The following is a 70447-nucleotide window of genomic DNA, read 5'->3' on the forward strand; positions in this document are numbered from 1 at the left end:
CCTTTTGTGACCGTCAACATTTTTTATTACTCATTAAAAGTAGGTCTAGTTTAGGTACAGGAAGTTCGGTGTTTTGGAATTTTACTTGATATAAAATGTATATACCTAATATAAAATATTTAAAGAAATGATATCGATAAATATAATCTCTTATTGAAGTTTTATATCTGTGTAACTGTAATATCAGTAGAAATTATGTAGTACCAAGGAAAAATAAAATAAAAGCTTTTTAAATATCACCGCTTTAGAGGTACCTGATGAAGACCGTGTACCCTGACCGATGGCTGTCATATTCCAATAATTTGACATTAAACCTATTTGGTATTCCATAATCAGTTTTACTATCTACATTTATTTAAATATAAATTTTATTCTTAAATTAATGAATTGACAACTCGGATAAAAATATCTTATGACCTGTCTTATTTTAAACGATGTATCTCACCCTGCTATGTGAGGACTGGCGAGGAGTCATAAAATTTGCATAATTATCGGCTGCCATCGCTTCTACGTATAAATTCATTATTAAACAATTGTTTGTGATTGCACCTGTAATTTGCACGGGGCGTCAGTCGTCATTATGTCGCGACTTATGCGCGTGCGCAGGATTTAGCATAACAAATAATAGACACGTTATATTCTATAAGTATTGCGCGGAATATTTCCGGTAATGTATACATCTCGGTGGACATTCCAATGGAACATCGTTTTTAAGGTTCCGTAGAGAAGAACCCCTTCAAGAATTATAATTTTAATAATTATTTTCCATTCCTTTTTCTCGAAACGAAATTCAAACCGAATTTTCTAGAATGCAATAAAAATTATCAATCAATTATATGCGTTGAAACTAATCTTATATATATTATATCCAAAGTGATATATTACCGTAATGTTATGGGGCTTTCTTATTTGTACTATATTAGGTACTGTTGAGGACTAAAACAGTTTTTATGGAATAGAATGGCAAACGTTTACTTATATACCTTCCATATGGTAACAAAACCATAGATAGTGTTACCATATGGAAGGTGTCATACTTCTATATCTCTAGTAGAAGTTATGGTAAGACTTATAAAAAACAATACTATACTATAATGTAATAGACTGGCCAGGGGCAACACTAGCCTTTCTAGTCTTGTCTTATTAGATTTATTTTTATAAGTATGATAAATGAAATAATCCTGTAAAATTAAAATTTTAATTATCATGTAAGAAAATACTATTTAACACCTTTGTAAAATTACTTCGGTTATTTGAAGTTCAAGAATCCAATTGCAAAATAACATATCTTTTAAATACTTAACTAAATGTTACTCATAATAATTATAACGGAACCCTATCACTATATTCCCAACTTCTTGTCAATTGAATAAATATCCACATAAGTACTTCATTAATTGTATAAAATGACAATAACAATGGTAATTGACAATAACAAAAGGAATAATATAATAGATAAAGAAGTAAATTTAAAACATATTTCAATATTAATACCTATAAATATCTAATTATTTAATAGGTAAGCTTTTATAAATCTAATATTTTAGAATCTCGCTCGTGTTACGGTATATGTAATCGTAGTCCTCCGAAACTGCTTGACCAATTTTTATGAAATATGTGTTGTATATACATTTTTTTTATTGGATGATAATGGAGTGGCGCACCTGCTTGAACTAACGGTTTATGCTGGCGGGTCACTAGTGGAGGACGATAAGATGAACATGAGGTCAGATCAGATCGCCCATCATGACGAATTCTGCAGGAAATTATTATGATGGTTGAGGAGGTTTTATGACGAGGTCAACTTTACATGGTATATTGCTAGCAATGGACTCATCAGTCCACATTACTGACGAAACGAGGATTCGTTTCCTCCTGTGTGGTATATTGGGTAGGGAGTAGCTTGTATGCTTTTTTTTATACCGATATGTGATAAAGGTGGAGGAAATAATAATCTATCTACAAATAATTTATATGGCAAAACAACGTCTACCGAATCAGGTAGTACTGATATATTATAACCAGTTTATCAGACCTGATGAATGTCCACCAAAAAACGATTTATAAAAAATAAATAATATGGCTACCACTTGCCATCAGGCGGGTCACCTTGTTCTTCTTTCATTCTAAAATGAATATTAATAATAAAATTGACGCTCTAAAAGGGAAATGAATGAACAACAGTACTAAAAAATAATTCTTACATTAAATTCATTTTAAACTTCAAATCAAGGTAGGTACAAAGATTAATATCAAGAAATTTCAATTCATTTGATTTTACGAAAGTTACGTCGTCGGAATTCGAAATTTAGCCCAATTAAAGTTTATATAGAGATGGATTGCAGAAATCCATTATTTATTTTACACAAATGTTTATAAAAAAAATATTAATTTAATAAAATAAATATTACACACACTACCATTCATTTAACACTAACAGATATGTACATGTAATATATATACTCTTTCGTTTATTGTCCTTGACAATAGAATCTTAATAACATTCAGACTTAATTAAAATAATTTATGGTCGAATTTCGACCACTGGGTCTAATGCTAGTAATTGCATAATCATTTGCAACTTTATTATTTATTACATCGACTGCAGTCACAACTTAATAACACTACGGCCTATATAAAAATGGACACGTGACCAGTTTAACACTTACTTATAATTCTTGCTAATTACAAACCAATAAATAATGTTTGGCTTAAGATTATCTGCATTCCTTTATAATAACATAATCGTAAAATAGAAGGAAACCATGCGACCGTTTCCAGTCCGTCGCACTTTGATTTTATAGCTAAATATCGACCGAAGGACGATGAAGAAAAAATTTTCAGGATGTTAATCCTGAAAAATTTTCTCAAGTCCTTCCTTCTCTCAAAAAGTTGGTATGTATGTAAAGCAAGGAGTGCTATGCAAGGCTGTGTATTCCGCCGCTCTACAGAAAGCTGGCAGGGTACCAGTGGAGGATAATATGATGAGTATAAAGTCACATCAGTCAGTCCATACTGGCGAATTTATCAGTAACTAACCGGTGGTTCCCGAGGGAAATGCGTGCAGATCGATTACTCATTATTCTCTCCCACCCGAACTATATAAACCCGGACGTCTGTTATGTTTTTCATGAGTAATGGGAGCAGTCTGAAAACCAGCGCTATATAGGTGCACCTCATTGAGGTTGTGCAAAAGAACATAATATATCAATGTTACCAACTTTGTGTGTATATTTTCTTATTCTTGTGTATGTTTGTTAATGTTGACAATAAAGTTATCAATCAATCTGTCTATCTAATTATATTAACTCAATTTACTTACACATAGTCGATAGGTATAAAACTATCGAAAATAGTTTACTATCCATCAAACGGGTGTTTGGCATAGTAATAAAACGATAGCTGATAATCGAATAAACACTGTGAGTCATCAATCGAATGGGCTTGTATGTGTATTTATGCCCATACGATAGCTTTTTAGAAGCGCATTGGTTGTGTCCATTGTAAGTATAAATACGAGTTTTAAACTAATTTTATGGTTGTTCACAATTGTACACAATATAGGAAAAAGATATTTATTTAGATAATATTAAAAACGAGCTTACGATATTTCGACACTTCGGTCGACCGATCTATATTCCTATATCAAACTTCGAAAGCTCTTCGCTAATATCATCATTCTCATCACTATCATACAATATGTACAATTTTAAATACGTGTTTTATTGATTTCGGGACATTTATATTAAAAATGCCCTTTAACTACAAGATTTCGTAAAAAACAAAAGTGCAAATACACGCTAATAGCAATGAAATTAATTACCATAATAACAGCGCAATGAGCACGGCGGGGTAATCAGTACGGGGATGCTAAAATATACAAAGTTCTTCTTCAACAACGACAACGGATGCTCTCATCAAATACTATCAAACTGTCCAATACCCGAAAATGAAATTTAAAATAACTTCCTAGACGTAGAAAGAAGCAATTGCTTCGGATATGAGTCAGAATCCTTATCAAGCCTACCGAGTATTATTCGATAAGAAGGGATGTTAAAGTATAACAGAGCATTTAAAAATATGTACGAATATTTTAAAATGTCGTACACAAATGTAAAATGGACACAGATCGTCTAGACGTCACAATATTGAGCACACAGCAAAATTTGGCAGGAGATCGACTGTTATCAGGCGTCTGTACGATTTATTGGAGCGATTGGCACTAATCTCTGTTACCGAACACACCCCGTTAGCGGCTGCCTACCATCGTACAAACCGTAATATCGTCTAGACAACGTCGCGGCGAATTGGCGGGAAATCATTAGATTATGGCGCGGAATTTTCAAAAACATTTTAAATCATTATTAATGGCACATAAATTCGTTGTGTGGCTTTACTATGTAATTTTTTTCGGACTTTTATTTTTATATTCGTAATTTATTAGTAATTATACATATTTTGATGAATATTTATTTTAGATTATTACAACTTGCTGATAAAAGAAAATTAATTGTCTGGAATTATATGACATTCTCTTAACTACGATCTACAACGTCATATTATTGACATACTTGTCATCGACAAGGAATGAATCTCTACACCTAAGAACCGAAGTAGAGTATGTTCAAAGTCAGGCTCGCCTATTTTACCAAGCAGCTTGCTTTGTAGGTAGAAAGGTAAAAAAATATTGAATCTGAATTCTTTAATGAATTAATTTACTTATGTTTTTCACAAATACAATATGAATAAATAATAGTTTTGGTAACAAGAAATCCCTACTTATTTTAATGTGTAAACACTAGCTGTCCCGGCAAACGTTGTTTTGTCATATAAATTAATAACGCTATAAAAAAATAGGGGTTGGTGATAGAAGGGTGAAAATTTAGGGTTGTATGTATTTTTTAATGATACATAATAAAAAAATAATGTTTAGGGGTGGACAACCCTTATCACTTAGGGGTATGAAAAATAGATAGTAGCCGATTCTCAGACCTACTGAATAGGCATATAAATTTTCATAAACATGGATCAAGTCGTGTGAGCAGTGTATGGTAACTAACATTGTGACACGAGAATTTTATATATAATATCATATTATTTATACAGTTACTCAGCACGAGCAAAATTTTATTCAATATTACTACAAAAATGTATTAGCACCTGTCTGTTAGTACTGCACAAATAAATCTATATAATAATACGTGAAACAAAGACTTTGTACGTGTTTTTTAAGAAAATTGCGCGAACGTATATATATATATAGTGAAGGAGTGCAGAAGGCTAATATTTTTTGTATTATACACAAAAAATAAATTAAATTAGTACTACTATATATTTGACACACACACTTATATATACTATATTGATATACTCTTTTGTTTATTGTTAATCTGTGGCTAAATTGAGAATGTTTAATATTGTTTGTCTTTATTCTTATTTCTCTATAATCTCACTGTAAATATAATTTTGTCATTATCATTCAGCACTGACACTCACATGTCTGTGTATAAATATAAAAAAAAATATTTACCACAATATATAAATTTTGTGATAAGTACCAATCTATTGTTAATCAATAATATTATCTTAGATCGTGACCATAGTAAATATTTCTCGTTGACACACCGGCTTGTGCCAGAGTCACGCATTGTCAACCGAGATTACAATAGACATGCCCACTAATAACAAATTACTTAAGAACTGACGTAATGTTTAATTGATCAATGTTGATTCTCTGAGTAATACAGATACCGAACGCTTTAATTATTTTAACACTATTTTAGCACGAGTTGTGTGTAGTGCAATCGACCAATATAATCAAATCTATTTAATTACGAGAAGCAAAAATTTTTAACCCTTCTTCCGGAAATTGCTTTGACGGAGAAGTACGAAATTTCACATACCTATAATTTATATAGACAGAACGAGTGTAGAATTCTAATTTTATTTTAATTACGCATATAAATATAATTTATCTAATAAATATTACACACAGTTACCATGTATTTGACTCACACGCTTATATAATCTATTCTTTATTATTATTAAAGTCTGTGGTCAAATATTTTTGTCTATAGTCTTACTGAATGTCATACATAACCATAATAAATTCATTCATTACAATATACATTTCAGTTTTCTGTGATTATAGAAGTATATAGTCAGTCTGAGTCTCTCAGTCTCAGTCTGACAATAGGACTTCAATAATGTTTGAACATTAACTTATATTTTAAATTAATTGTAGTCAAATTTCGACCACTGGTCGACTACTAGTATAATTAATTAAGTAAATTCGTGTTGTATTAATGGTCAAGTCATCAGTAACGTATAAGTCAAGATTTTTTAATAGATTATCATAACAAAATATATATAAATATATAAAACAAAATATATAAAGTTAGTAATTCGTTTTATGGCAATTGCGTAAGGTTTTACAATAAAATACCAGAGTCTGTTATAAATCTGCCAGAAAAAAGATTTAAATGTCAAATAAAACAGTTCCTTTGCAAAAAAGCTTACTATAAAATTGAAGAATTCGTTAACGATAATAATGTTTTTATAGAAAAACTTTAAATCTATAGCACTGACAATATTATCTGATTACATTAATAATGAGTGCGTAGCGACTTCTATGTTGATTATCGCATGCCTCTTACTTGTTATACTGTAATTATTTATATAAAAAAAAACATCTATTAAAAAGAGCAACACACAAGTTTCTTGCTCATTCTTCTTGTGATGAATCTGCATTCCGAATGAGTGGTAGAATCAAAATATGACTATTCAAAAGTGCTTGTAATGAGTTTATTTGAATAAAGATTATTTCTATTTCTATTTCTATTTCTATATATAATTATGCTATGTCCTTGTCCACTTCTGATTATATTAATACACATAATTCGTTAGCCAAAATTTCCTAAATTGAGGCTTATGTTAGAATGTAAAATTATTATTGATAACAAATAATAGCCAATTATTCATTTATTCACTTTATAAAAGGGGCGTCTATTAATTACATGAGACGACGGGGTGGAACAGGGTGTAGAGCCGGAGTGAGTGAGAGTGGGGGTATTATTACTTAAGAAATAAATCTGTTTTTTCTTAAGTAATAATATAAAATATTATGAAAAAGTATAATTAAACCAATTAAGTAAAACATATTTTTCCACTAGAATACGGCTGAATCACAATTAACGCAATTTTAAACTAAAATCACACCCGATAATTAGGGAGAAGGTGCCAAAACTCACGACACCTAACCAAGTGAACAGAATAGGTTGAATAAGGGTTAAAATCGCTTAACGAAAACAACAGTGATGATTAATAACAAATATCAAGCATTGAACACAGTATATAGAAAGTCTCTGTCAAATCATATATACTAAATTCTGCGTAACGTCACTATTCACTATTCATAAAACCGAACGATTCAGGAACAATCGAGTTCAGGCTAACGAACGATCGTAACACTGACCATCATTTATTATTCGATTATGTAATCGGCTTATTAGATCGATTTGCGGCGGTCGCTCGCAACGAGTGTCCAATGCGGCTCGTTTGACTTGTTACTTTTTGTACAGTGAAGTCATAAGCCATAATATCATCCATGTTAAGGTCTATGTTATACAATCATACTAATATTATAAAGCTGAAAAGTTTAAAATAATGATATCTCACTACAATTCACAGAGCGACACCTAGTCCCATGCTGAGCAGGGCTTGTGTTATGGGTACTAGACAACTGATATAAATACATTGAACATTTTTTTGTAAATACATTTATTATATAGAAAACACTCAGTCCGATACATTCAATGATACTTATGAGTACAAATGTATGTACCGTGCGAGGAATCGAACTCGCGACCAGATATAAGGCGATGTGCCGAGCCGCTGCACCGGGGCTGTCAAGTTTGTATGTTTTAACGCAACATGCAAACAAAACTATCAGCTCGTGACCACGGTTAGTGCAAACTTTGAAATGTCGAGAGAGGCTTAACTATAAACCTTAATTTACCATAAAATTATTCGTGTTAAAACCCGGTTAACAATACAAAATATGTTTAAAAAATATTAAAGACACAACTGTCTTTGGGAGAAGACAGTCTGAGGGTACCCCAGGAACAATCTCAGTTCAAGCATGTTACAATCCCTGTTGGAATAGAAAAATCTATTGGAGATTAAACCTGTGAGACCGCTGTTCAGTGGCAGTTAACTATAATTTGTAACACTTGCATAAATATTGGCAATTTATTGTCATTGTATGACTAATAGGCAATAATGATGGATATGTAACGCCTCCGCACACGTGGTCTATTATTAACTAAACTGGGTATATTATTAAAATATTGCGTACGTCTCTAAAAATAGTAGTGGTATATATGTTACATATAATAGTTAAGGTAATAATAGTCAGGATATAGTACGAATTATAATTTACTATTCTTAAAATCCGTCTATATGTAATACTGTTTGGACTAATTATCGTTTATAAAACTAGTATATGAGAATTGACACAAAAAACTTCGATTTTCACAATTTAAATCTGAATACACTTTTATGAATAACATAACTGTGGCAAATAATGTATTAATATTCAAAGATTACTTTTATTTAGTATGAAGATATTTCATAATAAAAAAAAATATGAAAAAGAATATTTCACAGTAATAGATAGAAAAAATTATATACCCTGATATATTCAATTATTTTATTTATATCATAGAAGTTCCTTAAATCTGTATATATAAAAATGAATTGCTGTTCGTTAGTCTCGCTAAAACTCGAGAAAGGCTGAACCGATTTGGCTGATTTTGGTCTTGAAATATTCGTGGAAGTCCAGGAAAAAAAGGTTTAAACAGTGATAAAATAATTGGATGTAAAATAGTAAAAACAACCATTATATTTTCCCATACAAACGGCTGATACCTGTCAAAAAGGGTGCATTCAGAAATTTATTGCGTAATTAAACTTCAAACATCCTTTGACATATTTAATTTTGAGGCGAAAGGAGTTCGCAAGGTCAGCTAGAATTATATATAATAATAATAATATATAGGATTATATATAATATAGTAATATATCGGTACTCACGCGATATGAAATATGTATTAATTCCTATTTATTTAACAGGATGGTACACTATTAATTATAGCATCGAGTACTTAAAAATTACATCTACTACCTTCATTCTGTGTTAAAATATTGAAAAAAGGTTTTAATTCAACTCATAACTAATAATCAAAATCAAAAATAGTAGGTATACATACCTATACAGTGTAGATACCAATATAAATTTATCTATACCTTTAACATAATATTTCATTCTAGCCCACACAATTGTGGTAGAATATAATTTAATCCGACCGCTACTATGATTCGCCTTAATCAAGCACCTCCCAGGTAATAGATAGTCAATAATAATTACAAGTTGATCTACGATAAGTGCCAGCACGCGTGACTGTCTGTCACACAAAACGTAACAACGTGCATACACAGCGGATCCACAATGGCATGGATACGACATATTTAATCTGACACCGTCTATAAATTATCTATTAACAACTGTGACATTAATTAAATACATATTTTAAAATATAAAACTGTATAATATTATCAAAATATATTTCAGCCATTTACACATCTTAATCTATTTGGCACCCTATTAATATATATCAGGTACTTTGTATTTTTTTTTTCTGGTAGAGTCCTCATTAAATGTATTTGCTCACTATGATTTCAACTCACATATGCGTACGTATTCAAACACTTTGTTTTTCACACATTATAAAATGGTTTATGGTCCAAAATATTGAAGTAGCTAACATAATAATTAAATTAGTCATTTTTAATACATAGACATTCGAAGACACAACATTAATTTCATCTATTTTAATAACCTAATGTAACAATTAAAATATTTAAAATCTGTGTTCTGTCATAAAATAAATAAAACGTAATTGCATTTTAAACAACAAGTTTAAATCCAGGGTTACAATAACCGCATTATTGTGGTCAAATAACTAAACTAATCCGATGAAATATTGATTGTTAGATCGCATTAAATATTCTAGAGAATATTTAAGCAGATGACTCAGTACCAATTTAGGACACACCTACTTAATTAAAATACGTTTTTGACGAAGAACTATGTGCTTTAGTTTTATTACGGTGTAAAATTAGACGAGACACCTGTTACACAAACAAAAATATACTATTTTTACAAAAAAAAATGGATGCAATGACTCATTCTGTTGTTTGACGCAGTCATATTAATCTTTTTAATGTGAGGCAGCAGGAAAATTCGTATATGGTTAGCGTTCATTAATTTTATTATGGTATAATTTGTAAAATTTCCTTATACTATTCGCTACATAATATTTTGCGACAGAGGTATTTTAGTAGATAAGTATGCTTGTGTTCAGACATTAAAAAAAAGACTGAATATAAAATCGCCCATAATTTTGTAGTTTTTTTTTTTAGATTTTCTCAATCGAAGTTTACGTTTGTACTATAAGCCTAGTTTTAATGTAAGATTAATTTTTTAATCTATAATTTCAATCTCCGTTTCCTTCTAATGATATTACGGCTATAATCAAGCATTAGTTGTTTTTTTAGACTAAGTTTAAAGTTATTTTTGAACCATTTATTAACTACTCAGGTAAAATAAAATAATATTAAATTAAGCGATATATTCTGTGATATCTGATAATATCGGCAAATGCGTCAAAGAAGCCTTGTCCAAATCTTTCGAATCTTTGACCGCGCGTAGTTCATTTTAGGGAATGACATCATGGTATTGTTTTTCTCCATAAATGACGGCATTAACACGTGTCCCCAATTTAAAAGAGAGCAATTTTTTGCATGCTGGACTTGTAACAAGTTCTAAACCAGTTATCTTGTAAAAAAATCTTGTATTAAATTATCATAACTTGGAGTCGTGTGAAAACTGTCGGATTGTTTTTTATGTATAGCCTTTTGGTTACTAATCATAATGCTAATGAATGCTATTAATTAAATATAATCGTGGTGGTCTTCTGGAATAAAGAATAATACATGTTATTTAGAATCAGCGTGTCATGTACCTGTTGTTGATTCATCGTAGTTTGTTAATGGATGGTGGAATAGTAAATTTACCTGCGATAACGGTATTTACTGATAGGCCACCAGTATACTTTGTTTAAACTTGGCAAATCATAACTAAACGGTCTCAGTAATTTTTTTTTTATGGCTGTTAATGGAATGGTGCACCCGCCTGCGCTATCGGTTTACGCTTGGAGATGACAAGATGAGCATGAGGTCGTCAGTTAGCCCAACGTGGTAAATTCGCAATGAATTTATCACGATGGTTTCCAGGGGGAACCGCGTGGAGGTCAACCTGACATAGTACATTGCTAGTATTGGGTCATGAGTCCACATTACTAACAATCCCCTTCCCCCTAGCGGTTTAGAACACCGCTTTACCTCGTTGGTCGTGGGTTCGATTCCTCGCATGAGTATGAATTGTTTGTATCGATCTGGGTTTATCTATGTACATATAAGTTTTGAATATTATGTATCTATGTTCTTATATTAGTTCTTTATTACCACAATTAACACAAGCTCTGCTTAGCTTAAATTACTGTCTAATGTATATAGGCGATTGTTGCTGTGTACTACCAGGTGAGCCGTCAGCTTCTTTAACATTCCAGGAACATAAAATAAAAAATATAGGTACCTATGACCATGACTGTACATCCAAATGAAGCAATCAGAGGCTACATTATTTGGTTAGATTACCAACAATAGGTGTTGTGGTGAACGTGACACTCGACATGCTTACATTTCGTCGTGCATCCTCGACCATCTTTGAATTAATTATAAAATAATAAGAATAATATAATTGGATAATAAATACAGCCCCATCTAGTTCCAAGCTACGCGGAGCTTGTGTTATAGAATAGAATCTATATTCTAGACAACTGATAGACATACATAAATATATACTTTTTCTAAATACATATATAATATGCATTGAAAACACTGAGACCAATACAAACAATCATATATTAATATGATCATTCATTAGAAAACAAGAGATGGTAACGTGCGAGCATCGAATCTTTGACTACCTGAAATAAACCGGTATACTTAACCGTTAGACTATTGAGGTTGTCAGTTAATTAAATAATCTATTATTTTTATATAATGAAGCAAATTAACTTATGAATGAACCGTTCATATAACTTATACTTAGTTTCAAGGAAAATAACTATAATATAGTAATAAATTCATTCTAATTGGCCTGAGGTACTTGGTAATTTTATTCGATATTAATTGAAGTGCTGCCTACATAAATATGGGAGAATTTATGTGTTCAGTTAGATACAGAGACCAGATATGTACATTTGACACACCTACCTTTCTTGCCCACGTATACGTTTTATATGTGCGTTATTTGAGCTCTAAGTATTCGATGCAGTTACGAGAACCTACTCTTATCCCTGTTAAAATTTAGAAGAAATCCATTCGTCGTTAAATCTCTATAATATAATTACTTTGTGTGTTATAATAACCTTTTCCGTTAGCATAGCATAAAGCATTATTCCTTTATCATTCATTTCAATAGATATTGATTTGTCCTTAGACCATTATATGCATATATTAGCAACAAACCATAGACATAGTTTTTTGTTTCTTTTTATTTATGTAACTGGAATGGCAATATAGACCCACCAAATGTTAAGGAACTCTCGCCTATATACATTACATTATCCTGTGACGGCCTTTATACAATATATTGTCAGATAAAATTTATTTGACAATATATTGACTGATATATAGACACTATTTCTTATAGTATTATAAACAAAATGATAAATAATACTAAAAAGTAAACAAACAATTCCGTTCCTAACAAGCCTAAGTCATTTTTTTATGTTAATTGAATGGTAAAGAAACGGTACAACCGATGGTAAACTGTAACAGTCGCCTCTATACATAAACAGCACGTTACATCACGGGATTCATTCCAGAAGACTAAGATGTCATGAGTATTATACTGTAATTATAACGCTTAATCAGCATTCTATAACCGAAACACAGATTAAAAGCTGTTTGGCGTATAGACAACTTTCTACGTCTGGTAACTTAACGTAACATTGTAAGATTTTGGCTACACTCGGTAAATTCCTGTGAATCTTCTTGTTATTTCAAATAAAGTTTCTTGCTGTAAACACCGTAAATCACACTATTGACTTCTGCTCCACTTACCAATTTATTTGATTTATATCCTACTGAATACGTGTACTAAATCATAATTTAGACATACTAACATTTGTCATTTTCTACAAAAATAAATTAACGGAACCGACCAGTCATGTTCATCGCTGTAATTATCCAAATAGAACAATTAAGTCTAAATATTTTTATTTACTTTTTAACCTTCAATATGCCGAAATTTTATATTTTCATTAATTTTATTCAAAATTCAAAAGTCATTTATTCATGTAGGATATTTTAGACGCATATGAACGTCAAATTTTTACATTATAATTTTACTTTTTCCCTACCGTCCAAAAATTAAATTTAATGCCAAACTCTTAAAAATAACAACATACTTCTTATATAGTAAATGTTAATTAAAAAATATATATTGTGTTATACGGCTCTAGATAGAAGTTTTTTTAATAAAACCTCAATCTTTTTATTACCTAGCTCTAATTGTAAAATATCTGTTACGTAATTATTGTTATTCAACTATTTAAAGACAATGTCAAATTAACTATAATGTTTGAAAGCATTTAAAAATAGAATAGTATTGGTTATTATTTTTTTCTTATTTCACTGAACTAATGTAAATATAGAAATAGTGTAAGGCTTTTGGAAACCATCTACAGATTATTTTTTAATTTATCCATAGAGTAACCGACTTGCCGACACCATAGAGCTAAGCAGCACAGAAAGCGTAGCATAAATCAGTACATGACCTCACCGTTCTTATCTGGCTATGTATCTATTCACGACAATGGCCAAGTGACTTACCGATAGACATTGCATGATAATCATTAAAAGCCAATCATAATCAGTCATCCTGACCTGAACCAACTCAATAGATTTAAATAAATCGGTTACGTCACATTCAAATAATCGAAATAGAATTAAAGAAATTAGAAGAGACAAGTATTATATTGTACTTATGTTATAAATAAATAAACTGTACTTCATTAATAAAATAGTCAATAGTGAGATGGTATAGTATGGCTCACTGTAAAACAGTCAGCATGCTTGCTTATCTTTATATTAATTTAAAGAAACATGTTTGATACTAAAAAATATTCAAATTCGAAATTCAAATTCAAAATATTTTTTTCTCTTCTTTTGGGTCAGGCGATTTGTGTAAAAATATCTTTATTTTTGTAGGTCTATTACAGACTCTTATGATATTATTATGTCAAATCTACCATCAGTTCGGAATGATTTCGAGATGTAAAGAACTGACAAGAAACTCAGCTCGTATTCTTTTCAAATTAACATTATATATGTTTACAATAATACAATTAATTTTTAAATTCAAAGTTGGGAGAATTGAGGGACCATATGTGTTAAACCTGCGGTTTCTACGCTACTATCGTAGCTATCATGCAGTTGTTATAGTCGTCTAGAAACCTTTCAGTTGGTTTAAAATAAAGTCCTGCTATGGCTAACAATATTAGAATAGTTAGAAATAAAAATATAGAGTTGCAGTGTGCGAAATCAAAAGTGTAAATCGTTTATTTACCTTACAATCATAATTATTACATACCAATACGTTTATTTATCACAATAGCACTCTAATAAGAAAATAAAATTTCAATAACATTAGTACGGCAAAGTAGCAAAGCATTTGTATTATCAGCGCATGCAATGGTACATACCGGATCAATCTAGTGACCCAAAACTCAATTGCGTGCTACAGTTCTACTGTCTAAATCTGAAGCTACATTAAAATTCAAATCAACAACTTATTCAAAGGTTTTTAAGTAGGTACATATTACTAATTGACAATACAAATAGACGTGTACGTTCGGTTATAAATTATTATAATTTAGTACGACGCGTCACAGTATTACGTATACCTATTACTTGTAACGCTTACTTGGTGCGCGTTAAGTAATTATTGATTCAAAACATGTACATGTGGATGATTAGTATCCGTTATTGTGGTATCTAATTTAAATATTTTGAACATTTCAATAAAATACACTGGAACCCGCCATCGCTTGGATAACTGTTCAACGGATGGTTTGTAAAGTTGATGCTAAATATTAACAATAGCTTTGTTTAATATATGTGACCTGAGCCTGATTATGAAATTAAAACAAAACTATAAAATACTAGGCACATTGATTTTAAGAGAAAACGTCAAATTAATCCATCACATTTAAAATAAGTATTCATGTTGCTAAGTAAAAACCCCAGTGGTGTGCATATAAAGATAAGGATAAACTATACATATAAAGATAAGGTTAAACTATATATATATATTATATTTTGTTACCTTATTTCCACTCATGTGCCGCTTACTTTATTTTTATTTATACTTATCCTAGGGTTGTCCGGAAAAAATTGCGTTAGTGTTAAGACCGCCTTCTGTACCTTCTTCTTTCTTTAATGTATTGTTATATATTATTTATTTTTTATGTATCTACTTTTAATATTGGTGCAATAAAGAATAATAAATAAAAAAAGAATTATATACATAGATTGCAAAAGTTAAAATATAATAATATTATAAATCTAGCCGATGTTAAATAAGATAAAAACATACATTACTCCGTTACGGATAACTGCTGGTTAGCGGCGTGATAAATCATAATGAACGTTCAATTAAAACTGAACGTTTTATTTCCCCACGTTAGTCATAACCATTATGTCACGCGACACCGCTGCTTACTTTTGAACATTCCGCCATTCCGATCTGTTATACTACACTAGTTGAATCGCGTGATTTTGATCATACATTAACATATTTAAATTAGGTAGGCACTAGAGGGGGGTTCTCTATATTTTTTTTTTATATGTATATATAAACAAAAAATCTAGATCATACCATCGCATTTGTGTCTAAATTCTAACCTAATTAATACTTAAATAATACATCTTTTTTATTTACATTATTTTTTACTTTCTCACATCGCTTATCGCTGAAAACGGTTGACTTTCATAAACAGATAAGTACTACCCTGATTTTAGTATAGCCTTTTCGACTATCTCTATATAAAAGAAAAATAATAGAAAATAATAAGCATGCTGTCAGTAAATTAACGGACAATGTGTAAGCAAACCCGTACAGTATTGTTATATATACAGACATTTGGATTACATCAGCAGTTCACGGTTCAGGAATCACGTATGATCCTCTCGTCACACGTGGTTACACCATAATATACTTATTCACTATGTTGTTCATTAATTAATATAAGTAATCGTTATTATTAGATTGGTTACTTGTAATAATAATACTCATAGCCTTAATAACAATATTACATATGGGAGGTAATTGTTCATAAATATTCAATGCAAGAAATGTACCAAATTAATTCGACCTTAATTAAATTTGTCACAAACTGCCTACCTGTCGTTAAGTGGCCCCTAAACTTAGGTAGACGTTGGTCAAAAAAGGGCATAAGTCTAGCAGTTTGACACACCACCTTACTTTCGTTGTTCGCGGGTTCGATTCTTCACACGGTAAGTTTGTATTGGCGGCGATGTGTAAATTGTCCAGAGATATTATTATTATTATCACATGTCTACATACATATATACATTTATATTAATTATTTTTTTATTTCAATTACACTTGTGTACAGAGGAGAGCACATCATGTAATTAAAAAAATACTCAATCTAATACTACTTATAGTTCATGATTATAAACCTGTAAATGGATATTATTACGAGTGTATACGACCTCTGTTCCGTCTATCGTTATAATTTAGTTTTTTTATAGTTTATAATTAATTCTGCAGATATGCATATTATTTATTTGAGAATATCAAACATTCTCCACCCAAAAGTTTTTTGTATAATATAAGTAGTAAATTCCTAATTGTATATTTTTATTATTATTATATAAAGTAAGTAGGTATAGATACCTACTTACTTTAGATAAATATATAATGGAGACACGTAATGCCTTCAATTAGTTGGACGAAATATTAACCAAGTGTTTGTTTATCTCATATGTGATTTTCCTTCCTTCCTGTATATTTTGCCATAGGAAACAACCCATTCATTATTATATAAAGTAATCATTATAATTATATCATCATCACTATCATCATACCATATATTAGGACTGTTTAAACACATCCTCGAGGAAGATATAATAAAATTTATATAGAAACTAGTTTTAATTACACCGCTATTGATAAAAATTATCGACTACTCATGCAAATTGAATCGCACTAACCAGTATCGCACTAACCACAACTGCTACAAAAAAACTGATTCAAAATCAGCGCACCCAAATTAATAAACATACTACTGAGTAAAACCTCGTGCAACAAAGAACAAGGCAAATTTTGTTGTCCTATGTTATTGTTCCATATGATTTTTTTATAATGAGGAGAGTAATGGTACTGACTAATAAAATCTCACACCTATCTCACATCACATGGTATATGATTTTCTGACTTAATTTTAGATATAAACACATCAATAAGTAAATAATGTTAACAAACTTGCTTTTAAAATAGGATTTGAGCCCAATTTGTTGCCAGATATTCTTAATATGATTGAACTGAATTGTAGGGGAAAAATATTATAGTAATACAAAACTTTACTTGCATAAGAACTAGAATATTACACACGAATAATTGGTTTTTCAAATTGAAACAAGACAGTAAGTAACATAATATCTTTTGTCTTTTCCTCCTTTATTAACGATGTATTTGTGCTGTGTTTTTCTATTTGCTTCTTAAAATCTCTTGGTGATAAGAAGTCGTAACATCATTAACGTCAATTTGATTATATTCTGATCCAGCAAACGTTGTTTTGCCATACAAATTATCGCTATTAAATATATAGGTTGACGGTAAAAGGGCAAAAATAGGGTGTTGTATGTTTGTTGTTATTTAAATACAATAAAACTTGTTATTCAGCAATCAAATAAGGTATCATACGATACTTTGATGTCTAGACGAATTACAGATAAAATAACTTAGACGATCTGAGACGTCTAATATGCAAACAATGGAGTATTTGTTACACTATCAAATTATTCTACCCAACGAAATATAACGCCAGAAGACGACGTCTAGACAAACAAAAACAGTTTACTCCACAAATAACTGCGGTCTATTGTCTCAAAAGTGGCTAGAACATAACAATAATAAGCTTGCAAATTTCTAATGATTATTACAATAAAAAGAACATAAATAACATAGTATATCAAGGCGAAATCATTTAGTATGTAACAGTGATTTTATATTAAACATATATGCTGATTACATCATGCTACTGGAAAGAATTCAGTAATTTATGTCCAATTACTTTTTTATAATATAAGTATGTCATATGACAACGTATACCAATGAGTAGTAATCAGGGAGGCAGCCCCTCGTTTCCGTCTCTAAACCTTTGTGAACTCGACATGATGGGCTAATTCACCAGAATTCATGCTCATTCATATTTTAAACTTGTGTCCCTCACGGTAAACCGTTATTTCAGGCGGGTGTGCCCCACCATCTTAAATAAAAAAAACTCACGCAGAACCAACTTGATCCTAGATTGACATGGAACATTATCAATTTACACCATGAAAAAAGCTGATGACCCATTTAATTAGTCGTAACCGTCGCAGAACTATGGACAGCAGGGGGTTATTTTTTTTCGGACTACTCTAATGTTATTGGCCGTAGTTGGCCTTTACAGCTTCACCGGAGAAGGATATTAGTACTGTATATTAATAATCCCATTGCTATCAATGTACCATGTCACGTAACTTCTATGCGGTTTTGCGGTAATACGTTAAAATTTAACAGTTAAACTAAACCGTAAAAAAATATTAGGAATGAATACCAATAGTTTTATCAATACTGTCTACTCCAGATTTGTAGATATAGTTATCGGTACATTTAAAGTGTAATAATTTATTTAAAAATCATTAATACTCGTACAATTATATAGGTTGAAGTCCGAAGAAACGGGGTTTATACAGTTAATTAGTATTATTGAAATGAAACGACAATAATAATTTGTAAAATGTTAAACACTCGTAAAGTGCTGTGATTGAAACTGGCGCCAACAAAATAGAGCGTGGTACAGTGAGAAAAACAAGCACACTCTCATTTACACGACCTGCACAGACGAACGACTTTTAATCGCGACGATGTGTCAATTACCTTCTTAGTTACTATACACATTATAGATATCTACTTGAGTTTATTTTTGTAATTAACTAACAGATTAATTAATAAAGTAAAACTTGAACCCTTGTTAATTATATTTATTATAAAAAAACACTTAAATTATAAGTATACTCTCTAACATATATGTATTTACAAATTAAAAGTAAAAGATCTGTGATGTTTTTATTGTACCTCGACATTATAAACATCCTCTGCGTGGTTATCTATGTCTCAAGGTAGTAAAATTACAGGAGACATAACAATAATCATAGTCTATTATTATGCCACAGATGCAATATACCATATAATAGAATAATAACAATAAAAAAATAGCCTTCTATTCATTATTATGTAATGTTAGCATAACGTGCGACATTTTACTACTATCTATATTTGTATGAATAACCTTGTAATTTTACAATGTTATTGTAGTGCGAGACACTATTTTATGATATTATTAATACGTTCATTTATTAATTATTCTTTTTTCTATACTATAATTATTACGAAATGTGAATTAGCACTATATAAAAGAAAATCTTCATTAATTATTATATTAAATATATTAATTGATCATTAATAATTAATAATATCATCATCAATCGATATTAATAATAATTTCATTATACTGTACATGTCGTAATAATAAAATATAGATAGAATTTTACTATTTTTTATTTTCGTCTAAATGTATCTACGTATATTAGTCCAATAAATGTAATTAAATGTCGCTACTGCAAATAAATCGCTCAAGTTAAAGTAAAAGTTGCAAGTGTGTTTAGATCGTGAGGTACAATTGAAATATGACTAGCGATTGCAGGGGACAAGTGGTTTTATAACCGGTCCATCAGCTAATGAGCAAAATAACGATGAAAACTAATAATCATCAGCTCCATGATAAAATAGTGTAAGTAGCATCCTGATACCATTGATTTCATATACATTTCAATACTACTTTGTTGCTTTGTTTTGGTGCTTGTAATAAGAGATAGGGCAGATTCGAACTGACATTAAATATTTTGTTTTTGTTCTCTGTGTTTTGTGTGTATTTTGTTTGTATGCTTGTACGAGTATGTGTTATGAAATATTATAACAAAAAAAATATTTATTAAATTGTTTTTACAATATTATTGTAGCTAAATATAAGTAACTTCCAAATTGACGCTATGGTATTTTTAGATTAACATCATTGTTCCAAATAAATATCTACCTTTATATAGAGTTTTCTCTTTTTTTCTTTAGATAAAGAATATCTGGTAGTTTGTAAAAATGTGATCATAGTCGAATCATTAATTAAAAGCAGTGATCAAAATGTAACCACTATTATATGATCTGCACCTATATTATATTACTAGCAATAGTGCTTGTAAATTGTAATATAACTTTGACAGATAAGACAAATAGAGTTAGTTTATGCAGCCAGTTGATAGACGCGCCTGTATGGCGACATGTTGTAGGCAAAATTAGAATTCATGTTACTTATTTCGATCCACGACCTCACGTGCCCATCTTGATTACAATAAATTAAAATGCATTTTATTTTATGTATATCGGGAATTTCAAATATGGAATAACCTTATCTAGAATATTTTCACAATGAGGGAGATTTATTTTGTGCTCCGCAGTACTGGCCAGTAAAATATGTTCGTCTAATCAATTAACTGTTTACTATTCTAAGTTCAAATATGGGGCGTAATATAAAATATTTTTTTATTAGGAATGCGTCACTAGGAATTAATATATTTTTAAATAAACTCTAATACCAATTATTTTAAGACCGGCGTATTTTAACTAATTGAATATATAAAAATTTCGACATATTAAAACAAACATGTGAGAATCTAACTATTTTTACAACAATTGCAGTTTGCTACCTAAATTTCAGTTCAGTTTTCATGAGGATGCAGCCGATAGTTATAAAATGTAGTACTAATTACTCTATGGATAATGCTGGCCAATAAAATGCATTCATCTCATAACTTTTGCACTCAATTGTTTGTAATTCCAAATTCAAATTCGATATCGAAATACTTATGATGATTGAAAATATTGTACTAAGATTTAAACTGTAAAACTATTATATCCCTTGCTTAATATACCAAGTCCAAGTCACTTAAAAAAAACTGAATTGTCTTGTTTTAAGTATCGCATATTTGCAAGCAATTTATAGATTGTATAAATTAATAGAATATTATATTATCTGTGATTAATAGTATCGCACGTAGCAGTAGCATCCTAGAAAGCAGGCCCGCTTAAGTGAAGTAAGCCCGCCACTATAGTTCATTGCAGAGATTCCATTTAGTTACTGTTTGAATATTCATGTGCATTTTTATACATATCATTTTTCACAGATTAGCTTGTACATGACGGACCATAGGGACCAGTGGAAGAAGAACACTCATAGAATATAGAATACATTAATTTGTATAAATAATAATGTTGATATTTTATATCCCAATAATTATTTTAAGATTAAAATATTAGGATATATAATATCAACGAAGAACAAGACGACAACGAAGGTCAAAAGGATAAATATCTAAGTAAATTCTGCATCGCACAAAGAAAAATGCCCCAATAAATTAACGTCAAACAAACCGAGTAAACATGACTGTCCTGTATTTATTATACCCCATTGTCTACTTGTTTTGAGATTTATTTGTTTTACTATGTACGATAACTTGCAGAGATTTTAATTATATCCATACTGATATTATAAATAGGTAAAGTTTATGAGTTTCGATGTAGGGGGTAATCTCCGGTACTGTTAAAAAGATTTAGATTTTTTGTATTTGTAAGTAATATTATCTTATTCGTTAAGTGGACTATCCAATTATCGCTAAAGATATACATATAACATCACGCTTCAACCGCGAGCGGACCTGCAATGAAAATTTGTGCATAAACGTGGAAAATGTGAAATAAACGATATATGTATATACTAGCTGACCAGCAAACGTTATTTTTACATATAAATAAAAGTAGTTATTAAAAAATAGGGGTTAATGATAAAAGGATGAAAATTTAGGAGTGTATGTATTGTATGTATTTTTAATGCTACATTATAAAAAAATAAAAAAAGAGGACAACCCTTGTCACTTAGGGGTACGAAAAATAGGTGGTAGCTGATTCTCAGGTGTACTGAATGTGCATGTACAATTTCATAAGAATCAGTCAAGCCGTTTCGGAGGGATATGCTAAGTAACATTTTATGCCAATTTTATATATATACTAGCTGTCCCGGTAAACGTTGTTTTGCCATATAAATTAATAACGCTATAAAAAATAAGGGTTAGTGATAGAAGGGTGAAAATTTAGGGTTGTATGTATTTTTTAATGATACATAATAAAAAATATAAATAAAATATTTTGCCAAAAAAAAAGTTAGGAGTGGACAACCCTTATCACTTAGGGGTATGAAAAATAGATAGTAGCCTATTCTTAGACCTACTGAAATAAAATTTTATAAAAATCGATCAAGCCGTTTGGGAGGATTATGGTAACTAACATTGTGACACGAGAATTTTATATATAAGATAAGAAGATATACTTAGACTCATTTTTTTTTGTAAATCCAATAATCCATACATAATATATATTGAAAGACACCCAGACTAATGCAAACAATCATACTCATTAGCATAAATGTTTGCACCGTGCGGGGAATCGAACCCTCGACCGCTAGACTACAGAATCCGTCAAAATTTGTAGTATTATATAAATATACATATGTACACCACACTACTGTACAGGATTGAAAACAATGTTTGGCATGTCGTTATATTTATAATGCACTCTCAAAATATACCATCGTAATATTCTCACATTCAGTTTATTACAGAAACAAAATATACCTATCTACTACCCAGTAATCAACAGGGTCGTCTTCAAACCTGCTATTTTACTGAGAGATCTCAGTAAAATAACCACAACTAAAATGAAATAGTGTAGAGCATATCTATGCTCTAGATCTAATCTAATCACTATTTCATTTTAGTTGTGCTTTAAAACAAGAGTACGATCGGGAAAAGTGAAGCCAGTAAATGGCATATGCAAACTTCAAAGTAGGTAACTACTTATTATTTTTGTAACTAATGAATCACAGAACATAACATGTGCAGATTTTATTTAATAATATAAACGTGAAGTTTGATTCTTCTTTTTTGTTTTATACACACATATGCATAGACCTTTTTGTCCGTAATGGGTTCGCATATACAATAAAAAAAATAGTTACCTATTTGGTTAAATTGGTGAATAATCACAGTAACACGAGTTAATAAGTAAAGCATCCGAATAATTCATAATAAGCTATATAAGATAGATATAAGATATTAAGAACTATATCTGGAGTATAGCTTTGTATGCATGTGAAACGTGGACATTAACTCAAAAAGAATAGGTCAAACTGGAAACTTTCGAAATGTGGTGCTGAAGAAGGATGGAAAGAATTAACTGGAAAGATAAAGTAAGAAATGAAGAAGTATTGTACAGGGTGAAAGAAAAAAGGCAGATATTGAATGGTATAGAAAGTAGAAGAGGAAAAATGTGTGAGCACTTGATACGGTACGATGAATTTTTGAAACTAATTATTGAGGGAAAGAGGGGGAGAGGAAGACCAAGGCACAGTTACATCAAACAAATTAAAGACAAAATTGGAGTCGTGTCGTATCAAGGCTTAAAGAGTGTGATGGAAGATCGTAGAAAGTGGAAAGAGCTCCACCAACAAGAGCGTTGCTCTTAAGTTTATGAATGAATATATAAGATAGGTACTGTACAAAATATAGTATATATTAAGAGTGCATCATGTTTTATAAATTAACAAACTGCCGTAAATAATAAATATATTATACATTAAAAATATGTAATATGCATAATTTTTTAACGTGGATGAATGTGGTACCTGATTGTCACCATTTTTAGAATAAACTATTTTTGGAGTAAATTTTATTTATACAATACAATACAACATGTTATAGACTTTTGCAAATCAGATTTCAGTTCATCCACTACAATCAAAATAAAATCTTATCTTTATAATATTACAGTTTAGTTTATATTAAGACATGTTATATATACAAAGATCAACAAATCCCTTATCAAAATCCTTTGCGTTAAAACAAGTAACCGTACAAACAAAAAGACCTGTATAACGACTCTATTGTATCCTGTATAAACTCAAAACGTACCTTCTTTAAAGAAACAAATGAAGATCAACTTGTGTTAAACAATCAAGGAACTCCATTAAGATGTCACTAAACTTCATGGCTGGCACATCCCACGCACTACAAACATATATATGTAACTGCTAAGATTTGATAGCAAATGTCACAGTATTAGCTAACTAAATAATTGCTATTGCTACAGATAGATCAAGATTAGTGGACTCGCTTGGCCCGCCCGGCACAGACTGCTTGTGGATCAGACAAACCCGTGAAAGATTCAGCAACTATCCGAGTACATAATACATGCTAGTATATAACGTGAAATTAAAAATTTACGCGTTTAACTATTTTGAAATAAACACGGTAAATATTTCAGTATGGTTTCGTATAATGCCCTTATTTATAAAAAGTAATGGAAACTTATTTTCACTGTTAAAATTTTGTGTAAAGCTGAAATACATAATACTGTTAAGGTTGAAATTAATAAAGCAGTGTAATGAATAAAGAAACATCTCTATGGTGTACTTGATATATCTATTCTAATTTACAACAGATAGATTATATCTATATTAAATATTATGTAAACAAATTATATCGATGTTATATAGAAATATCATTTTAGAAATACTACTCGTTTGTATGCATTTATGCATGTTGATATAACGAATTTGGATGCTAAATTTCACTTAAAGTACCTAGTTCAACAAACTTCCTGTAGCATTTTGTATTTTTGGCCTTTGATTTGATTTTGACTTACGAACGGTAAACAAACACTTTTAATCTCGTTTTATTATATACTTAAAATCCCATTTTGATGAGAACTCTTTATATACGAGTAAAAGGTTGGTCTAAAAGTAATCATATATTATCTGATTCAGAAAATCGAATAAAATCGATCTACATCGTAGGTTACACATTAGACCAGACTAAAGCCGAAATTAGCAATGGAAGTGTTATTAATAATGGGGACTATTGACCCTATTGCTAGCCTGTCAGTTCAACCTCCACGTAGTCTCCCTTGAAATCCTGGTTAATTCCAGGTAAGTTGGGTACAAAAACAAACCAACCTTTCTTCATGCTCATCGTATCATCTTACACCGGAGCCCCGTCAACGTATACTGTTAGTTATGGCAGGTGTGCCATTCCATTAACATTCAATAAAAAACCAAGCTCTCTTTACTTTTTAACCATATGTATATTTTATAGTTTTGCATACTGTTCTTTTATAACCCCTGTGGCTGGCGGCACTCCTGCTTGCTGATCCCACCTGACGGTAAGTGATTACCGCCTATGAGCACCCGCAGCACCAGGGGAATGCAATTGTTGCAAGTGCGTTACCGGCCTATTAAGAAGGAATAATATCTTTTCTTAATGGTTTCAATATCGTATCGGTTCGGAAATATCATTCTTGCATATTCTACAGAATAGTACGGAATGGGCAGATATGCGATTGCTCTAATTCCATCCAGTTTCCTGGCTTCACTGACGGAACAGTTGTATTATCAGACATTTGAATATTATCATTCCGTCTTATTCATATCGCGAAATATCAACAACTGTCAATTTGAAACGCTCGAACGCCGTGCAAATGGCACCGATATTCTGCCAAACTGCTCTACAGGTTATACTAAATACTAAGTAATAGTTTCCCAAAGGGACATACATAATAATTGTTTTATATCATCATTACATAGTATAAAATAAAGTCGCTGTCGCTGTCTGTCCCTATGTATGTATCTTTAAAACTACGCCACGGATTTTGAAGCGGTTTTTTTTAATAAATTCAGTGATTCTTGAGGAAGGTTTATATATATAACACATGTACATCCGGGCGAAGCCGGGGCGAGTAGCTAGTAGTTTATAATTTGATAATGCACCGCCCACATGAATCTCTCTGTTTGCCCTATATTGACTGCGTGAAAATGTCTCTAGGTTTTAAGTCTGCCATGAGCACTTTTATTAGTGTATTTGCACATCGAAGTTTTAATACATAAATAAATAGGTAATGTAACAAATATAAAATTGTGTTCTTATGGGCATCCATAAGAACCGCCTTGTTTTGTTAGCATTAACGGAATGGTGCACCCGCCTGCGCTAACGGTATACACTGGCTGGGCACTAGTGGAGTTCAGGTAAGGCCAGTTTGCCTATCGTGGTAAATTCACCATGAATTTATCGGGGAGCAGCGGAGGTCAACCTGACATGGTACACTGCTACCAATGGGGTTATTAGTCCACATTACTAACAATCCCATCCCCCTAAAGAATTGAGTTTGATTGTGATACAGAACTCACAATGTTATTAGCACCCATTCGTAGTTGAGGAGTACTATAATTTGATGTAAAGCTACAGAATCCGTCTTGGTACGGCCTTCCTAAATAACCTTATATAACACATCTCCTAACTATCGACGTAATATCCCGATTTTAGTCATAACTAATAGGTAATTAGCATAGAAGATGCGCTAAGTTTGAGAACCTCTGTACTATACACTGGCATGTACGAGCACATACAACGTAGTTACATCGAGTTTATTGTGGCGATGATATTTTACTGTCTATTACCTATATTTCGTATGCAGCCGGCGCCGAGCTCCGTCTGCCACGTGGGACGCCGGCGCCTCCAGAAGCGTCCCACTTACTTCGCTATTAGTGTTACCAGCTATCATAGGAAAATATTCAGGATGCAACAACCAACCGTATGAGCGATCGATACATTATATACTCTACTATAACTCTATATATAAAAGATTGATGGCCTCGGTGGTCCAGTAGTTTAGCACACAGCTTTACTCCGATGGTCGCGTGTTCGATTCCTAGCATAGTGCAAAAGATTTGTATTCATGAATATGATTGTTTGTATCGGTTTCGGTGATTTCAATGTATGTTATGAATTTATTTACAAAAATAAAATCTAAATATTTACATCAGCTGTCTAGTACCCATAACACCAGCTCTGTTTATGGTGCGACTAGATAGCGCTGTTACAATTAACAAGGTTATTTATTTATATTCAGTTATTTATTTATTTAAGAGTTTAAGTTTATTTAAATTAAGAACACGATATATAAGCCGACTATCGAACCACTTGCTGTGACCTTAGTGTAATGTCATATACATCAGGCAGGGAAATAGGATGTATAGTAAATAGGGATATAGTCTGATATCCAGTAGCATTAGAATAATTTGAAATAAGAACGTCCAGCGAGTAATTCTGCCACGATACAAGTTCGCAATTATAGGTGAACTGAAATAGTTTTTATATGTTTTGGGTATTAGTGGTGATGAATATTAATTACTTAAAATATTTATTCCATTAATTGTAATGATAATTGGATGGATTAACATTTTATGGCAACTGGCAATTAATATTTTCCACCAAATTCTTAATATATTAAACTATTAAAAGCTAAAATTTATTATACAATAGTATATACATATAATAGACTTCATTTGCGTGTACATTTATGATAGTGTAAATAGCTTTTTTGTTAATCTTAATTATAAACAATTAACATTCTAATCTATCTATTAATAATATTAATTAAGATATATTGCAGACTATTCCGAAATATATATACATATATTATTAAAAAAAACTCTTCTATCGCGTCTGTCTGTATCTTCACGATAATTTCAGGAACAACTCTACTGAACTACGATTTTCATGAAGTTTTCATTTATCAACATAGTAATTATAGACGAAGGTTTATATGTATACTACACGTGCAAAGTCAGGGCAGATCGCTAGTAATAGAATATTTTAACCCTTGGGATAAATTGTGCTAAATTATTAATATATTATAGTTAAATGGGTTGTAACATAAACAATTTTATGGTAAGTATATAAACCGTTGAACTGTTTTAATATATTAATAATGTGTACTAAAAGTATAAGATAAAGTGAATCCTATTGAGGTTCCAAATTGTGCATTCCTTACTTGCAACCCGACAATTAACTTTAGAATATTGTCAATTTTACATTTCCTGTTAGTTAAAATGTAGTAACAAGTATTGGGAACAAGATTCACCTGTACAAAGTTGTATAACCGCAGGTGAGCAAACATTCACTGAAACGCTTGTATATAAATAGGTATTTTAGGTACTTATATTTTATCACGAGGTTACATAAGCCGACGACACCGTGCTTACTACAATAGTCTATATATTTGTATACAATAATTGGATTAAATAAAACACAAAATTTTAAGTGACTTCACTTAAAATTTTGTGTTTGTTTTAATCCAAGCCACAATGAGTATTAGGAATAACCTCAAACAAACCAGTTAAGAAGGCGTTTCTGAGACTAACGCACACAAAACGTCTGTAATTATAATTGTAATTTCTTATATTTATCTATATCGGTAAATAATAATATAAAAAAATACACGGAGAATGGACATTTACTTGAAGTATTGTCAAGAAAATATATAATTAAATTGTACAAGAGCAGAATTATAAGCTTAAATACAAATTTAGAATATTAAGATATATTTGATTAGCCAATTACAACTCGCACGGACAAACAGTCAAAACTTGTAGCAGTCTGGTGGGTTTAGCGCTGACGGCATACGCTGACGAGTAAACAGTGGAGGATAACAGCATGAGCATGAACTCAACCTGAGTTCATGCTCATGCTGTCATCATGCAGTGAGTCCATCGTGGCGAATTTACCGGAAATGAGTCATGGTCGTAACAGAATATACCCGTCAGGTAGACATTTTTTAGAGCCCAGTAGGTCTTCTTCAGTACTTCGTATACTTTTGTGTACGTATCGTAACTTTTATGACGATATCAGTGGATTGTCTTTATATCATTTGATAATAGAGCTACTCGTGATTTGTCTTCAACTGGTACGGTTTGGCTTTACGAGAACATTTCACTTGGACTCAGTAGGTATATATAATAAGTAAGGTGTTTATATGGATATTTCAAAAGATGATAAATATGTACTGTTTGTTTTATATTTGACGGGTGCAAATCAACTGAATTGAAAGGACTTCAAAAAAATTTAATATAAAGATATATGCTATTATGAAGACGAACATACGCTGTCTATGTCTGTATTAAAATATAATCCAAAAAGCGTAGAAATTGTGTAGACAATTCACCGGGTATAACTAGTTATCTATATAACTTTACCTTTATTTGAACACAACACAAAATTCCGGCACGGGTACAGAAAACCACTAAACGAATGGTGTATTTATAAAAGCGTGCATTTCATATAATGTATATATAGAATGAGTGCCATCAATTCAACCAACGTAAGTACAAATAAACCCCACGGATATGAATGATTGTATTGGACGAGTGAACGTTCGCACGGCGCTTTCTCTATTTTTACTCTGACCGCAAAATATCATCACTTCACCATCTGAATAACGTCTCGCCTTCGGACCGATACCTTCAGAGGGAACCATTCAATTATTTCGTAATAGCTATGGCCGCGGTTTCACCCAACTAAAATTTACCTTATGTGTTATTCTGATGTAAGTATAAGATATAATAATAACAATAACTTGCCTACTAATATATACTGCCAACTAAAGAAAGCGCATTGTCAGAAATTTTTTACAAACAGATTAATCCGATATTTATAGTATATTAACCTCAAAATATAACATTGCTATGTACTTGGCTTAGGCCCGTATATATCAAAATTACCCGCGAAGGCCGAGAAGAAAAAAAAATATATATTTTTCTCCACAACATCATATACATATTATAAAGTGAAAAGAGTATTTAAAGCTATATATACATATAGTTATATATGTATTATTGTAAAGTTTCATTTATACCTATTTAGTAGTTTTTGCTTAAAAGAATTACAAGCATCCATCCACACTCACAAACTTCACAAATTTTTAACTATTCTAAATTAGTCTGTCTTACCTGATCTGGTAGAAAACATTGGCGAGATCTACAATGTAGCACGCTTGTCCAAAAGAAATCTATTCACCATTCAAATATAATGCTTGAAAAGTCCGAGGTTGTATTTTACCGGGAATACGAAAAGTGTGTGTTTTATTCTTTGCCAGTACGTATTAAAAGTTATGACGCGAACTGCTGAGTACGAATATTTGGAATTTCAACGTGTAGTTTGGTGATATAAAAAGCAAGATTAGATCATGCGTCTGCATCAAAGTGTATCCTATAAAACACCGACCGATTGGCCACTTTGTGATGTTCTCTTTCTTGACAATTTACCTAATATCTACTTAAATTATAAGCTACGTATATTCTGATATATGAGCTATATTACTGTAAAGTTTCATCAAAATTGGTTTAGTAGTTTTCGTGTGAAAGAGTAACAAACATCCATCCATACTCACAAACTTTCGCATTTATATGGAATGAACTGTAAGTTTTTTGCTATGTTATAGTTGTATGAAATAAACTAAATTTTATTAAGACTGCGGTCGGTTGGCGGTATCATGCATAAAGTCGAACTTCAATATGAGTATGTCTGTCTGAGGGAACCGTATTAAATGGTTTGTGGTATGTACTCGTAGCTAGAGTGACGCATGATTGTAAAAGCGTACAATAATGAACACCGCGAAATATGCTGCATTGTATTAGTCAGAAAGGAGTTAATTAAAATTAGAATGTACCTAATCTAGTCACTGTTCTCTCAAGTTCTTCTGAAAGGCAAATTTCATAAAAATCCAAAGTGAAAAGGTGGAAAGAAGACTGACAATTTCGTCTTTTTTAGATTTAAATTTCATTAACTTTCTTGCCAGTTCTTTTGAAGCATCTAGGCAAAGTGGACGGGAGGGACGAAGATAAACAAATATAACTTGCATAAGTGGCCGAAAGTGTTCTTTATGAATAAAGAAAATAAAGAACTTGTGAAATATTACTTACTTAGTCTTGTTAAAATCACTACGAAACTCAATCATTGCACAAGTGTTGTAAAAAACAAGAATGTACCCACGCAACTACTCAATGAAACCTTGTAGCTTCGAAAATGGCATACGCTCAATTACATTATATAGACCTAAAGACAAACGATCCTATTTATATACATATACATCAGAAATGATGTAAGTAGATACCTACTTAATTTTTAATTTAAGTTGTCTATTTATCTATTGAGAAAGGCCTTCCTTACGAGTCAGGAGAAGTCGCTTTATATTCATAAGATAAGGTGATCGTCCTGTGAAGCTGTAAAGCAGTATTAGAATACTTTGAAAAAAACAAGAATGACGGATACAGTAAAATAAAACATAAAATATTTAATCTAATGCTTCTCATCTTTAACATCGATTCTTTGGAAATACTGCTAATCATGGTTTTAACAAATTACCTAATGGTTTGTTTCGCTCTAATCTGAAAAAGGATCGTTTGTTGCTTGTGGATAGTGAGAAAGTATCAAAAAATACGAAATTATATAATACAATTTATAAAAAATAAAATTCGTATTTTTTGGTATTTCATTTCAAAACCTTGCCACCTTACCTTGCCATAACCATGCCACGGTACCCCTTGGTGATAAGCAAGGGGGTGGACAGATATAAAGTATGCTGAAGACATTACGTGATATATGGATAATGCTCTTTACTGGATCGTACTCTATATTCGGTGTTTATGATATTTACAATGATGATTTTTTAAAAAGATATACAGAATATTGACAAATGAAATCATAAATTGAATCCCTCCTTCCCCCGGTAAGAAGTACGTTGATGCCAAAGGCAATCTATGTATAGGTACCTACTTGGATTAACTTTGATAATGACTATTTTTTATACAATTGAAATTACAAACAAGCGGACGGCACAATTGTTGGTAAGTGTAACTGGCGCCTATGTGAATATCTCTCGCATTATCATATAACGCCCTCATGGGCGTTACCATTCTGGTCTTCTAAAATGTCTGTAATTTCACTGCCCTTAGACCAAAATACAGCTTACAAAGCAAGCTGCATCGTAGCTAAAATAGATGAGCTATTTTAGCAGCTTGCTTTGTAGGTACCTGAAGTACTGAGGTTCCCACGCAGAATACTTTTTCCAATATCAACCTCAGTATGTAATATTATTTTTGCACCTATATTCAAGTTACAAATGATTGTATCTTATGTTTTATTATCCTATTATACCGTCACTCATTATATTCATGAAAGTTTTAATATCAACAAGAATATAAAAAAATACGACAAAGATAGGAGTGGCATTTTCTCCGGAATAAACCCTCAATATCATTTAAAAATAAAAAATCTGCGTGTTTATTTTTTTCGATTATTTTTTTAAACTGTAAATGTATGTTTGTGTGTTAAATATTTAATTTTAAAAATTTTATTTGTAATCAAAAACATACAAATAAAGTATTGAATATGAATGTTTTTTTTTTAGAAAAGGGTTAGGTATTACCTAATTTCAAGCACTTTAGGAGTTGTCCTAAAGTCTTTGAAATTCGGTAAAAAGTAATGATTCATGCAGTGAAAGTCGTGGGTAAGAATAAGTTATAAATATCTGAACCTATTGACCAAATTTCATATTTATAGCGTCAGCGGTTGCGATTGGCCGCCGATGGTGAATCAATCGGCTGGCAGTCATCCTGTGTTAATTTTATACTTAGATATGTACCTACTTCATTTTAAAAACTTTCATATCAAAGACTTTATTAGAGAGATAATAAAGATATATACATACCTTATACGGTCTATGACATGAAAGTAAGAGGTAAACAATTGTCAGCAATGTGAAATAGGTCCTATTGTTAGGTTACCGTTTCAGATCGTGTCTTCACGATTTCTGGTGATAACATTAAGATATTCGACTCTGTCCTCTCTATCATCTTCTGCGATTACTGTAGGCACAGGCGGGTCCGGTCCACAATGCCATTATTATTCATTTTAAAAAATGTACATTGATATGTGTACCTACTCATTGAGCAAATAATTGCTTAGCACTTAACCACGGAATAATTGCAAAATGCAATGCTTGAAAAAGCAGATATAAAGATTCATATAAAAACTATTTTATAACATGTCATGCGAGCATAGATCATATCTTAAAATAAGAAGAATGGTCTCAAGGATGTCAACTGTACGATTATTGTCATACAAATAAGAGATTTCGACTACGAAAATCGGTCGGTGATAGAAAACCGAATTCAGCTCATGTCGATAAGATTTTTTATATTTTTTTATTTCTTCTTACGACGCTAAATGTTGTATAATTGACAACCCTGAATGGTCTCTGTACGCTCACTCGCCCTGACAATAGAGGGTCAAAACCCACGCCCCAAAATTTGCAAGAACACAGTATCATCTTAAATCATGAGGTGTTAAGTTTTTTAAATACAAATAAAAACATTTTGTCAGTCATAAATATTCAATTTGTCATATTAGCATGAGTTATTACATTTGAACTCGTATTTAGTGAAACCCACGTACCGACCTAATAGGTATAAGTACCGGTTATATCGCTAAGTGCTCCCAAAACTGTACAGCGTCCTTACATAGAGTAGAATATTTGTATCAATTAATAAACCCACTTTTTTAGATTTAATAAGGATTTGCCATTGTGTGTAAAAAAATCGATTATTTTCTTACAACCCTAATTTTTGACTCCCTTAAAATTGCAGATTTATTTTAAAAAACCACTTGATCATATTGACTATATAATCACATTAATATTCGTGTTTAGAAAAAAATCGATTAATAGTTTATTTAGAATAATAAAAAACATCAGACAAATCTTAAAGACCGGAATTGAAGAAAAATAATAGTCTATGTAATATATAATCGATTATTTATTAATATTAGATAATACATCCCTAAACTAACAATTTCAATTGTAATGAGATCTATCTATATTAAAATAGCCCATGCGAAATTTAATCTGACACATGAATTGAGATGGATAATCAGAGGAAGACGGAGAATTAGCAATATAGATACAAATCTTGTCACACCGAATTCACCGAACGGATTAAATTTCTAACATCTATTTGGATGGATGACAATAAAATGGTACATTCGCCTGCGCTAACGGTATACTCTGGCGGGCCACCAATGTAAATGATAGGATATGGACGAAGTCAAGAAATTCACCAGGAATTAACCGCAATAGCTTCCAAACTAGCCGCGTGGAGGTCAACTGACATGCTACAATATTAATAGAGTCAATAGTTCCCATTATATTACTAACATTTATTATGAATAAAAATGTGCATAACAACAAGAATCTATTTCTGACTACCTGCGATTACTTACTGATATTATATGTATCAAGTTGTAAGTGGTTTTTTTATATACAAATAATAAAACTGGAGCCATTTGGCCCAAGACACCAGGCACCGTTCCAAAAAGTTTATGAAGTCCAAAAGTTGGTAAGTAGTTGATAAGATCTGAACTGTACAGGACTTGCATCACACGGTACCGTTTCACTGCAACGTAGTCCATAGACAGATATACCTCGTATCTTACTGAATGAATCAACTACCAATTTTTAAACAGACAGACTTCCTATCATTTATAAAATATATGGCGTGAAGACAGCGGATGGACATATTTGACTAAAAAAACAAACAATGCCGAGGGTTATAAATAGTAAGTATACCATGTCGCACACCTAATACATAGTGAATATTTTATTTTTATTAAAATTTAAATATTTTTCAAAATATGTCATACTTATGTATATATACAAAATATATAATATAATACACAATATATACCTACATTCGCCAAAGTCATAATAATTATAAAAATAGGTATTTACATTACATCTTCTTATTTGCTACTTTATCACTTCTCATCTGTGACGGTTGATATCACGTAATCTGATATTCGAATAATTATAATAAAAATACAATTATTAATCCAAAAGTTAGTAATCACTCTGGTAGCTACCTGACAAATACATCCGGATAATTTCACACACAATCGTTAAACGGAATTGCTTATTGCAATTTCTAGGAACAACTAATGATATTCACATTACGCGTCCGTGTAACAGCGTCCAATGGCGTCGCGACGTCGCCCCAGGTGAACTGGCAGTGGCGCCGGCGCCGCATTCTTTCGTAAACACTCCGCCTAGCACAGCGTTATTTAGAAAACATTAATTATACAACACATACTTTACGGTAATAGCCGAATCGTAAACGTGCGATACATTGACAATAGCGATACGCATGTGACGTAGACGGCGTCGCGACGTCGCCTCAGGTGGCGCTTGGCGCCGGCCGCGCCACATTCATTTGTAAACATCCTTCCACTATTATTTTGGGCTAACTCTAACGTGACCAGGCAGTGCCGTTTTAAATGGGACTGTCCCTTTTTATAATTATGAGACCCGGTGTCTCCGAACAAAACCCTGGGTCAAGAAACTGTCCAGTATTCGGAAACGGTAGTCAAGCCTGTCGGATTTGATTTTATTATTTAAGATGAATATAAAAAAAACGCGCCAATAGTTTTATTTTTATTTAAAATCTTTACCACCTATTTAAATAAAGATAGTATAAATATAACTACACAAAATATTTTAATAAAGCTTATTTGTCCCTCCGATATAAATATAACTAAAAATATTGTTTCACTATATAATATATTTGAATTCGTAACTTTTATAATAACTCTTTCTGAATGAATAACTTTAAAAAACGATTATTTCTATTGACAATCTGTTAATTGACCTATATAAACTTATGTCCCGTTTTGCGTCAAAGAATAAATGGTCACGTTAGCAAACTCCCAACTTTACGCTCTCTGTAGATTTCGTAACAATTTTGGAATATGTCTGCTAGTGATTTTTGGCTGATTTAGGTTAGTTATTTATTCTATCACTGACCTTGCTAAACATGTTAGAAATTATGAGACTTCAGCAGTGTTTCTTTATTCGCAGGCATAAACTCATATCTTTGCAGCCTTAAGCACAAGATAACTAATCTTACAACTAACTGAACCGATCATAATGATTATAAACAATTATTATTATTATTTATTACTTTTTTATTTACTTATTTATCAATGGAGTGTATTGATGTAGATAGAGGAATAATTTTTAATAAAAAATAGTATAATACCTGCTTGCCTCGGAGGTCTAGCGGTTTAGCACACCGCCTTACTTCCAATGGTCGCATGTTTGATTCCTCGCACAGTCCAAACATTTGTAATCATGAGTGTGATTGTTTATATCGATATAATATATACTATGTACTTTACGTATGTATTTACGAAAAAGTATTATATTATGTATTATATCACTCCAGTATCAGTTGTCTAGTACCCATATTCGCAAATTCTGTTTAGCTCGGGACTAGATGGCGCTGTATGAATTGTTCCGAGATATTAGTATAGTATATATATGTTGTGTAATAGTGTTTCAGGTATTTTACAGGTTCTATGTATTTTGCAATAAGAAATAAGCTAAGAATAAATTTTTTAAACAACTTTTGAGAAGAATGTTTTATATAAATTCTATGTATATATGAAGCTATTGCATTCACTCGCCAGCTCCTAAACAAAATACCGCCCCTCTGTTCCCCGCACGACGGTATGGAAAGATCTATGAAAATTACAAGCCTATTATATTTAGGAATTAGTTGAGAAAAAAACCACATTATAAAAAATAATTTATATTTCACTTAAAGCTATGATACAAATTATAACATCATCGATCCAAATATTGGAACTGCATTGTTTTTCTTTAATCTATATCGGAATCTGTTTAACAAACCACTGGCCGCCACCGCGCCTGCAACCCGACCGGACACAAAAGTGTTATTGAGTTGAGTCCTATCAGTGAACGTCCGACCAACACGTTTTGGCAATTCGATTGATCTACAATTCTTTATTTTTATTCTAATACACTTATTACTATTGTATCTTGTTTCCTCGAACACAGTGTCTCTGTGGATGCTGTTATTATGTACACTAACAGGAATCAGTCTCAATTTGGGCCGCCTCATCGGTGGCCTGAATAACATCGTGTAGTGATCTTCATCTGATGTTTTCTCTGCATCGGTCTCGCCATTCGTGGTAACTTCTGAAATATTTAATTATTGGTATAGAAATAAAAATAATATTTATTCATATAAACTTAATAGAAGCACTTTTGAATAGTCACATTTTTTTTATTCTACCACTCATTCGGACTTACACTTGTGTGTTGCTCTTTTAAACAAATGTTATATAAGGGTTATTCATTTGTTGTCTTTACAACATGTAATATAGGCTATGCGCGTTAAAATTGTCAAAGAAGTGTCTACTATGTATTCAGACATACAACAATTATTTATATATAATAAATATGATCTCTATCTGTACATGGTATTATGTGAAAATCTATTAGGTGACTTTATCGATGTTGCAGAATCAAAAATAATGCTTGTTACATACATACATATTACATTTATGCTATGCAATAATATGTAGAACATACCTGTAATCGGAAACAAAGTACGCCGTGGCATTATTGAATCACCTAACATCTCGTACAAAGTGTAATCAGTCATAACATAATCTTCGAGGTAAGTGGTCGGTTCAGATCTAAGTAGGCAGGTGGAAGCGTCCTGGAACAAAGGAAAGTTGTAATGAAAATATATATGTACCGAACCGCTGGGCCAACGTCGCAATATTATCCTAAATTAAATAGTCAGGGGCATTCCCAACAGCAGTGCTAACGCTACTTTTTTGGCGGGGCACCAGTGGAGGATAATAAGATGAGGTCAGATCAGTTAGCCCATCACGATGGTTTCCAGGGAGAACCACGTGGAGACATTGCTAGCAATAGGGTTTTTTTATGGATGATAATGGAATAGTGCACCCGCCTGCGCTAACAGTTTACGTTGGCGGGGCACCAGTGGAGGATGATAAGATGAGCATGAGGTCAGGTCAGTTAGCCCATTGTGATAAATCCACCAAGATTTATCAAGATGGTTTCCAGGGGGAACCGTGTGGAGGTCAACCTGACATGGTACATTGCTAGCAATAAGAACATCAGTCCACATTACTAACAATCCTCTTTCCCCTCTAGCAATAGGGTTAACTGTCGACGTTACTAACAATCCCTTTTATCCCAACCTGAACTAATTACTACTGGCGATAGGTATTGCAAATTTATTCTGGGAATAAAATAATAATAATAAACCTGGATAATACACACATCAGGGAGGAATTGAATTGACAGTAATGTGGACAGAAGATCCCATTACTAGCAATGTACTGTGTCAGGGTTACCCCCCACGCGGTTCTATCTGGAAGCCATCGTGAAAAATTGTTAGTAAATTTGTCACGAAGGTCTAACTGGTCTGACCTCATGTTCATCTTATTATCCTTCACTGGTGCTGCGACAGTCTAAATTGTAAACGCAGGCGAGTGCACGATTCCTTTATCATATATATATATATCGCAACCGTACTATATATATACGCTGTCGAATATATATATTACGGTTGCGATATTATGTCATGCATGTCATTAGTTTTTGTCACATAAAAATATTTACAAGTATCGACAAATCAATAAATACTTACTAGTATACTTTCCCTAAGATCAGCCTGCGAGTGATTCCTCCTAGGCGCATGAATACAGTCATCTATATGCTCCAAATGATCACCGAGGCATTCTATAAGCGCCCGCCGGCCTAAGGCCATCACGCATTTGATCATAGGCGCAGTCAATCGCTCTTTGGTTCCTTGTGATAAATAGTCAAACAGAATACCTTTACCTGTAAAAGAACATAATTATAACTTTTTAATTATATACTGGTTTTTATACCTATAATATACATTTTTGTAACAAAACACATTAATTCACAAAATAGAACTTGTAACTTGTTGAAACAAAACAGTACTTATAGAAATACCTAAATACATTTATCTAACACCCACACCAATATAATCATAAAAAATATTCATTTTGTTTGGATTGTGCGAATTGAATCCGCGATCCCGTATGCTAAACTGCTTTACCACCGAGCACATTTTAATTCGACTGTCAAACAGCACTCAATATGAGTGATTTGTAATTATTTTATATGTTCATCCTCCCACTTTCGTATCATACTTTTCATCACTAAGGCTGACAATATACAGTCGGTTAGTCGTTAGGCCTCCGTAACTCAAAAGAGGACGAGTCGTAACAACCTAATGAGATAACCGGAAACCATCGAAACATTTGTCGCATTTGGATTACCTGTTGACTGACCAACTTATATGTACATATATCAGCAATCTAACACAAACATTAAGGTTAAATACAAATTGTTACAATAATATGTACCTATTGCTATAAATGATGGCCATGTTCGAGTAATTTTAGTTAATATTGCGACCATTTTCTCCGCAAGCGAACCATTACCTAGTATATTTGATACCATTACTGGAAAGAGCCGTTGGAACTGAAAAGAAATAAAAAAATGTTAGAGAAGATATAAGTCAATGTAGTAATGATATATCATTATACGTAAATAATATATATAGCTTAATTTAAACTTATTTGTTTATAAATGAAGAAGATTTATAATATACTAGCTACCACCACCGGCTTCGCACGGGTGTACGAGTATGTAATATTCAAATAAATCACGCTATCTACTACTAAATACTACATTAAAAGATCTAAGCGACTAGACAATGAAATTAATGTTCATTTTCTAATAGTAATTTTCATCATAAGTGCATAATATGTAAAGGGAGGGGACGCCCTAAGAAAAGATGGATGGATTGTGTGAAACATGATATGAATAAAAGAAGAGTATGTTCACATATGACGACCGATAAAGAGCAGTGGAAGAGAATGACATACTGCGCCGACCCCAAATATTGGGATAAAGGCAAGGCAATAATGAATAGTAATTTTCATTGGCAGCGATAAACTACTCTTATTCTTAAACTGCTTTAATACAACCACAATTTAAAGCAAAGTAGCAGGATCTACCACAGTATTTAGGATTAATTTTGTTTCACTTAAGTATTTTTTGTTGTTGGTCAGATCTGTTTGAACAAACGACCTTTATCGTCTTTTTATTTTGGTGGCGACTTCCTTTTGGCCTATGTTTTATTTTTGTAAGTGTTTTTCTAAGTTTTTTTTTACATTTTTACCGTTGTGGTCTAAGACAGATTATAAAACAGTAAACAACGACTATATCAAGACTAGACTTACCTGTTGTTGAATATTCGTATCTAAACTACAGGGATTTGAACAGAGAGCGTCGACCATATCTAAAACGTTTGACTGCAAGGGTTTCTTGGCTGGCACATGTAACGCGTTCAGATTGTCGTCATTCAACACCAGCACGGCCAAGTTGAAAAGGTTGGGGAATATTGGTCCTATGCGAGTGTTTGTCGTCAGATCTTCAACTGCCAACTCTTTTGGCTTATTTTTAAGGTTCAATATTGCTGAAATTATATAAGTTACTACTGTTATAGGATGACAATAATTAAGCGACAAAAATAAATAAAACAGTAATACAATGCCAGCTATTTTTATATTAATTAATTAATATAAAACACAACTAGATAGCATATTTTTAATTTAAAAGAAAAATCTTAAGTTTCCTTTATGAGAATAGACTGAAAAAATACTGACTGACTACATAATAACATATTCTGTGAAAATTACATCATAGTTCCTTCAGTTAATTTTATGTGAATATCAGCACACTAACAAAAATACAGTTACTTTTCGCCTTGTTACAATTATATAATTTTATTATACAACAACACGAAACAAATTATTATTATTATTTTATTCTACAAAAACCTGAATAGTGTGAATTCTTACCTCTGGCAACTTTTGTGTAATAATTCTGCAAGTTAACACTTATATTATTGCTATTATTCAAACTTTTATCATCTGTTATCCACTCAACAGATACTGTGGGTAATGTTGCGTATACATAACTCTGTGTGGTTAAACCACACTCTGTGACATTGAATAAACTATCCTGAAAAAAAACCATACAATATTATTATAAATGCTCTTACTGCCTTACCTTGTTACCCAATGTTTGTCAACCTCTGTACAATACAAATTTCTGTATGAAATTTTTTAAATGTGGAATCTGTCTAGATGTTAAGACTCTGGCAATATATACTTACTATTCTATTAATATTTTTTTTTAATTATTTACTACTGATTGTTTCTCAAGTATCTAAGCATAAGGAATAAAAAATAATAATATATAAACTATTATATATAAATTAGCTTAGAGGGAGTGTTCCCTTTAATCAACTAGGAGACAAAGTTAAAGTGAGCACAATAAATCTAATCAGGTTGTAGTGTTACAGGTCCTGGCAATAGCCCAAAATCCCCAAGAAAAAAAAAAAATAGTAATTTTAAATGAAGCCCTGCTCTCTCTGGGTTTCATTTAAAATTTATCAACTTTTAATTGCTATATTTTTATTAAACCTAGTCTCAGTGATCTTATTTAGCACACCGCCTTCCAATGGTCACAAATTCGATTCCTCACACAGTACAAACACTTATAGATAAAAGGTAAAACAGCAGTAGCTGTTTTCTAGGTATATTTCGTGTATGAATCATACCGATATCAGCGGCGACAAGTGAAGCACTATCTAAAATAGCTATACCTGAGGTGTAAAATTTTAAACTTACAACTTGGCTACATAATTTTTCGTCTCCGAATGTTGCATATTGTGATGCACATGTACCAACAACTGGGCTTGTGTCAGATAACATTAAAGCTGCATTCACATCCCAGCAGTCAACACGGGACTTCTTCATCATTTCACTATGCAAAGCAATTGTCTGCAAATAAAAAACATCTAATAAAATAACTGCCTATACTAAATTAACATTAGGCATCACATAAAGGAAATGTGTATAAATGCATATGAATGTAATAATAATATGTAAATCTATTTTAAAAATAACTAAAGACTTTATTCGTTCATGATCATCATTGGCTTGAGTTTTTCCCATTGTTTGGGGTCAGCACAGTATGTCATCTTTGTTCATAAATAAACTCAAACTACTTAACCTATTTTAAAAATGCTTTTGAATATGGTAAACTACATAATAAAGGACTAAAGGGATTGTATTTATTTAATAAGAAAAATGAAATCTACTAAAATTTGATACTACTTTGCAAAATTTATATTTGATAGGCAGGTTTAATATAGTTTTAAATAAAAAATCTATTGTACTAATAATTTATGGAAACAATATATGAATAATATTTTTTTCTGACCCTTTGAATTACAAAATGCTTAAAAGACATCATGCATGGGATTTTATTCAGTAATGAGAAAAAAAACAGTAATGTAAAATGAGACAGTTTCCTCACTGGAGATAGAGTTCTCTCCCGTCGACTGATTACCACAACAAATCTTCTAAAGCCTTGGTGAGCCGATCAAGATATGAAAAAAATAAACTATAACTTACACTAATAGTTTGGCGTAATTTGTAGCTAACATCTTCAGCAAGATTCGTAGCCGCTTCTGCACTAAGTTCAGCACCCACTTGTTCTGCCATACATAGTATAGATTCGGCTCCAACCCCTGCAAATCGGCCTTGTGATGGTCCTCCATCCTAAGTACATACAAACAGAAAAAAATATATAATCATTTAGTATATAGTTTGTAATTTTATACATTTCTTTAGGGATGTGATGACAATAAGTAACCTTTGGAAGGTAGGTAGGTAGGTAAAGCACATTTTTTTTAAATGTTCTTAATAAATTGTAGAGGCTTGTGAATTGGTCAATGAATACTTGTTGCAAGTAAATGGTTGGATTTATCTATATGATGGTAGTAACCTTTGGTACGTAGGTATAGCACTAATTTTTTTTTAAATGTTCATAATCAATTGTAGAAACTTGTGAATTGGTCAGCGAATACTTGTTGCAAGTATATGGATAGATTTCTATTACCTTGTCATTTAGCGGCGGTGTGTCACATTGGCTCGAACCTCCTGACTCTGAAGCGACAGATTTATTTCTATCACGGTCGCGGCTACTATTCGACTTCTTGTTATGATTTTTATTACTCGACGAATTAGACATCACGGGAATAATGCTACTACAATAGCATTTCAAAATACTATTACGGTACAAATATATATTTTATGAATTCAATTGTTATCTAAACAATGAGTAGATATATTGTAAAGCACACCAGTTTTGTTTAGCACCCACATAAATATATTGATATATTTACTATTATTTTGCTAGTATAATCATAAAACAAAGAAGATAAAAAATTAGAAATAAAATACGAAAACACAACCAAGCAAAGCGAACATAGGTATACCTTGGACACTGACAGACCAGTAGTAGTAATAGACTGACAATTTACTGACATTGACTGACAGCGACAGTATACGTGATGACATTTCGGACTGATAGTGAATGTTGCTACTAATTCAATGTTTTCTGCCTAAATTTGAAAGAAAGCTTAAACAATTTCGATAAAATATTGTGATATTTAATGTCTTCCAGAATAATATGCAAATAATATTCTAAGTAAAATTGGCATCATATCATTAAACAATTTTTTTTGCCAAGTCTGATTAGATATTACGACTTTATCATAAGATAAGTTATTAATAATAATACAAATAGTAATTTTTGGTTCAATGAGGAAATGGGGTTATAATTTATACGCAGTAATAAATCTAAGTAGTTATTCATAAATTATTTATTTATATAATATATGGGATAAGGAAGAAGCAGATGATGATGATAATAACATATGAATAACTGATTTTATTTTAGAAAATGACGTCAATACTTTTATCAATTGTCGAATACAAATACTTTTACACGAGTTCTATTTAATTCTGAATTAAGTTTATCTTTTCTTTACCCCATTCTGCTATAAGGAAATAATAAAAAACACTTATTTCTTACTATACAAATTTATTTCTTTTTAAGTAATAATTAAACATAATAATATGTATGGTTGCCATAAAAATATCAAACAAACGGTACACGCTAATTATTATGTATTAAAAATATTTGCATAAAATAAAGACAACTCTGTTTTCTTAAGTTTGAGGCACATTATTACTATATTATTATGTCATTAATGCTAAGTAAAATATTTTACTTAAAATCGTGGACAAGATAATATGTTTTTTAAATATAACAGAATGTTGCAAGTGTCAAGATGTCACATGCTATATATATATATATATATTCGATTGTTGTTTGTGTTATACAAGTACATTATCAAATTGCGTCAGCAGTGTCAAAAGGAATGACACTAGTCAGATAGCAACAATTGGGCAATCATGGTTTTTCTTTCTCGACTATGTTAATATAATTTGTAACATAGATACGGCACGGGCCGTGCCAAGTACGTGCCCTCGGGCACAAAGCGATTTCGCTTCTTACTTGAAGAGAAATATACACGGCCATGTCAATGCCTACATACTATATGTAGGTTCCATGTCTTATAGTGCCACATGTTTCCAATATTACATACTATCATTGAATATATAATATGCATATGACCTTGACATCTTTTTATACAAAACATATGTACCCTATTTTCGGCGTTAGAAAGCTTTATTAACTAGCTCTAGCTTAGCGTCCATTACACAATCACTCATCAACTTATTTAAACCAACCAATATAAACAGTATTTTATATTCCATACACAGTATTCCGAATTCGACAATTCAGGTAAAAAATATATTTATGAGGAAAATAATCGCCATTTTATTTAGACAATAATAAGCATAAAACCTGGCAACCCTGTTCAAACTTCACAAACTGTCAGCAAATGCTGGTAAAACCTATCGTCTAATGGACGCCTTACATGTACGTATAAATATATAAATGTATATAAAATCACTTTCTAAAGTCAAACGGGTACTAATATTAAATAGATTATACATTGTGCATGTTATTTGTTAACTTCATTAAAGGCAATATAGTAATTATATCACCTACAAACATTTGTCCATGAATTCTGAAGAAAACAAATTACATGCATTATAGATAGGGTTGCTATCTATAAAATTAAAAAACCAGGATATAAATCTAATAACCCCAGATTTTTAATATGAAATCATTTTACACCAAACCTTACTCATACTTTACATATATTTAAAAATATATGGACCAGATTCTGTAAATTGAACATCTGGGCCCCCCTGAAGAGTACTAAACGCGCTCCCCAGACGTAAAAATATTACGTAATAAGTAAATAGATGGCAACCCTAACTAGAAACTTGCAGATATTCAGAAAACTTACTTATCTCCAATTCTCCACAAACAGCAACACTATCACTATACATTTACGTTGAGCATTTTTAACCATCCCAAGGCCTCTTCACATTCAAACTTAACATAAAACTGATGTTCTCACATCCACAAGTAAAGGTAAAATATTAAATTACAGCACACCACTGGCATTGACTCGAATAAAATAATTTGATATATAACAATTTTCAATATCTTTAGCCGTAGCATTATAAACAAATATATAGCGTAGAGATTTCGATTCTACCTTTACTCCCTGTAATTGATCAAAAATAAATACGACTTAGAAATAAAGATAAAAAACAATATATTTCTGTCTTATATTTTATACTTGATTCGACAGATAAGTATCGATTTCATCCAATATGTGTGCAGATACGTAATTAAAGAATGACAGAACAGTTTATACAACAAGAAAGAATGTAGAATGATAGATTTGTTAAATTTCCCTAAATTTACATAGAGTGCTGAGGGCCCACCAAGACAAATGGCATATTCCAATTTCAAACATGTATGCATATATGTACCACATACATTAGAAAGAACGAGACAGCACATCCTTTATCTCTTTATCTGTAACATGATCGATACATTGCTTCTGCTGTCTAGTTATAAAAAAATAGAGCAATTTTACTTAGCAAAGTTACCTTAAACGTATTTGGAAATGTATACTATTGCTATTTGCCATAGGAACTGCTGCTTTATTGTGTAACACGCTTGCTAACAATTCTCATTCGTAACAGATTTAGATAGATAGGTTTACAATTTTGCAACAACCATTCGAGAGTTGCAATTACAAGTTTAATCGTTCGAAATTGCAACTGTCAATGGTGGAATACATAATCGTAAAACTGTACATTCAATCTGTTTTAAATGAGAATTGTTAGCAGCTACGTTACATAATTGAGCGCATGATGTTGTTGTAGATTTTTATTAAAATTACGAATTTTAAATGATATACATTCTTGTGAAGTTGAGAGCAATCTCGCAGTTCGTGTACCGGAAGTGTAAAGCGATACCCAAACCCGGATAAAGAAAAAAGTTTGTCGTGAGGTCAGTCGGAGTCGCTGCCGGACTCGGAGAGGCAGAGATCATTGTTGAGCACGTCGCTGGGCAGCGCTGTCGCCGGGGCGCTGACGTTACCTGCGTTACATATTATAGCATTTAGTAATAACTTGTTATTTAAAAAACTTTATAAATATACAATCAACTTAAGTAATTAGTATAGGGCAGACTATAATATATGTTTGATAAAGGATTTACTCCATCTTAAGATATAAATGCTTTATCTGGACTTCTAATTTAGTAACCGTTAATTGTTAAAATTATAATAAATATACACATTTTTTTAAAATTGGATGTAGACAATCACAGTAGCATCTCACAAAATACACATGTAGCACCCATACATTTCCACTGCTGGGAAGTTATGCCCCCATCAATACTAATACTAAAAGGGTAATCTGTGGATCTACAGAACCTATTCTGAAAATTGTGTTAGATTTCGATAGCCCATTTATCGAGCGACGTTATAGGGTATAAGGTACACCACGATACAAAAAACAACGGAGCTGCAATGAAAGGTGTTGCAAAAACTGGGAAATTGTACAGCAGACGAAGTTGCGCAAGTCAGCTAGTATCTTATACTTTCATAACCAATTCTCCTTTCAAATCGAAACAGAGCGTGTAAAGCAAACTGCTAGGAGAATTATGTAAGGCAAAGGTGCTAAAACATAGATCACTGTATAAAATCTCCCTTTAGTCTAATATAAAAACCCATATAAATTATCCTTTGTGCCGGATTATAGTTATGATTTACCATTTGTCTGTGCGTGGTACGCTCCGGAGTTATCATCGCTATCGCTACCACTGTCGGAGTCACTGTCGCTATTACTCGACGAACTCGACGAACTATCTTCCTGCTGCACCTGTAATGCGAGAGGAAAAAAGGTAACAAATTGATGGTTACTATAACATTCATTCTGTATGTGCATTACTGCACATTTTTTTTATATTACTGTAATATAATTATGTGTTGCATCAGCAACATCTTTGTTGTCATTCAGTACAGGCCTTCTCCATACCACGCCCAACCCCAAGGTTGGTGAAGCCTTTTTTTTATATTTTATTATCATATATATATGTTAGTCTGTAAGGTATATATAATATGGGCCAAAATTGTTATTTAAATAATATTAAGTTTCCTGAATCAAATAAATAAATATAGTTCCAATTCAAATAAATATAACTTTTTTAATGGAATTATATAATTATATATTTTTTTTAATCCCACTAATAGAGATCACCACAGAGAGAAGAATTAGGAGAAGATATTACGCTTTCGGTAGCGGTGGTCAGGTTACTATACTCAATATTTGTGGTCTCACACATAATAAAGGTAGCGTAATTAAAAAAATATATACATCCATTAGCAGCAACCGACTGAAAGTAAAAAAAATATAAAACACACCGGTGCAGGTACATGTTCTGGCTGATGTCTCGACTCAGCAGGCGGCTGCGGCGGTCTCTCATACACAGGCCGATCTGGCCGATCAGGTCGATCAGGTCGATCAGGTCGATCTGGTCGATCTGGACGATCTGGTCGATCGGGTCGATCAGGTCGATCTGGCCGCTCGACTCGCTCGGGAGCCCGCGCGTACCCATTGTGCGCCGGCGCAGGGCTCTCGTCCAGTCCGATCATCGGTAGTGACGCCAGAGTACTGTTTCCACCACTCGACCACCTGATGTCATTATTTATGTTAATAACCTTACATGATTATGAAAGCTTTCTATACTGCACTATAATAAACTAACGTGTAGTCCGCTTCTTTCAATTATCCCCTTCAAAGTAAAAGATATTTCGAAAAAAAGTCATAAGAATGTAATAGATAAAATATGTATAAATACTATTTCAATTTTCATAGACAAAATAATGGTTCAGGATTTATAAAATTATTTTATATTTTCTTTCTATTTCGTTTGTATCCATTTAATGAACATTAATGTTATCATTATCATCATCATCAGGCCACTGCACATTTATTTTAGGTCAGACGCTTGTTAAATGTCTGGCACCAGCGGAGTATGATAGGATGAGCATGAAGTAAGGCCTGTTTAACCCAAATTGATCAGGAATTAAAAGCGACAGTTTCCAGGCAGACTGCAATGAACAACCGCAACCTTAAAAGTATTTATCATGTGTTCTCTCGAAATGTTTAATACTCACGGAGCTTGCGGAGGAGATGTTTTCACTCTGGGTGGTGACCTAACCATGTTCTGAGGAGGTTTCTGCATCTGATTGCCATTGAAACGAGATTGATTGTTGGCTTGCGTGGCACCTGCAGGGCCTGTCATTAAACAAATTCAATTAATTATTTCTGTGACAACTATTCCAATACATATATAATACAATTATACATCTTTACTATAGGTAGACCATATCTATGAGTTTGAACAAAGTATTGTTCTGGTAATATCGTCAAGTATAATTCGAAAGCGTGTAAGAGAAGCCAAGTGTAATGTGAGAGAATATTTATTTTATTTATGACTATCAGTACCCGCGACCACGTCCACGTGGTATAATCACGTCGTATACTTTATTTTACTAAAATAAAATAATGTTTCTAAAATAAAAGTAGCCTAAGTTACTACTTATTACATTAGCTACCTGCCTAAAAAAAGTCCCGTAAAAATCGGCCCACCCATTTCAGAGATTAGCCGGAACAAACAGACCGACAGACAGACAAACAAAAATTTTAAAAAGTGGTTTTTTGGTGTATGTAATGTATTTATATTCATATGCATGCAGTAAAAAACGGTTATTTCAATATTACAAACAGACACTCCAATTTTATTTATTGTATAGATTAGCTCCCACAACATTAAAAATGTTTGTTTACTGTAAAAAAAAAAGTGGAACAATGTGCAAAAAAAAATTAATTTAATGTAATGTAATAAATGTAATGCAATTACATATTGTGAATAAAAGTATTCAATCAAGGCAGACATTGCACAAAGTCATACATGGGTACCTCTGTCTCTGTCTAACCCACTTCTCGCACCATAAAATAGATAGAGCCAATCTGCGTTGGGGTAACCCTAACGGACTAAGTAAAAATTAATTTATTAAAATAGATATAGCCAACCTGCATTAGGGTTAGGATTGGCTCGTCGGTTCGTGGCAACGCGCGTCCGCGACGTGGAGCGCTGCGTCGTATTCGTGAAATCCGCAGTGACGGGTGTCAACGGCCGCGGCTTCAGTGATGACTCCTGTCTGTGAAGTTAGCATAACATTTATGATCATCATGATTTCAGACTCCAAAGTATAAGTAATCGTTAAGTATAATATGCGGGATTCACGTCGATAGAGAACATATCCTAAAAATATTAAATTAAATATTAACATATCTGATTATAGCCATATTTTAAGACGAAATATTTTAGATGTTCTATAGCGATTCCATGGGGATCTACTGGTCCAGCATATACTTCCTATTTTGATTCCTACAGTGACTTCCAGTAATATGCAATACGTATGCCTGATATTGGCACTTTACATTGCGATATATAATATAAGGTAACTTTTTAATATAATTAAATGATAATAAAAATTAATCCAAGTACAACACCTAAAATATTTTTATATATGTATTTAATTCAGTCAGAATAACTTTATTTAATACTAGCTGTTCCCGCGACTTCGTCCGCGTAGAATTTAACTTTATTTTTCTATAATAAAAGTAGCCTAAGTTACTGCTTATTACATCAGGTACCTACTAAAAGAAGTCCCGTCAAAATCGGTCCAGCCATTTCAAAGTTTAGCCAGAACAAACAGACCGATAGACAGACAGACAAAAATTATAAAAAATGTTAATTTGGTATATGTACCGTATATATATTAATATGCATGTAGTAAAAAACGGTTATTTCGATATTACAAACAGACACTGCAATTTTATTTATATGTATAGATGTATAGATTAATTACACTAGACAATTCACATAGCGCCATGTAGTCCCAGGCTAAGCAGAGCAGAGCTTGTGTTATGTAGGTGTAGGTACTAAACAATTGATGGAAATACGTATATTAATATTTTTGTAAATATATAATATACATAATAAATACACAGACCATTACTAACAAAAAATATTAATGAAGACATATCTTTGTACCATGCCAGTATTTAAACCCACAACCATTATAAGTAAGGTGGTATGCTAAACTGCAAATTCAGAGAGTCCAAATTAATGACGCTACTTTGAATATTTTATATTTAATATATATAAGTACTTACAGTGTCTAACTATATGAATTAATTACTGTGAACAAACAGGAAATCATTGGTAATAATAACATAGCAGTAACTATGACTCACCTTGTCTTTTTCACTTGTATATTACTAGACAGCTTCTCCAGGGTCATTTCTCCTGTAACCCTGTCTATAATAAGGACACATTCCTTTGTATAAGGCCTTTGACTTCCTTTGAATACAGTCTGGGGAACACCGGCACCATCTGAAAGCACATATTGTAATATTTTTATATGTATCTGAACCATGATTTAAGAAAATATTAATCAAAAGCTAGAGTATGTAACCCCTTTATGAATATATAGTGAGTAACTCCTTGTATGAATTGTCCTATGTGTGTATAAATGGATTAGATTCCGTTTATTATATGTTTTCATTAACAAGATATGCTCCATCATTTTTATTAGTCTGCTAAATGTCAGAAACCAGGAATGGTAAAACAAAAACACATAAAAAAATAAAGAATCAAAAATACTAATTTATATATTATAGCATATATGGATTTAGAAGTGGTTTTAATGTAATACCAATTATAGGTCTACTTTTGATAATGCTTAATTGCTGATAATAATGGTTAAATAATTTGATTCATTTTACTGTTAACCAGGTCGAGTTGAATGGAATTGCAGTCGTAATGAATATGCATGTGATTAAAAGAGCTTACCTAAATGTGGTACTGTTACCGTCACTTGATTATTAGTGCCGACATCAACGGTTGCCATTTTGTTCACATCAACTGATGCGGGTTTGAAATCGTCTGAAACAGATTACAGTCTAAATTTAATGCAATCAATTATCAAGTATATGTAATTTTTCCATATAACATATTTAACTGTACTGCGAATGGCTGCTCACGTAATGCTGGCGAGCGCAGCAGTGGCCACACAACGAAAACAAATCCTTGGAATGGAGAGGTCACTCCGTGAAGCCTGTGAAGGCACCAGGAGACTTCTGCGCTTTTGGGAGGAGCTTGGCTGGCTACTTTAGTACTCTGGGTCTACACGCACAACAGCCCAAATGAGAGGCTAATTGCGGAGACTGGAGTCCAATTTACATTTACATTTACAACTGTACTGTGACAGAGTTTTACAAAGGACTAACAAATTTTGTGGAGTCATCAATAATGTACTTATAGTAGCCACCGCAGCCTGTGTCGCCCAACACAAGTAGTGTCACATTTTTCGAACATTTTATGAGTCAATTTCAATTTAAGCATGGCATTGACATTACACTTTCTGCAAATTATGCTAATTAATTATGGGGACAAATTTTAATTCACCAATAAAGTGAGAGCTTGTAAATTGTCTTATGTTTTAGTGATCGAAATTATTTTGCAGTAGTATAGATGCAAATCAATTGATAACATAATAAGGAGACTTATCATGCATACTGAAAGTTGTATAATACAAGTTATGCTACTTTAGTCTGGATGTCTCTCTGTACTCTATGAAATAATGTATGGTAGATAATCCAGACATCTGACTTAGACAGAGCACTCTTTCAAGATGAAATTAACCTACACAACTTTTATACAATTTACTCACATTTGATTGTGTGATACTGTGAAGCTTTATTATTAGTGAAACTTGCTCCCAAATTCAGCTCTCTGACATTATAGTTCAGGCTATAATTGTCTGCCATCTTGGATAATTATGCCATAAGTGAATGTCTCTTTCCTGGAATGTAAAAATATTAAACTTAATATTATAATCAATTAATATCCATTTCTCAATGCTGTTCATTTAGGTAATGAGTTTCTAAAAGGAGTACTACTAATATTTGTATTTAATTGAGTAAATATTATTTCAATCACTAAATAAGCACTGTCTAGCCTCTTACAAAACATTTATACAAGTCAACAAGTCCTTACAAGTAATTTTGAAGCATTTCAATCATCCACATTTTTTAATATCACTGAAAAAAACTCCACATGATATATCATGTGAATAATGAAAGTTTTTGTACATTGGAATGCACAAACATAGTGTTTGCATATAAAGTATGGAGTATAAATTAATTAGGTACAAGATTAAACAATTTTCAAGCAGCAGAGCATAACAGTAATGAGGAAAAATAATATGTATACTATTAAGAAATGGGATTGTAAATCATTCTCTACACAAACTGCAATTATATAAGAATAAGACTAAACTGAAGTAACACTTATAACTTTTTATATAGCAAAGCAATTATCATTATTTATCTGACTCCTGCAAACCATGTATTTTCTATACATACCTTAGAAGTCAGGGACTTCAGATATAATTTGTACAAATTATGTAAATAAATAAATAAATATTATTATAATCAAGATATTTGTTAATTAAACACCTTAAATTGGAGGATAGGAGATTGTTAATAATGGAAATTACTGGCCAAATTGCTAGTAATGTAATCAACCTCCATGGGGTACCTCCTGTTAATTCCTATCCATCACAGTTAATTCCTAGTGAACTTGTCATAATGGGCTGTCTGACTTTATGCTTATGCTATTATACAATCCTGCGTCATATACAATTATGAATAATTCCTTATTCATTTGCTTGGGTTACATTAGACTTATATGTCTTATACACACCCCCAAGACTATAAAGTGTTATCACCTTTCTTTTTAAAGAGCAAAGACTATTTTACTCTTCTAGAACACTGTTAATAACATGAGTATTTATATGTTATTAAATATTTTATGTTATTATTTATTTAAAAACCATAGTTATAAATATACATTTATGCATTGGCAATAGGCACTTCCATGATAAAAAAACATCTTTTATATTTTTTGTAATATTAAATCTATACTAGGATGTCTTTGGTTATGTAAGGCATCATTGAAATATGTAAGAACGATTAATATTACAGTCCATAACTGTGTAACCACCTACTGAAAAAAATATTTGATTAATACCAGTTCATTGGCCTGCTATAAATAAAAAATATATTTAAGTAGGCATATAGGTTAATAAGTAGTATCGGTGTTCAATTAATTTAGGAGATTTGTATTTTAATTCTAAATAATTTATTTCAATATTTATGCAACGTACATACATTCACTACCTCTTAATATTGTCGTGATTCGTGATACAGCTGACGAGTGACTTAAATGTTTGCATATTATATATAATTCACATGATACAACTTAAAGAAATATTCTGAATGATAAAATACCATAAGAATATGCAATTATAAAAGTAATCAGTAAGGAATATGGGAGAAAAGGAAGTATAAACAGATAAAATATGGCAAATTGTTCCGTGGATACCTTACCGTTGCTATGGCTCCCGAGGTTATGTACAATTTATCCTTTGCAAACAATTGACATCGTTGGAACAACTCTCACTTATGCTCCAACAATAGGGATTTCATCGAAAAAGATTGTAATATTATAACAAAATATTCAAATATAGATACAGATCGACCATTTTTTACGACCTAGTTCCCATGACGTTTGACGTACTTAGTATCAGGGTTACCAAGTTAAACGAGTAACTAACTTAATTTTTTTCTCTCGTGCAGTGTTTGTCAAACCTTGTACTTATAATATATTTAAGAAAGTCTTACTCGTAGATAAAGAAATTTCTAGGCAATGCATTCAATATTACTTGTATCAATTTTAATACGATTAAAATTAAAATTTATTGATGCGATTAAAATTGATACAAAAAAATAATGTTGCATGAATTCTTCACTACTTTAAACAATTATGACCATTAGGAACTTCAGATTTCTAATGGTCATAATTGTTAAAAGTCCACCTGGCTGGCGATTTTGTACAAGGAAACTTAAGTGTAAGACAATCAGCTTGATGCTCCGACAACTATTACTACGATAGTCGATTAATATAGACAAGGTTTTAGGTAAATTAGCATTTAGATAACAAGCTGATAACTTCAATAAGTGTAATGCTTACTTTATGTAATGTAATATCTTGCAGGTATATATATATATGTACCTAATATTTTCTTACCAATGTATATTTGACTACAAATAAGTGTACGATAAGAAATGAATCAAATTATTAGTACTAAAAATATTTCTTCACATTACAATTTGTTCACATTTTATTGAAAATATGTGGTTTGTTTGCAAATTTTTTTAGTATAACAGTCTTGTCATAAAACTGTATTAGGCTACTATGCAAAGAAGACAAAACGTTCGTACGTTCTTATTCACTTGGGGTCGGCGCAATATTTTTTTCTCTTCCATACATCCCTGTTCGTAGTCATATCGTTCTTCTTTCTTCCCATATCATTTTACACCATGTCCATTCATATCTTTTTCGGTCATACGTTTTTTTCTTTTTATCCATTCACATTCATATATAAAACTTTCTTTAAAATATTCTCCTCATTCCTACGCATTAATAGACGATTACTTTTCAACTTATCAAGTTCTTGTAAATTTTTCCATTAAATCTGAGAAGAACATGTGAGTCACACGTCGTCGTCACGCGTCGCCGTAAACTACCGCTGTGGTTAATTTGTATGTGCGTTAATTTCATATGAGAAGCCATTTTATTTAATTATTAAATGAAATAAAAATTATTTTATTACTTGTATGATTCAAAATAAACATAAAGAATTCTGTGGTTTAGACTCTTGCCTTGCTTCCAGACCCGTAGAAATGTTAAAAAAGAATAAACAAATATTTATAAAATAATAGTTGAAGTTGATATCAGTTCATATATTCATAATTTGCTCTTATTATATTTCAACGAGAAAATCTTTTCTTTAATTTGAAATAATTGAAAATTTGAATAAAAATGTCTAAAAAGTCAATCACATTGGACGTCGATCCAACGATAATGGAGCGAAATATGAAAATCATTCAAGTAAGTTTTTTGTATTCTATTATTAATTATTAGGTATTTGTTTTTTTTTCTAATATAATTAATAAATAGTTTAAATAAAATATCAACTACTTTGTACATAAAAATATCTAAACAATAATTTAAGTATATAAAGACAGTATAGCTACTGCAAAGCCGCTCCCTTGGTTACCAGAATATTTTCAACTTTTTTAAAGAATAAACTTACATGTACTGCAGCCCTATAGTATACCCGCTAAAATTGTCTGTTAAAAACTATTGTTATAAATTTAAAAAATTAAAAGAGATAGGTAGATTATAATAATTGAAAATATAAAAATATCCAGAAACAACTTTAAATACAATCACACAATGTTTAACAATGATAGATTATGAAGTATTAACCAATAGGAATAATGATAGGACAAGGCCAATTGCCTGGTCCTTTGCTTATGGTACTATAAGATGTACACACAAGTGCCACAGCTGGGCTACAGAGGTTGATTGCACACACTCAACAGTATGATGAGCCAAGTGGGAAGGGGATTGTAAGTAATGTGGATTAACAACCCTATGTACCAAGATAGGTTGTCCTCCATGCAGTTCTTCCTGGAAACCATCAGAATAAATTCCTGGACAATTTGCCACAATGGGCTAGTTGACCTGACCTTATGCTCATCATAATACCCTTCACTGGTACCCCGTCAGTGTGAACCATTCCCTCAAGTGGGTTCACCATTTTATTATTATCCAAAAAACTGTATAAAAGGTTCCAGTGCAGGAGAAGTAGAAAAAGCTTCACTGTGTTAGTATTATTTAAAAAAATATATAAGAATGTTTAAAGCATGTAAGAAATATGAAGAAATCAATATTTAGAACTCTGAATCAAGAAGATATATATTATTTAATAATGTTGTTAGCCTGTTAGTCATTCCAATCACATAAAAAAGAAATTACAAATCTATTTTGTTAATTAAGTAGATGTATTATTAATTGTTCCAAGTAATTCACTGTACACTCACTTCTTTGTGAGTACAATAGGTTATCCAAAACTATGTGTATTTACAGTCAGTAAATTCATTTCCTTGATTAAAACTGTTACACCCATAGTTTAAAAACATCCAACAATTCTTTATTCTTGCAGGATAATCCAGTTGAAGAGGAGTTCAATAAACTTCTGTCATCAGCAGTAGACACAGTTCCTTCAAAGCTTGTTAAACCAAGACCAGGTATTATTAACTTTATTTTTGAAAGATACCATAATTTTGAAGTTATAAAATGGGGGCATACTTTCCTTTCCTTTTTACATTGTTTTTTTATAATAAAAAAAAACAATCTTATATCAAGGAGTTCCAAAATGGTCACTTTCTATGTTTATTAATGGGTTCTAAAAAATTTATGGTATTTTTTTAAATTTAAATAGCTAATTAGATAAAGTAGTAGAATTTATAGTTTTCTTCTAATACTAAAATTGCAATTGTAATTTATTATATGTGTGTCTTAACATTGTAGGATTTTGTGTCAAGACTTATACCAAACCAGATAACAAAAAAGTGTTTGTGAATATATGTCTCACAGAAGCAATACCCTGTCCAAGAGATATTACAAATAATGAGCTTATGCAAATACTCAATTCCGATGACCCATCTAGTTACAGAGTGCCCATGAGCTTAGGCGAAGGTAGAACTGAGCAGGATAAATCTGGAGTTCCAGCTACAGTCTATGATGTTGCTATAAACCCAGATTTCTTTAAGAAAATAGAAAAAGATGATTTATTTCAAACATTCTTTCTCACTGTTGTGTTTGAAGGATTACAGGATAAATACCAATTTGAAATTGACATAACTAAGTACACCATTTTGAAACATAGGAAATCAATAGGCACTCTGCAATCTCATAGGATTCAAATAAGGGATATCCAGACTTGTGAGGAAAAAACAAAGTCACCTCTGATAGAGGAAATTCAGGAAAAGCCAGCAAAAATTAAAGAAATTAATGTGACAAAGAAGAGAGAATTAATTTATAGGTTAAGAAGGGAACCACCCACTGGAGAAATAGAGTATTTATTAGCGGAATTCAAGATACCTGCATCTGTAAGTCTTGAATATAGTAAAAATATAACATTTTAACATATCTTGGGTTTGCACTGGTTTACTTGTAATAAGAATTTATTGTATGGTCAAAATCTTATTACAAGATCAACAACTATAGTATACCAAAATTTTCAAACACACATTACACAAATTATTCCAGTCTTATGAAATATGATTAATATTTTGTTTCGACAGATGGAGCTAAAAGATATGAACTTGGAAGTTGGTAAAGACCGTTTAGTTCTAGACTCTAAAGGAACATACGATCTTGTGGATTTCTTCTTACCTTGCAGTGTTGATCAGGATATAATTGATGCTCAACTAAATAGGAATAATGACGTAAGCAATGTTTAAAAGTAATTTATAAGTACTTTACAAAGATATTGTATGCATGCATTTCAATGGCAACATAATCATTTTCGTGAGTATCTCTGTCACACGTATTTTAGCCACTTAGTCTTTTCTTAGTCGGACGTGTATCGGTTGAAGGGTGGTATAAAGTAATAAAATTACAGGGTAAGTATTTGACGGCGGATCGATCGGAGGGCATCCCCCCCGATCGATCCCCGGTCCAATTCAAACGGGGATTGAAACTACGACGGCCTGAGACCTCCATAAACCCTTCCGCGGGTTGGAGTGCCATCTGCACTGGCACCCTATTGGCCGGTAAAGCTGTAAAGCCCAGCTGCGGCTAACAGCAATAAACTAGTCCGAAAAAAAAGGTAAGTATGGAATAACATCTTAATCCTTCAGAATAGTAACAGTATAGTCACATAACGTAATATTTGTGACGATGTTCATGTATATAGGCAATGGTTACCACTTACCATAAGGTAAACATTATCACCTTGATCGCCATTCTAGTTACATAAACTTGATATTATGTTCATATACCAAATAAGTTTGAACTGTGACTATCCATTTGATTTAAAGTTTTTCTACATAGTTGTTTGTTTCAGATGTTGCTGGTCAAAATGCCTGTGATTCATTAGTGTCATAGTTAGTAATTAATATGTTAAAAATAATAAATATATAATTAAATCAAAAAATATTAGTTTTGATTGAATTTATCACTAATAGAAATGACCATAATGACTTTTTCTGAATTATATTCTGCTCTCTCTCGGGAGATAAGACTATTTACTATTTTAAAAGAAAATAATAGCAACCAATACGATTCTCTTAATGGTAGTCAGATATAGTTAGAAATCAAATTCGAGGTGTAAACGAATTCCAATGTGTAAGCAAAGGTCAATGTTAAACTGGCTCATATTTAATCAACATTACCTTACATAACTATGTAATAATCATTGACAGCCTCAGTGGTTTACCGATTTAGCACACCAATGGTCGCGGGTTTGATCTCTTGTACGATGTAAACATTTATATTCACGAGTATAATTGATTGTATCGGTCTGGATGTTTTCTATGTATAATATGTATGTATTTAAAAAAAAAATCATTCTTTAAAAAGAAGTAGGAAGGGTAACTTGTAATAGAGGAAATTCAGGAAAAGCCAGCAAAAATTAAAGAAATTAATGTGACAAAGAAGAGAGAATTAATTTATAGGTTAAGAAGGGAACCACCCACTGGAGAAATAGAGTATTTATTAGCGGAATTCAAGATACCTGCATCTGTAAGTCTTGAATATAGTAAAAATATAACATTTTAACATATCTTGGGTTTGCACTGGTTTACTTGTAATAAGAATTTATTGTATGGTCAAAATCTTATTACAAGATCAACAACTATAGTATACCAAAATTTTCAAACACACATTACACAAATTATTCCAGTCTTATGAAATATGATTAATATTTTGTTTCGACAGATGGAGCTAAAAGATATGAACTTGGAAGTTGGTAAAGACCGTTTAGTTCTAGACTCTAAAGGAACATACGATCTTGTGGATTTCTTCTTACCTTGCAGTGTTGATCAGGATATAATTGATGCTCAACTAAATAGGAATAATGACGTAAGCAATGTTTAAAAGTAATTTATAAGTACTTTACAAAGATATTGTATGCATGCATTTCAATGGCAACATAATCATTTTCGTGAGTATCTCTGTCACACGTATTTTAGCCACTTAGTCTTTTCTTAGTCGGACGTGTATCGGTTGAAGGGTGGTATAAAGTAATAAAATTACAGGGTAAGTATTTGACGGCGGATCGATCGGAGGGCATCCCCCCGATCGATCCCCGGTCCAATTCAAACGGGGATTGAAACTACGACGGCCTGAGACCTCCATAAACCCTTCCGCGGGTTGGAGTGCCATCTGCACTGGCACCCTATTGGCCGGTAAAGCTGTAAAGCCCAGCTGCGGCTAACAACAATAAACTAGTCCGAAAAAAATGGTAAGTATGGAATAACATCTTAATCCTTCAGAATAGTAACAGTATGGTCACATAACGTAATATTTGTGACGATGTTCATGTATATAGGCAATGGTTACCACTTACCATAAGGTAAACATTATCACCTTGATCGCCATTCTAGTTACATAAACTTGATATTATGTTCATATACCAAATAAGTTTGAACTGTGACTATCCATTTGATTTAAAGTTTTTCTACATAGTTGTTTGTTTCAGATGTTGCTGGTCAAAATGCCTGTGATTCATTAGTGTCATAGTTAGTAATTAATATGTTAAAAATAATAAATATATAATTAAATTAAAAAATATTAGTTTTGATTGAATTTATCACTAATAGAAATGACCATAATGACTTTTTCTGAATTATATTCTGCTCTCTCTCGGGAGATAAGACTATTTACTATTTTAAAAGAAAATAATAGCAACCAATACGATTCTCTTAATGGTAGTCAGATATAGTTAGAAATCAAATTCGAGGTGTAAACGAATTCCAATGTGTAAGCAAAGGTCAATGTTAAACTGGCTCATATTTAATCAACATTACCTTACATAGTTTAATAATCATTGACAGCCTCAGTGGTTTACCGATTTAGCACACCAATGGTCGCGGGTTTGATCTCTTGTACGATGTAAACATTTATATTCACGAGTATAATTGATTGTATCGGTCTGGATGTTTTCTATGTATAATATGTATGTATTTAAAAAAAAATCATTCTTTAAAAAGAAGTAGGGTATTATTTAAAACAGAAAGATTATTAGTAAAAAAAAAAACAATTTATTAGAAAGCTACCTTACAATACAATTTAAGTATTTATGTCATTTTATTTAAGCGTTTTTTTTTATTTTATATATATTTTTAAAATTACTACTATATATTTTGTTAGGCTTGTCCATTGTGAAAATTGATATGTTTATCAAAACTATAATTTCTACAAAACAAATTAATAGAAGAACTATAGGATTGGATCCAAGCATATGTAGGTTTTCAGAGCTACCTGAGTATAATATATACCAACTCCTTCAGCTACTCAAATAGAGATAATTAAATCTCACACCAAAATAAATCTTACATGCAGTAAAAAAAAATTTTAAGACAAATTTGTAAACTTGTTTTTACTTGTAAATTTTCAAGCTAATGTTAGTTGGTACTACAATTTATTTATTGACATCAAAATTAAGCGAGCCCTACAGCTTCCCAATATGCTCACATAGGAAAAATTATACAAAATGTGATATATTAAAAATTACAAAAAAATATATAATAAAACAATTTTACGTATTATTTAGGAAATCCGTTGCCATTCTGCTAAAATTCAACAAGTCACATGTAAATATATACAGCTCAGGAAATGCTTAAAAGCTAGCACACAATCTATAAGACTAGGCACGATCTATAAGATATTACGTTTCGGTACGGACGAATCGTACCGACGAGACTCTTCGATTGGCGCATTTACAAAGAAGGCGGGGCGCAGCAACCAATACGCCAATCGAACGGCGTCGTCGGTCCGAGTCGTCCGGTTCTTATTGGAAGAGATTAAGGTAAGGCCTCTGTTTATTCCAAGGCAGTTCTTCAGGAATTCTAGTCAGCTGTACATACATATAGACAAAATAGACTCAACCATTTAAATGACAAATCGTATCGTTCATGGATACTACCATTGATAATGATTAAAATCTTTGTAACAGTTAACAATATTACTAAATATTATCAGTATATTCAACAGTATTAATAATATACTTACATTATATTATTATTACACTTGACTACAATAAATGTTTAGATTATTACAATGTTGAATTACATGTAGCAATATACAAAGCTGTTGAAAAAATAAATACATTTGTAAATGCAGGTTATAAATGCAGCTTTGCTCAAACATGGTGTATTTAATAATAATAATAGCTTTCATTAAACAATATTTTCATACTTAATAACATATTAGTTCAAATGAGAAAAATATATTCTATTCTAATAATATCACAAATATAGCTACCTTTTAATGTAGTGTACTCATGGGTATAATTAAATTAAACAATATTGGATAACTATACGTAATACAAAATTGTCTATGATTGTTAAAATATTTATTTTAACAATCATAGACAAATTTGCTTAAACCTATAGGAATTGGTACGAGATTGTTATGCTAATAATAATTAGTATTTTATGCAATATAAAAACATACATTTGTGATGATTGCATTATTGAGATTATATATTAATAAAATTACTTAAAGTTAGTTTAAAAAAATTCAGTCATTACTGTTGTGTAGAAATTATACTCATATAGGATTGTCTATAGATATAAGGCTAAGTAAATTCACGCTAGGGGCGCTGTCATGCTCAGCTAGTGCTTGCAACACGAGGCAACGGAGGCTGAACTGAACTGAATTCATGAGCACCAATAAATTAGTCAACATGCTTGGACTATTGTTATATTTCCCCTATAAAAATATATTATTTCATACAATTAGTATGTTTATTACTTCTAACTACAGCCATAGATATTTAACCGCTAAAAATAGCAAAAAATATTGAATCATCATTATGTTTAGTGAGATATAAAGAAGTATGTTTTGTCAATATTGTATTGCTACTTATATAATGATTAGTAATAAATAGGTATGAAAGTCTCAATTAATGTTTTTGACAGGAACATATTAAAATATTTATGAGTTAGCATTATTATTTATAACTTGGTATATAACTTAAAATATAACGTTAATTTTATTACAATAATAATAGTTTTCTAGCCTCACTGAGTATGTCATTAGAGATTTGTTCGAGATTGTTCTTATATCAATATTGTTTCCTCTATTTGTGTTAACACCATTAATTCTTGTATTTCAGTTTAACATCATTAATACCCATTCTTTATTGATAGGAAACCTAGCCTAGTTTAAATTAGTATTTTTTTGATTAATTGACTTTATTCTATTAAGCGCCATTCTAAAATTTTCTAAACCTCGTAACTCTATAATAATCTGAATGCGATGGGAATCTAAATTTCTCAATGCTATAAACTGTCTATAAATATTTTAGAACTTTCTAGAACATCAGAACTCATCATGCTTAACATGGAAGGCTTGGCCTCTTATACCGAGATCATCAACGCCTGATAATATGTTCTCATAATTCACCAAATGCGGTTGGATCTCGTTGATCAGACTTGTATAGTCTTTGACCTTGAAAGATATAACGCTGCTGAATTGTTGGCGCGGGCTCCTCCCGAGGTACAGTTTGATGGAGGGGTAACTTGTAATTTGTTCGTGTTGGCACAGACCGCGGTCTGTTATGCAGTTAACTTTGCCTAATTGTACGGCGTTGTTGAGTAACTGCAATAAAAATATAGGCTTGATGAACATTCCGCACAGCAAATATTACTTTTAATATGCAGCCACAATGGAGTTAATGAACTATACACAACATCAGAAATAAATCAACTCATTTCTTCGAGAATTGATACAGCTCTTAGCTGCCTTTACACTTAGAAGTGACTAGGCTATCACGCACGAAAAAACATGTATTATATTATTATTGAAATTGGCCTTTCAAGTACCTATAAATATTGTAATAAAATGGCATACTTACAATTCCAGTTATAGCAAAATCTGTGTACATCTCATAACACCTGTAGCACCGCGGAGAGTGGAAGTACACCAACCATGGTTTTCTGTCACTGAAAACAATAACACTCAGCAAGGGATCAAATAAAACCAGTGACGATTAGCAATAAACAGAAAAAACAAAAAATAAAAATAATAAAAAAAATAAGAAAAGCCTCCCCTAAATATGCATCTAATATTTAAACTAGGTTAAGCAGGTTAGGTTAAGGCAGTATTTGTAAAGAAGTAAGAAAAATCTAAATAAGAACTGGTCATAACCCCGAATCCCCAACCTTGTTTTTTATGTACAATTTTTGACTTCTGTGTTTTTATTTATTCTATGATTTTGTATCAAATATACTCTCGACAGCAAAGGATTGGCGAGTTATATATTTCACCATAAAAGACATTCTGCCGTATTAAGTAACTTAAAATTATAGTGTTACACATACAAAAATCTTACACCTACAATATACAGGCATCCACATTAAAGGATTAACAATTAACTTATCTAACAATTTGTAAATTAATATTATTAAATAGCTTCAGTATTTACTTACCTGGTATGTAAGTCCTCAGAGATAACATTTCTGCTAAAGGTCTGCCAATTAAGTTTTTCTACTGAATCGTCAATATGACCCATTGCCCACTCCAATATGTATGGTGCTTCAGACAGGTGTTGCAGGCTTATTCTGGAGATAAATAATAATAGAAATAATCTTTATTTATTTAAACTCAGTACAGGCACTTTTGAATAGTCATATTTTTTATTCTACCACTCATTCGGAACGCAAATTCATCACAAGAAGAGTGAGTAATAACCATAAACCTGGACAATACACACAGTGCAATCTAGTCCCAAGCAGAATTTATCCTATAGGGTACTAGAAAAGTGGTATAAATAATAAAGCTATATGCTAAGTATACAAAAATCATATATTATATAAGATTTTAGTAACACATTAGGTAATTAATATCAAATCTATACCATATATTATTTACATAGTGCCATGTAGGTTAAAGCTAAACAGTTTGTGTTATGAGAGATAACCGATAGGTATAGGTACAGTGGACCCGCGGTAATCCGGCCCCCCTTGTAATCCGACATGGGCTATTATTTATTATTTTTTTGACAATATACTTCAGAGTGCATATACTGGATCTGTAATTTGCCGGATTATAAGATACTCTTTTGTAAAAAAATCCGGACAATAGGCAGCACTCTATAATCCGACAAATTCGATGGCCGACACGGCCCTGCAAAATGTTTGTCGGATAACCGGGGGTCCACCATACTTACATTTTTTTAAATGCATATATATATATATATATATATATGCATTTAAAAAAAAAAATAGAAAACACCCAAACCAATACAAAGAACCATACTTATGAATACAAATGTTTGTCTCGTGCGAGGAATCGTACCCGCGACCACCAGAAGTAAAGCAGTGTGCTATACCGCTAACCCACCGAGGTTGACATTGCATATAAGTCATTCTATCACTTTTTTTTTATTTTCTCTAAGGTAAGGAGTGACATTGTTGTAGTATTGCTTACGAGTAGTGTTGAGCAGCGGATAGAGGGTAGAGACGAGCGCTGGGTGCGTGTATATTTGTGCACAGGCCGCCCGCGCCGCGACTGCATCGCAATATACCCACACGAACGAACTCCAATGGTCGCAACTAGTCAAGAAAACAATGTTATTAAGAAACTTAATAAATATACTACACTATGCTATTTTAAAAATAAAATTACTAATAATTTTACTAAAATGCGAAAGTTTATGAGTTTGTTAAACTTTCCCGCAAAAACTACTGAACGGGTTTTGATGATATTTCGTACTAATTTTTATAAATAAACATTTAATTGCGTCATATACAAAATTAACGAGTAAAGTTATTTACAAATTCTTCTCAACTCATCACAAACTGAACACTACTTAAAAATGGAAAAAAAATACATGCAGAAGTAGCGAAAAATATTGTACCTATAAGGGTTTTACGGTATTTTATTTTGGTGAATGTTTTAATATTAGTAAAGGTATAATTATATATTGGTAAATATATAATCTCTCTTTAATAATATAATTATGTTACCCAACTTTTCATTCCTAAATTTGAGCGCGTTTTACCGCAATCTCACCTGAAGTTAAGTGAAGATGTGGTCTAAGCTGTTACACTGTTAAGCTGAATAAATAAATCACTTTTACTGCTAGAGAAATATCAATCATGGCGAGTTGGAAATTACCCCACAACACTTTCTGATTATACACTAGGTTAGTTGGTAGAGAATGCCTACGGCACTAAGCTTGCCTGTTCTGCAAAAGTTTTTATTTCTTCAATAAAGAATAAATAAATATATATGAGTGTCAAGGTACTCACCTTTTGTGCAACGACACGCCATTCGTGGTCTAATTGATCGCACACGCGTCCGCACTGAGCCGGAAAGTACGCCACCAGCCAAGTGTGGTCGCGCATCGACGCGTCTAAAATTTCTAGCGCTTGATGCTCGTCTAACTCCAAATCTGGAAAATGGAATATGCCGTTAAGAGAAATATTCTCTTCAGTGAATTTTATGTTTGTATGAAGAGAAGAAATCTTATTAATATTATAAACGCGGAAATTTGTGAGCGTGGATGAATACTCTTTCACGCAAAACTACTGAATATATTTAACTAAACTTTACAATATACAATAATAACCTACTTTATACATCAGAACAACATAGGCTATAAATACAAACAGTTCAACATATTCTTAAGCTTTAAAAAATATATACAGGTTTATTTACCATCACTATCCATAATCAACTGTATATACTCCAGCAGGCTGTGTTCCTCAATATTCCCGCTGTATACATGTCGTTTCCGTCTATCTTGTAATAATACTGTGGCTTTGCTTGGGGCCAATTCTCGACAAATCCTTTCTGTTTCTAATGTACAGGACATAATGCCGAACTGAAATTAAAGAATAAAAGGAATTATAAAATACCTAATTGTATATACCTATACATATGTATGTACATATACATGTACATGCCTACCATTGTATATATATACCTACTTAATATATATAATTTGAAACAACTTATACTGATCATCTTCCAAAGAAAACAACGGATATTCTAGATTGTGGTATCCAAGAGATCAAAAAAGGAAACGAAGGCGACAGAAATCGAGGTGGGAGGATATAAGGGCAGTGACTGGATCAACATGGAGAAATAAAACGTTGGACAGAGGAAGTTGGAGTCTATTGGAGGAGGTCTATGTCTTAATACAAGCTGACGAAGCGAGGCAGTGAAATAGTAATAAACAAGAATACATTCAACTTCACTATCAGAATAAAAACTATTAATAAATATAATAAATAGTGATCATCAACTGATATGCAATTTTTTCATGCATCAAGATTAAAGAAGTATATTTTATTTTTTTGACAAAATTGAAAAAAAAGTGCTAAGTAACGTTTATATTCATGTATGAAATGGTGTCTCGTTTTTATAATTGAATCATAAAATAATGCATAGTACTTACATTCAGATTCTCTGAATTTTCGTAGTGCAAATTTATCCGAGAGAACGTCTGCGCGATGTGATCCCACGGAAGTTGATAGGGTATGACGACCAGAATCCAAATGCCCATATCTGTCAGAATTGTATGTAATTAAATCTTATATATAAAATTCTCGTGTCACAGTTTTCGTTCCCATACTCCTCCGAAACGGCTTGACCGATTCTCATGAAATTTTGTGAGCGTATTGAGTAGGTCTGAGAATATATTTAAATAGTCCACCCATAATTTTTATTTTTTATTTTTAGGCAAAACAACGTTTGCCGGGACAGCTAGTTATTATATATTTATATAAAAAGTGGTTAATAGTATATTACGATATACGTGCGTTATGAGGGTTTATAACACTCAAGGCGAAATTTCATAACGAGCCGTAGGCGAGGGCGTAATAGAGGAGCTGACGGTATTAAATACTCAAGTATAAGGTACGAGGTTTTTCAACACACTTCATTTTAAATAAACTCAACTATAAAACTGTGATGCACACTATTGTATTTAGACGACTTTGAACAAAGTCTATGTGATAGTCTGTCAGTTAAAGATATATTTACCTCCGTCAAGAATTCGCGTCAAATCAGAAGCTGACAAGGTTTGGAGCCTGGTGGTCAGTACAGCACTGCTGATGAAGGTTTTTATATCTTCAGTATCAGCTGCTCGTTGGTACGCACCGCCGTGCTTGAGCATACCCCACGCTGCTTGTTCTTGCAAACCCCCTGCTTGTAATGACGCGCATAGCTCGCCCCATTTGTCGCAGTCAACTTCGCCTGAAATTCGCCACATCATACAATAATAATATATAGGAATAAAAAAAAATTAAGTGTTGGTAATTTAAAATTAATAGTTTTGCACCATATGTACAGTGAACCCGCGGTAATCCGGCTCCCCTTGTAATCCGACATGGTCTATTATTTATTACTTTTTCACAATCTTCGCTAATGCATGATTGGACAAATTTGAATAAGTTTGAAGATGTACGTATCACTACTGTTGTACTCGACGCGTAGGGTATTATTGATTATGATTGCTTTGTTTGTTGAATTTGACTACTTACATGTGATGAAGATAGCGGTGCGGTATAGCATGTGTTCATTGTTATATGTACATAATGAAGTAAGATTTGTACTTCACAGTGCATATACATACATACATATATAACATAGAATCTTATCACTGGATCTGTAATTTGTCGGATTACTCTTTTGTAAAAAATTCCAGACTATAGGGGACTCCTTCGGCCTCGCTATAATCCGACAAATTAGATTGTCCGACACTGCCCTGCAAACCGATTGTCGGATAACCGGGGGTCCACTGTATATGAAAATACTGTAGGTACTTTCATATTTCATTTCATTTCAAAAAAACATATTTATACCCTTTACGACTATTATCTCAAATGAGGTAGTCAGAGGTATTCTCATACAACTACGCCGTGGTGAAGGCAACACATGACATGGCCATATTTCGTTGGGTGAATCTGGGTGTATACAACATAGCATTCTTGCTATGAGTATACTACTACATACTATCTAAATTATTTCATTTACAATAAAATAATACTGTGATAAAAAGATACTCATTAATAAAAGTTTACTCACCAAAATGCAAATCGGGAAATTCCAACCGCATTTTGTTCAACAAAAGTCTGTTATGTCCTTTTTTCGAAAAATACAACACCCATGGTGTTGACTGGCCACTTCGAAGTTTGTTCCTTATTTTCTGTAATATTAGAAAAAAAAAGTTTGATAAAAGAATACATGCCTATGTTTATATAAGAATAGTTTTGTTGTATTCTAATTTGACGATAAAACATGACAGTATTGTGCAATAAACCTTACTTCAAAATTGAAACCTTATATCAATACAATAAAGTTGAATTTAATTTTCTAATCCAAGAGATTTTATTCAGGAACATCGTACATTACTTGAATGAAATCTTTTTAAATTGATATGTTAAAATTAAAAAAATATATAGAAACCTTTAATGTATTGGGGTCTATCAACTCAGTCTTTGGTAGTGCGTCAACAATTTCTTTAAGGATATCTTTCTCTTCTGTGCTCTGAATTTCTATGCTATCTTGCTTATATCTGTATACAACTGTTGTATATTCATCTCTTGTCAATTTCTCACGTAGACTGTCGTCTTCAACTATAGCTAGAGTGACTAGATTATTCTGAAAACGACCAGATAGATTAGGATGTAAAAGGGTAAGCAAAATGTCTGTTAAAAACGTTTATAGTATCATATAAAAATCTCTATTTTGTATGGGATATTATATTATATATTAATTTGGAAACTATGTAACCATCTTTTATATTTTCCTCTTGGTGTCATTAGATCCGACTTAGATTGAATTAAGGAGATGAAAAAATATCATAAAAGTTGGTTACATAGTAGGGTCACAGATTATATTAAGTTCAGTCGGATTGTCCCATGCGACTCTGTTCGATTGGTGCAATTGTTTGCCGCACTCATTGGGACTAACGCAATCAGAACGGGGCCGAATAATGTGTCCGCACTTTAAAGATAGGACGATTCTTTTTATACTGGTAATTGCCCCTGATTATTTTATTTTAAATAGTAAGGGATTAGGGAAATTAATGCTTACCGATGATGAAACATTGTATCAGACAACGACGAATCCCGTTTGCAAAAAATTTAAACAATATTTATAAATCATTACTTGAAAACTAGAGAGTCACATATTAGTGTGGGTAAATATATTTTTTTACATGCATGAAATATGGCAAATGAAGTCACAGGTAAAGGCAAGTGTTAAGATCTCACCAAATGATAAGCAATCCTTGTCAAGGAATTTCTGTCGATCCTGTTGGTACCCAGCACATAAGCCATTGGTGCATCTTTGCTCCTCAATTGTGAGACCGTGGGCACGTGGACACGGCTTCTTAGATACGTCATAACAAACTGATCCAGTGCTTCTATTGTGCGGTCACCGCGATAGTGCACA

The 70447-nt window shown here is 31.9% G+C and overlaps 4 protein-coding genes and 1 long non-coding RNA gene across 5 annotated transcripts in view; 2 read left to right on the forward strand and 3 right to left on the reverse strand.

Moving 5' to 3' along the window:
• Nucleotides 1-37102: 37102 nt before the first annotated feature.
• LOC131844712 (uncharacterized) lies at nucleotides 37103-43736 on the reverse strand. Its single transcript, XM_059193658.1, has 9 exons — nucleotides 43379-43736; nucleotides 42892-43038; nucleotides 42103-42255; nucleotides 41269-41431; nucleotides 40648-40883; nucleotides 39766-39883; nucleotides 39018-39211; nucleotides 37925-38054; nucleotides 37103-37528 (listed from the first exon to the last, which is right to left on the reverse strand). The coding sequence occupies exons 1-9, from the start codon at nucleotides 43508-43510 to the stop codon at nucleotides 37146-37148; spliced, it is 1656 nt and encodes a 551-aa protein (XP_059049641.1). The 5' UTR covers nucleotides 43511-43736; the 3' UTR covers nucleotides 37103-37145.
• Nucleotides 43737-46258: 2522 nt separating this feature from the next.
• On the reverse strand, nucleotides 46259-54482 carry LOC131844677 (ell-associated factor Eaf). The gene is made up of 9 exons (XM_059193618.1): nucleotides 54289-54482; nucleotides 52569-52700; nucleotides 51689-51781; nucleotides 51091-51229; nucleotides 49861-49988; nucleotides 48942-49062; nucleotides 48186-48456; nucleotides 47535-47643; nucleotides 46259-46858 (listed from the first exon to the last, which is right to left on the reverse strand). Exons 2-9 carry the CDS (start codon nucleotides 52663-52665, stop codon nucleotides 46770-46772), a joined length of 1047 nt encoding a protein of 348 aa, XP_059049601.1. The 5' UTR covers nucleotides 52666-52700; nucleotides 54289-54482; the 3' UTR covers nucleotides 46259-46769.
• A 1253-nt stretch (nucleotides 54483-55735) lies between these two features.
• Nucleotides 55736-58960, forward strand: LOC131844717 (PIH1 domain-containing protein 1-like). Its single transcript, XM_059193662.1, has 5 exons — nucleotides 55736-55852; nucleotides 56973-57057; nucleotides 57341-57921; nucleotides 58117-58260; nucleotides 58881-58960. The coding sequence occupies exons 1-5, from the start codon at nucleotides 55784-55786 to the stop codon at nucleotides 58911-58913; spliced, it is 912 nt and encodes a 303-aa protein (XP_059049645.1). The 5' UTR covers nucleotides 55736-55783; the 3' UTR covers nucleotides 58914-58960.
• A 466-nt stretch (nucleotides 58961-59426) lies between these two features.
• LOC131844730 (uncharacterized) lies at nucleotides 59427-60595 on the forward strand. The gene is made up of 3 exons (XR_009357604.1): nucleotides 59427-59557; nucleotides 59753-59896; nucleotides 60516-60595. It is a non-coding gene; the product is annotated as an uncharacterized LOC131844730 (long non-coding RNA).
• A 2653-nt stretch (nucleotides 60596-63248) lies between these two features.
• Nucleotides 63249-70447, reverse strand: part of LOC131844697 (dnaJ homolog subfamily C member 10-like) — a 10822-nt gene continuing 3623 nt past the window's right edge. Inside the window, exons 6-16 of the mRNA XM_059193638.1 lie at nucleotides 70267-70447; nucleotides 69458-69652; nucleotides 69077-69197; nucleotides 68033-68245; nucleotides 67446-67555; nucleotides 66704-66869; nucleotides 66295-66437; nucleotides 65471-65595; nucleotides 64471-64602; nucleotides 63897-63984; nucleotides 63249-63640 (exon numbers count right to left, since the gene is read on the reverse strand). The exon at nucleotides 70267-70447 is cut by the window's right edge and continues 17 nt beyond it. Coding sequence (XP_059049621.1) covers nucleotides 63362-63640; nucleotides 63897-63984; nucleotides 64471-64602; nucleotides 65471-65595; nucleotides 66295-66437; nucleotides 66704-66869; nucleotides 67446-67555; nucleotides 68033-68245; nucleotides 69077-69197; nucleotides 69458-69652; nucleotides 70267-70447 — 1753 coding nt within the window. The 3' untranslated portion in view covers nucleotides 63249-63361. The remainder of the gene's footprint in view (nucleotides 63641-63896; nucleotides 63985-64470; nucleotides 64603-65470; nucleotides 65596-66294; nucleotides 66438-66703; nucleotides 66870-67445; nucleotides 67556-68032; nucleotides 68246-69076; nucleotides 69198-69457; nucleotides 69653-70266) is intronic.

Source organism: Achroia grisella, unplaced genomic scaffold, assembly GCF_030625045.1.
Source record: "Achroia grisella isolate CSIRO2021 unplaced genomic scaffold, CSIRO_AGI_Agris_v1 utg4116, whole genome shotgun sequence".
Lineage (NCBI taxonomy): Eukaryota > Metazoa > Arthropoda > Insecta > Lepidoptera > Pyralidae > Achroia > Achroia grisella.

Bases quoted from the DNA above. Each gene is read 5' to 3' on its own strand.
- LOC131844712 (XM_059193658.1), bottom strand. From the start codon at position 43,510: ATGTCTAATTCGTCGAGTAATAAAAATCATAACAAGAAGTCGAATAGT. The intron at 41,432-42,102 runs GTAAGTTTAAAA...GTTTTTTTTCAG, and splicing joins AAAAATTATGTAGCCAAGTT to GATAGTTTATTCAATGTCAC. The intron at 37,529-37,924 runs GTATGTTCTACA...TAAATATTTCAG, and splicing joins TACTTTGTTTCCGATTACAG to AAGTTACCACGAATGGCGAG.
- LOC131844677 (XM_059193618.1), bottom strand. From the start codon at position 52,665: ATGGCAGACAATTATAGCCTGAACTATAATGTCAGAGAGCTGAATTTG. The intron at 51,230-51,688 runs GTAAGCTCTTTT...ATGTGCTTTCAG, and splicing joins GGTAACAGTACCACATTTAG to ATGGTGCCGGTGTTCCCCAG. The intron at 47,644-48,185 runs GTGTGTTTTATA...CTCGCATTACAG, and splicing joins CAGAACATGTACCTGCACCG to GTGCAGCAGGAAGATAGTTC.
- LOC131844717 (XM_059193662.1), top strand. From the start codon at position 55,784: ATGTCTAAAAAGTCAATCACATTGGACGTCGATCCAACGATAATGGAG. The intron at 55,853-56,972 runs GTAAGTTTTTTG...TTATTCTTGCAG, and splicing joins GAAATATGAAAATCATTCAA to GATAATCCAGTTGAAGAGGA. The intron at 58,261-58,880 runs GTAAGCAATGTT...TGTTTGTTTCAG, and splicing joins AACTAAATAGGAATAATGAC to ATGTTGCTGGTCAAAATGCC.